The sequence below is a fragment of the Mastigoproctus giganteus genome, chromosome 6 (genome assembly GCF_048544385.1).
Source record: "Mastigoproctus giganteus isolate SK-2022 chromosome 6, ASM4854438v1, whole genome shotgun sequence".
Taxonomy (NCBI): domain Eukaryota; kingdom Metazoa; phylum Arthropoda; class Arachnida; order Uropygi; family Thelyphonidae; genus Mastigoproctus; species Mastigoproctus giganteus.
Window position 1 is genome coordinate 5,388,688 of NC_143580.1, and position 72,089 is coordinate 5,460,776.

The 72,089-nt window shown below is 37.4% G+C and overlaps 1 protein-coding gene and 2 non-coding genes across 3 annotated transcripts; 2 read left to right on the forward strand and 1 right to left on the reverse strand.

The window, feature by feature from the left end:
• Nucleotides 1–8,889: 8,889 nt before the first annotated feature.
• Nucleotides 8,890–9,008, forward strand: LOC150083843 (5S ribosomal RNA). Its single transcript, XR_016547129.1, has one exon. It is a non-coding gene; the product is annotated as a 5S ribosomal RNA (ribosomal RNA).
• Nucleotides 9,009–28,558: 19,550 nt separating this feature from the next.
• Nucleotides 28,559–34,243, forward strand: LOC150083844 (NFX1-type zinc finger-containing protein 1-like). The gene is made up of 2 exons (XM_090375421.1): nt 28,559–31,840; nt 31,925–34,243. The coding sequence occupies exons 1-2, from the start codon at nt 28,559–28,561 to the stop codon at nt 34,241–34,243; spliced, it is 5,601 nt and encodes a 1,866-aa protein (XP_090231547.1).
• Nucleotides 34,244–49,307: 15,064 nt separating this feature from the next.
• On the reverse strand, nt 49,308–49,426 carry LOC150083845 (5S ribosomal RNA). Its single transcript, XR_016547133.1, has one exon. It is a non-coding gene; the product is annotated as a 5S ribosomal RNA (ribosomal RNA).
• Nucleotides 49,427–72,089: the final 22,663 nt, after the last annotated feature.

Here is a 72,089-nt window from a genome sequence, read left to right on the forward strand (position 1 = left end):
CCCCACTGGAGAATTACATGGATATCGGAATTTAAGGAATTGGTAGCGAATATTTGGGAAGCTGAAGCTGATTGAGCAGTGCGAGGGCAGGAGCAGTAGTGCGTAGCACACGCTTCTTGATTAGACCGAGGTTCGAGCCCGTGACCACCAAATATGGAGGATGCGGAAAGGTCAAGGAATGACCACCGCATATCCCCGGAGCAATATTGCCTTAGTTGCTAATGCTCCTAAAAAAAACAAATAACAAATAGCAGTGCGAGGTTTCTCAAACGGGAAAGTGGAATGCAATGCGCTATCATCAGCAAAACTATGGATAGAATTTGCGGTAAATGGAAGAAGGTCATTAATATTCAAGAGGAAAAGGGTGTGGGGAAAGAACTGAACCTTGGAGGACACCAGCGTCGTAGAGAAGTTAGAAGATAGAGAGCCATCTTCCATCACCCTCAAACCTTGGCGGTCAGAGAGACAACTGGATAACCAATTACAAAAAACAGCTGGAAAATATCATAAGATGGAAGCTTGTTTAGAAGACTTTTATACCAAACACGATCGAAAGCCTTTCAGATGTCAAGAACAACTGCTTGTATTTCACCCAACCTTTCCATTGGATTTGTTCATAAATGGAAACATAACCCAGATTATCACCAGTGGATCCACACTGATGGAATCCATACTGGTGATCGCTGATCAGATGGAAGATTTCTAGGTAGTTTAAGAGTTGGCGGTTAATTGATTTCTCCATTACTTTAGAAAGAGTAGAAGTAATTGCAATGGGACGATAATTGGATGGGAGGGATTTGTCACCCTTTTTAGGAACTGGCTGGATACGAGCAAATTTCCAAGCAGAAGGAAAAACACCTTTGGAATAAGAAAGTGAAAAAAAGGCATCAAAGAATAGGAGTAAGTTTAGGAGCACAGGTTTTGAAAACAAGTGGAAAAATACCATCAGGAGCTGGAGCTTTCTTAGCATCAAGATTGGTCAAAATCCTACTGACATTCTTTTGACGGAAGACCACAGGAGGCATCGAATGGAGCGTGCTGGGAATGGTGGGAGGTGATTTACCAAGATTCTTAACACGAGTTGGAAGAAAAATGAGATGCTAGCAGGACAGCTCTATCCTTGGCTGAAGTGACAATAGAACCAACTGGTTTTGATACAGGTGGGAGCAGAGATGGGCAAAAGTTGCGGCCAACAGCTTTGGCAGGAGACCAGAATGCTCGGCTACCATTAGGGCAAGAAGCAAATTTTCCACTCTTAGCCTGTTCAAAATCTAGTTTGGACTGATTAATAACTGCATTACAATTGTTGTGAACTCTGGTGTAGGCAGAAAATGATATTGAAGAATTAGAAACAAGCCAGTTACGATATGCAACATTCTTTTCTTTAACAGCCTTAGCACATTTATTGGAAAACCAAGATTTAGATAAAGGATGAGATTTTTAGGTGGAGTGTGGAATAAAGGATTCCATTCCAGCAAGAATAATTTTTATGACACGATCTGAGCAATTTCACATCGGGAGTTTTGAAATAGTAATCCGACCAAGGAAAAGAAATCTCGCAGGTCATCCCATTCTGCATTCTTGTATTGCCAAACAACTCGAGGTTGGGAATAGCCATGAGATAAAAGTTCCAATCGAAAAGAGACAATCACCAGGTTATGATCTGAGGTGCATAATGGAGCACTCACTTCGATTGCGTACTTAGAAGGGTTGTTTGTGAGGAAAAGATCAAGGGTGTTGACTGTATGGTTAGGACTGTCCGGTATTCTGGTAGTTAAATGAACAATCTGTACAAGGTCATTAGTGATTACAAAAGCCTCAGCATTTCGACCAGCTGGGTCTGTGTGACTAGTAAACGGAAGCCAGCTTGAATTGTGAACATTAAAATCATCAAGAAAAATTACCTCAGTTAGGAAAGTTGGACTGGAGCAAGTCAAGTTGCAAAGAGAGGAAGTCAAAGAGTTCCAAGTGATTAGTGGAGTTGGGAGAACGGTAGAGACAACAGAGGAATTTGACAGAATGAGGTAGAGAGATTTTAAGCCAGAGAAGATTCCATTCGTATTCCAAATTTATATACAACTCCTATAAACGTCCGGGGTACCTGTTCGATGTTTCTCGCTGTCTTCTCATTTAATTGTTATTCTATGGTACAGCACCATACCAAATTTTGTGCCTCTTCTTCGCAAACTGCACGAGTTACACCATGTTTTCTACTTGCTCTGTTAATTTTGTGGAACAGTGTATATTCTCCATTTAACGTACAGTCTGTTGAAAGTAGTTCCTTTGGGCTGCTAGGTCAAGGTCGAGACTGGGGCACGTGCCAGTATTTACATTTTTATTTTTTTATTTATTTATTATTATTATTTCGAAATAGCATAAGAATTATTATTCAACCTGCACTTTTGAATGGATTGCTGTGAATTATCTGTAACGGTAGGTGGCGGGGTTAACACAGTTGACTGGGACCGCGTAAATACAATAAAAATAAAATCATGAATAGTGTTAACTTAAATCTTATTATGTTGTTAAAAGCTTAATAAATAATAGGATTTACAGTATTGGAATATTAGCGGTAAAAATTCTCTCTGATATGGTTTTTGTAACAATGATTCATTCAGAAGTTACGAGTTGAACTGTGACGAGAAAATCACTGCTATGCGCACTCTTCCTGATTCAAGGGGGTGTTGCTTTTGCACATGCGTGTGAAATCCTTGATTTTGGTTTTGGTTTCGCTCTTTCGGATTCCCACTGGTCGAAGTTGCTTTATTCGTTGTTACTTATCTGAATATATCTGAATACTGTACTCGTTTTTATAAAATATATTATGACAAATAGTCGTCACTATATCGATTCACTTGAGTTTTGATTTCACTGCATTTCAGGTAAGCATATATTTTTGTGTGTCACGATTAATATTCACGTCAAGTAATTTATATCAGTGTCTTACCTTTACGATAATGAATCCATTGACTATTAGGTTTTTATTAAATGATAATAAATAAATGAAATAAATATATGTGCCCATGTTACCCCAGGGGCTCACATCTGGTGAGTATGGGATCGGCACACCCAGGGTCCTGAGCTGGATATCAATCATTCTCTTTCTTGGTGATTCCCTTCTCTCTCTCTGTCTCTCAGGGGTTACTCAGAATTTTTTTTTTTTTTTTTTTTTTTTTTTTGGCTGGTGCAGCAAAAGCCCCAGGCTTCCTTGTACCATATGGCTAATTATAATTATAATAATAATAATATTTGTAAAATTTATGTTGTCGTTTCCACTCAATAAATGGGCAAAAATAAACGTATATTCGAGTAAAATGATATCTGCAATTATAGACGGTGGAGTTGCCAAAGGTTGGCTAGGACCGCCCAAATGCTTTAAATAATTAAAAGAAAGAAAAGAAAAAAGAAAACACTAAAGTAAAATATTTCACACAGATAATGGAAAAGAAACCACAAATTCTATTATCAAACTGGATTTTATCAATAGACTAGCAGTAAAAATCTGCTCTGGTGTGATATGTATAGACCACTCACAGTTTGAACTGGGAAATGTCTTATAAACATAGCTGAATTATCTATTTTGTATAACATTGGACCTAACAAGGTTTTAATTTAATTTTGGAAACATTGCTTCATATTCGTTCTTATCAGCTTTTACACCTATTAACATTTCCTTTAAAATCTTCCCGTCGATTTTGTTTAATAGTTTCCTGATACCTATTTTCAAGAAGGGAGACAAATTGCTTCCGAAGAATAACAGTTCTATTTGTCTTATCAAACTCTAGCCAGAATCATGGGAAATATAGTTTTGAATCACTTATCCACTTCTGTTCTCATAAACATTGCATAAGGTTCATCGCGGTTTCATATTCATTGAGACAGCCTGGAAGGGGGACCCTTTTCTAAAGATCAGCCCGATGTTACTCACTATACGGCTTCATAAAAAATATTTACAGATACTGGAAACATGCACACATAATAACGATTTATGTTCAATTCAGCTAAATGTACTATTATTTTCTATTATTATTCTCGCAGGCATAGCATTCTTATTTTTGATTATTAATGCGGCCTTGGAGTGAAATCCTATTATATTTTGATTGTTTCAAAAATCGAATTCAATTTGCAGAAAGATAGAAAATAATTCGATGTAATAAAAAAAAATTTCAAATGTCATAATTCTGACTTTAGTAAAATTTATAAAACGACTGTATTTTCAAATATCGAATTTAATTCAAAAATTTAGAACCCCTATGAAGTGAACAGCATTTAATTTCTTTTATTGAATGAATCTATCATGATTTTTCACGATATATTTGCTATCAGCTTATCAGTTAGATGCCTGATAATCGATCAAAAATGTATATTATAGTAAACGAAGATTGAATTTGCTTTTGCACATGGGCGTGAAAATAATTTCCGTTTGGTTTTGGTTTGATTTCGCCTCCTATGCTCGTGGAAGTGGTTACTGTTCACTTGCTACGATTCAGTTAAAACTCCTCTTTTATTTTATGGCAAATAGTTGGTTTCTATACTGTGACAGGTAAGCATTTATTTCCTGTATATCAAAATTTTAACACTATTCAAGTGTGGTATTTTATAGCAGCACGCGTTTATTTTTTAATAAGGTCAGGAGCGAGAGTGCATAGCACGCGTTCCTTGAGTGGACCGGGGTTCAAGCCCGTGACTACTAAATACGATAAATATTTGTATCGACGATTTATTGTAAACTCTACTGACTTGGTTGTCGTGCTGGAGTATAAACAGAAAATTTAAGAAGGAAAAGCCCCTAAATGAGCATTTTTAATTTATTAGATATAGATTTTTTTTAAAAGAAATAGCATAGAAAAACGTGCATTTTTGTTTCTGTTTCGTAAAATTACCTTTTCGTTTTCTTCCTTTCAGCCTTTCTCATTGTTAAAATAGCATAGAAAAACGTGCCTTTATTTATTTATTATTATTTTTTTTTTTTCAAATATTGAGTTGCCGTTCATTTTCGTCCGTTCTATTTACCCTTAACTAGAGCATAACTCTTCCGCCTCCCCTGTCCTGCTCGTCCTTCCTGTATATTGCGCTTTCCATATTGACTTGTCTGAGTGAAACCACATCTCTCTATTCCTATAGTGTCTGCATTTGATGACTTAATCACTACTTCAAATTCATAAAATTTATTTACAGTGCTCTTAGCATTAGTGTACATGTAAGTATACATACACGTGTTCTTACTCTTAGTTACCCTAAAACAGCCCATGTATTCATTTGTTCTTCAATGACCCACAGCAGGGCCTGAAGTCTCAGACACCTTGTTTTTTGGGCTGCTACATGTATCAATAGTAGCAGTGCAAGAATCACTTTCGCCTCTTCCTGCGGCTCTAGTTAAGCTAGTAGTTTTCCAACCGACCTATCACTGCCTCGATAGCATCAGCAAATATTCTTGCACCCCTTCTATTTAACTGTATCATATATATAGTTTTTATCAGACCAGCGAGTGATAAACAAAGATTGAATTTGCTTTTGCACATGCGTGTGAAAATACTTTCCCTTTGGTTTTGGTTTTAATTTCGGCTCTTGGTTTTAAACGCTCGTGGAAGTGGTTACTGTTCACTTGCTACGATTCAGTTAAAACTCCTTTTATTTTATGGCAAATAGTTGGTTTCTATACTGTGACAGGTAAGTATTTATTTCCCATATATCAAAATTTTAACACTATTCAAGTGTGATATTTTATAGCAGCGCGCGTTTACTTTTTTTGTAAGAAGGAAAGCCTCTAATGAGCATTTTTAATTTATTAGATATAGATTTTTTTTTCTCACCTTCTAAAACCCAGAATATAAAATCAGTTCATAATAATCAAATCTGCGACTGCATCTGTGTACACCAGAATTGAATTGGGTAAAAAAAAAAGGATAAACCGAAAAGGGCGTAGCTACTGCACATGCGCATTCCCAGTTGAGACAGTTTTGATTTCCCTTGCTTTTTACGTTTAGTGCTTTTGAACCTTTTTTAAAACCAATGTCAAAATTACCGAGTAGGCGGTAATTTTGAACATTTCCACTTCTTTGGTCTTTTAGAAACGCAATTAGTTCAAATTTCTGTCAATAGATGTCGCGATTGTAATTTATGTAGTACGTTGTAGTACTGTATTATCAAATCTTGTTTTTTCATTATGCAGATTAATCTGAAGAATGAACTACCCTACTTTATTTTTCAAAAAAGGGGAGGGGAGGATAATAAATGTACATATTAATGGTAGAAAATCATACAAGAAAGCAAGCTTAGACAGAAAGGCCTCCTCAAATTGCAGCATTTGGAGAATAGGCACCTACGAGAGATCCGATTGAGATTAGCATTAGTAGAGGCATATGATGCAAGAAAGCAAGCTTATGCAGCATCAGCCAAAAAAAAAAAAAAAAACCTTCCACATCACCCCTCCGTTCGTTCAAAATTTCTGTCCAGCTGAGCCTTAAATTTATTTAGGCTATCAACTTCCACAACAAGGGATGGAAGTCAGTTCCACCAACCAACCACCTGCTGGCTAAAGGCAAATTTCCGCACATCTATCTTACATCTGTCCTTCTTCAGTTTGAAATTATGCCCTCTCAGGTGATTATTCTGAGCAAGAGGCAGTATCCCATCAGCATTGAGCATGCTCAAACCATTCAAGGCTTTGTACACCTCCATCAGATCACCTCGCTGGTGCCTAGACTCCAGACATTGTAATTTGCAAAACTTAAGCCTTACTTCGTAAGAGCAACCCTTTGTTCCTTTCACTAACCTTGTTGCCCTTCTCTGTACTCGTTCCAGCAGCTCTACATCCTTCTTGAAATGAGGCCTCCAGACCTGTATACAGTACTCAAGGTGCGGCCTGACCATTGCCTTATACAAGGGAATAATCACCTCCCTATCCCTGCTAGAAAAATTCCTGTATATCATTGATAAGACACCATGAGCTACTCTTGCAGCCCGTCTGCACTTCTCAGAGAACTTCATATCTGCCTGCACAATTACCCCCAGGTCCTTTTCATTCTCTACCACTGTCAGTGTAGTACCACAGAGTTGATACGTTGCTCTGGGCTTGCTGTTTCCCATATGTAGTACTTTACATTTGTCAATGTTAAACTTCATTTGCCACCTCTCAGCCCATCTGCTCAACCTTTCCAGATCCTGTTGCAGCAGCATATCGTCAGTAGCGTCCTTAACAACCCTGCCAACCTTTGTATCATTTGCAAACTTGGACATTAAGCTTGATACACCATCATCAATATTATTTATAAATACAAAAAACAACAATGGACCCAACACTGAACCCTGAGGGACTCCACTAATAACATTAGTCCACGATGAGCAGTGTCCATTAATTACCACTCTCTGTCTTCTGCCACTCAACCACCCCTTTATCCATAGCAACAATTTGCCACCAATGCCACACTGCTCCAATTTGTGCAGCAGTCTTCCATGTGCAACAGTATCAAAAGCCTTTCTAAGATCCAAGTATATAATATCAAAGTTATTCCCTGCATCCAATTCTTTTGTGACTACATCATAGCATCCAATGAAATTGGTCAGGCAAGACTTCCTCTTAACAAAACCATGCTGTGTCCGAGCTATAACTGAAGTCTTGTCTAGATGATCCTGCAGTGCTTCTTTAACCACTGCCTCCGTTAATTTTCCGGTGACAGAAGTTAAACTCACAGGTCTATAATTACTTGTGTCAGCCTTTGATCCTCCTTTGTGAATTGGGGTCACATTTCACATCTCCAGTCTGTGGGTACCTCCCCTGAGTGCAAGGAAGCTCTCATAATTATGGCTAAGGGTTTGTTTACTTTTTTGCTGCCTCCTTTAATATAACTGAATAGATCCCATCCATCCCAGGTGCCTTTCTTGTATTTATTTTCAACAATTTCTCCTCCACTTTACTCTCAATTATTACAAGATCATTTAGCTCACTGCCAGTGTTTCCTTCATCTATGGCATTCCGCTTCCTGAATAACTCCTCATGTGTGAATGTAGATGCAAAATATTTATTTAGTTTTTTAGCTACCTGAGCAGGATCATGAACAGTTGAACCATCGATATCAAGTGGACCAATCTGATTCATCCCCTTCCTTCTAGAGTTTACATAAGTAAAGAACTCCTTGCTGTTTTTCTTTGCATCCCTTGCCAAAGATTTCTCGTAATCTGCCTTCGCCTGCCTAACCTCCTTTGTAATTTGGTTACAGATCAACTTCTATCTATCATAGGCTTCTGTGTCACATGTTAATTTATATGTATCCAATGCATTTTTCTTCTCTGCCATATGTCTCATTAGTTCATCTGACATCCATTTAGGCCTGAACCTTGATCAATATTTCTTAGTTGGTATGTAAAGCCTAGTAGCTTCCAAGATAAGTTCTTTGAATGCTTCCCATTTTGAGTTTGCTGTTGGTAACATCATCAGTTGGTCCAACTGTATAGAATTTAAATACTGTCTCAGTCCATCGTAGTCACCTTTACGAAAGCAGTAACCCTTCCCTTTATCCCAAATGGTAGTTACCTCTTTGAGTAAATCCGCTTCAGCACACTGTGATCACTGCCACCTAGTGGTTCATTTATCTGCAGATTCTTAATGCATGAAGAATCACTACTGATAATCAAATCAAGAGTATTACTCCCTCTAGTTGCCTCCCGAACATTCTGATGTTGAAAACAATCATCCAATAAATCCACAAACGCCTTGGTAGTGTGTGAGTGACCAGCCTACATCCGGTCAATATCTGGGAAATTGAAATCCCGCTTTATAAGACTCTCTGATTTACTGGCCCACTCTATTTCCCTGTACAGTTTCTTATTATACTCATCAGAGTCATTAGGCCTATAGCACACTCCTACTCTCAATTTTGATCTCCCAATGCCAGCGGCCATACTATGTTGAATACACCGGTTCTCGTCTGATCACCGAAGTTAAGCAGCATTGGGCCTGGTTAGTACTTGGGAGGGTGACCACCTGGGAACACCGGGTGCTGCTGGCCTCTTCTTTTCCCTCCACAATTTGTTTTGGACATGATACTGCCATGGGGGATGTCTTTGTGTGTGCGCAATGCAAGGAGTGTATTGATATCAGGCAACAACTCAGCGTTCTTGTGGGCCTATATGAGAGCTTGAAGGACAGGGTGGATGCCCTCGAAGAAACTAAATTGAGCGGCCCATCAAGCTCTCAGCTGCCCACATCAACGCCAGAGCTTGCATTTGGGCATCACGTGACACAGAGACAACTCCCAAGGCAGAATGCGCTGGTCCCGAAGGAACTAGTAGTTGTTGGTGACTCTATTGTCAGGAAAATGGCGAACATGCTTTGTAAAAAGGATAGGTGGAACAGGACCAGGGTATGTCTGCCAGGGGCAAAGGTTGATGACGTTGTAGAGCGAATATCATCTTTTAAGGGCACAAAAGGTGATATAGTTGTACACGTTGGCACTAATAATATTAAGAGTAGGAGACCGGCAGAATTACTTAACAAGTACAGGCCACTGTTGAACAAAAGTCGAGAATTAGGGTTGAATTTGAAAGTGTCTGCAATTCTGCCCAGACACGATAGGAGGGAGTATATGATGAGAGCCCTGTCGATCAATTCGGCCCTGGAAAGATTGTGCAAGGCTCAAGGGGTAGAATTTTTTTCAGCCTGGACTGTACTTGTTAACAGGAGAGATTGCTTCTACAGGGATGGGATACACTTAAATAGAAAGGGTGCAAGAATATTTGCTGATGCTATCGAGGCAGTGTTAGGTGGGTCGGAAAACTGCTAGCTTGGGGGGAGACAAAGACCAATAGATTGACAGTAGCCACTGGCAGAGGTGAAAGAGATTCTTGCACTGCTTCTATTAGAATGAGCAGAAGCCTGAAAAACAAGATGCATGGTATTTCAGAGACTGCTGGGAGCCATTGCGGTACAAGTAAACACATGGGTTGTGTTAGGGTAGCTAAGAATAGAAACAGGTGCAGGTATACTTGTGTGTACACCAATGCTAGGAGTTTAGTAAATAAATTTGATGAATTTGAGGTATTGCTCAAAACATCAAAGGCAGATATTGTTGGGATATCAGAGACGTGGTGTCACACAGATATAAGGGATGCAGAACTGCAATTTGGGGAGTACAACGTCTACAGAAAGGATAGACAGGATAGGAAGGGGGGAGGGGTTATGCTATTAATTAAGAAACACATAAAAACCAAGGAAGTGAAGCCAGTCGACATCGCTGGACAGTGCAGTGTTGAGTCAGTTTGGTGTGACATCAGCATTGGGAGATCAAAATTGAGAGTAGGAGTGTGCTATAGGCCTAATGACTCTGATGAGTATAATAAGAAACTGTACAGGGAAACAGAGTGGGCCAGTAAATCAGATAATGGGGGATTTTAATTTCCCAGATATTGACTGGAATTTGTGGGTTGGTCACTCACACACTAGCAAGGCTTTTGTGGATTTATTGGATGATTGTTTTCTACATCAGCATGTTTGGAAGGCAACTAGAGGGAGTAATACTCTTGATTTGATTATCAGCAGTGATTCTTCATGCATTAAGAATCTGCAGATAAATGAACCACTAGGTGGCAGTGATCACAGTGTGCTGAAGTGGGATTTACTCAAAGAGGTAACTACCATTAGGGGTAAAGGGAAGGGTTATTGCTTCCGTAAAGGCGACTACGATGGACTGAGACAGTATTTAAATTCTATACAGTGGGACCAACTGATGATGTTACCAACAGCAAATTCAAAATGGGAAGCATTCAAAGAACTTATCTTGGAAACTACTAGGCTTTACATACCAACTAAGAAATATTGTTCAAGGTTTAGGCCAAAATGGATGTCAGATGAACTAATGAGGCATATGGCAGAGAAGAAAAATGCATGGAATACTTACAAATTAACACATGACACAGAAGCCTATGATAGATACAAGTTGATATGCAACCAAGTTACAAAGGAGGTTAGGCAGGCGAAGGCAGATTACGAGAAATCCCTGGCAAGGGATGCAAAGAAAAACAGCAAAGAGTTCTTTACTTATGTAAACTCTAGAAGGAAGGGGATGAATCAGATTGGTCCACTTGATATTGATGGGTCAACTGTTGATGATCCTGATCAGGTAGCTAACAAACTAAATGAATATTTTGCATCGACATTCACACATGAGGAGCTATTCAGCGAGGGGAATGCCAGAGGTGTATTCAGCTCTAGCAGTAAGCTACAGAATCTTGAAATAACTGAGAGTAAGGTGGAGGAGTGGTTGTTGAAGATAAACACAAGAAAGGCACCCGGGGTGGATGGGATCTATCCAGTTATATTAAAGGAGGCAGCAAAGGAAGTAAGCAAACCCTTAGCCATAATTATGAGAGCTTCTTGGACTCAGGGGAGGTACCCATAGACTGGAAATGTGCAAATGTGACCCCAATTCACAAAGGAGGATCAAAGGCTGACACAAGTAATTATAGACCTGTGAGCTTAACTTCTCTTCCAGGAAAATTAATGGAGGCACTGGTTAAAGAAGCACTGCAGGATCATTTAGACAAGACTTCAGTTATAGCTCGGACACAGCATGGTTTTGTTAAGGGGAAGTCTTGCCTGACCAATTTGATTGGATACTATGATGCAGTCACAAAAGAACTGGATGCAGAGAATAGCTTTGATATTATATACTTGGATCTTAGAAAGGCTTTTGATACTGTTGCACATGGAAGACTGCTACACAAATTGGAGCAGTGTGACATTGGAGGCAAATTGCTGCTATGGATAAAGGGGTGGTTGAGGGGGAGAAGACAGAGAGTGGTAATCAATGGACACTGCTCATCGTGGACTAATGTTATTAGTGGAGTCCCTCAGGGCTCAGTGTTGGGTCCATTATTGTTTTCTGTATTTATAAATGATATTGATGATGGTATATCAAGCTTAATGTCCATGTTTGCAGACGATACAAAGGTTGGCAGGGTTGTCAAGGACACTACTGACACTATGCTACTGCAACAGGATCTGGAAAGGTTGAGCAGATGGGCTGAGAGGTGGCAAATGAAGTTTAACATTGACAAATGTAAAGTACTACACATGGGAAACAGCAACCCCAGAGCAACGTATCAACTCTGTGGTACTACACTGACAGTGGTAGAGAATGAAAGGGACTTGGGGGGGTGATTGTGCAGGCAGATATGAAGTTCTCTGAGCAGTGCAGACGGGCCGCAAGAGTAGCTCATTGAGTATTGTCAATGATATACAGGAATTTTTCCAGCAGGGATAAGGAGGTGATTATTCCATTGTATAAGGCAATGGTCAGGCCACACCTAGAGTACTGTATACAGGTCTGGAGGCCTCATTTCAAGAAGGATGTAGAGCTGCTGGAACGAGTACAGAGAAGGGCAACAAGATTAGTGAATGGAACAAAGGGGTGCTCTTACGAAGAAAGGCTTAAGTTTTGCAAATTACAGTGTCTGGAGACTAGGCACCAGCGAGGTGATCTGATAGAGGTGTATAAAGCCTTGAATGGTTTGAGCATGCTCAATGCTGATGGGATTCTTCCTCTCGCTCAGAATAATCACCTGAGAGGGCATAAATTCAAATTGAGGAAAGACAGATGTAGGATAGACGTGCGGAAATTTGCCTTTAGCCAGCGGGTGGTTGGTTGGTGGAACAGACTTCCATCCCTTGTAGTGGAGGTTGATAGCCTAAATAAGTTTAAGGCTCAGCTGGACAGGTATTTTGAACGAACAGAGGGGTGAAGTGGATTTTTTTTTTTTTTTTTTTGGCTGATGCTGCATAAGCTTGCTTTCTTGCATCAAATGCCTCTACTAATGCTAATGCTAATGTCACACCAAACTGACTCGACACCACACTGTCCAGCGATGTCGACTGGCTTCACTTCCTTGGATTTTATGTATTTCTTAACTAATAACATAACCCCTCCTCCATTCTTATCCTGTCTATCCTTTCTGTAGACATTGTACTCCCCAAATTCCAGTTCTGCATTCCTTATATCTGTGTGACACCACGTCTCTGAAATCCCAACAATAGCACCTGTTCTTTTTCTCAGCTACCCTAACACAACCCATGTGTTTACTTGTACCCCAATGATTCCCAGCAGTCTCTGAAGTATCCTGCATCTTATTTTCCAGGCTGCTGCTCATTCCAATAGAAGCAGTGCAAGAATCACTTTCACCTCTGCCAGTTGCTACTGTTAATCTATTAGTCCTTGTATCCCCCCAATCTAGCAGTTTTCCGACCCACCTAACACTGCCTTGATAGCATCAGCAAACATTCTTGCACCCTTTCTATTTAAATGTTTCCCATCCCTGTAGAAGCAGTCTCTCCTGTTAACAAGTACAGACCAGGCTGAAAAAAATTCTACCCCTTGAGCCTTGCACAATCTTTCCAGGGCCGAAATGATCGACAGGGCTCTCATCATATACTCCTTCCTATCGTGTCTGTACAGAATTGCAGACACTTTCAAATTCAACCCTAATTCACAGCTTTTTTTCAACAGTGATCTGTACTTTTTAAGTAATTCCGCCAGTCTCCTACTCTTAATATCTTTAGTGCCAATGTGTACAACTATATCACCTTTTGTGCCCTTAAAAGGTGATATCCGCTCTACAATGTCATCAACCTTTGCCCCTGGCAGACAAACCCGGTCCTGTTCCACCTATCCTTTTTACAAAGCATGTTTCCCATTTCCCTGACAATACGAGTCACCAACAACTACTAGTTCCTTTGGGACCAGCGCATTCTGCCTTGGGGGCTGCCGCTGTGTTGCTTGATGACCAAGTGCAAGCTCTGGCATTGGTGTGGGCAGCTGAGAGCTTGATGGGCCCCTCACTTTTAATCCTTCGAGGGCATCCACCCTGTCCTTCAAGCTCTCATATAGGCCCATAACAACGCTGAGTTGTCGCCTGATTTCCTTACACTCCTTGCATCGCGCACAAACAAAGACATCCCCCATGGCAGTATCATGTCCCGTACCCGATTGCTCCACAAACATCAAGCAAGTAGTGCATTTTAAAAGGCTGTGATTCAGAGGGCAACTGCTCCCCTCAGTTCTCCTCTGAGCCACAGCACTCCCATTAGCTTGAGCCTTTTGCTTTGCTTCTCTGGTCTGAGTCATGACTTCGATTTAATTTCAATAAAATTTCAATTTCAGTACAAAATTAAAACCCTAAACTTGTATCCCAACACAGTTATAACGCTATATTTATGTTTCAGTATCGGGTGTTATCTACGAAATCCCTTTATATAACTTCCGTATCAAGTTAAGTATTAATTATTTATTTTTGCTAATTATTTATGTTACGTAATCTAAGTTGTATTATGTATATAGTTAAAAGTACAATTTAATTGACAATGAAGTTCAACAAGATTAATAGATTTACTGATTAATTGACAATATTATATTATGTACTAGACTATACTAAGCTTATGCTATCTAGTTCGAGATATTTTGTATCGTGTAACAATGGCGGCAAATTACAAACGGTAAACACGTGGATTTGATACCCTTACTGATACTAAGTAATACCTACAAAATCTCTATCTAAGTTACTTTAAACTAAGTATCGTAAATAGGAATATAAAGCTACTCTAGAAAATAAGTTAATATGCCAATTTAAACTAATAAACAGAAAATAAATCAGAAAAAACTTCTCTGTTCCAGGAGCGGCAAAAAGCTCTGTCCGCACAGGCTACACTCATTCTGAAACTCGATGTTAAGGCTTTGAATGGGTTGAGTAAAGAAATGCAGTGAGATTTTCCTCTAACTACTGTTATTAGCCACATGGTGCAAGGAAGCCAGAAGCTTATGCTGCACCATCCAAAAAAAAAAATTCCGAGTTACCCTGAGAGAGAGAGAGAGAGAGAGAGAGAGAGAGAGAGAGAGAGAGAGAGAGAGAGAGAGAGAGAGAGAGAGAGAGAGAGAGAGAGAGAGAAGTAGAAGGGAATCACCAAGAAAGAGAAGAATGATGATATCCAGCTGAGGACCCTGTGTGTGCCAAGCCCATGCTCAACAGATGTGAGCCCTTGGGATTGTTTGCTCGGACTACACACATGAGTGGGTATAAATTAAAATTGAGGAAGGATGATTGCAGTATAGATGTGTAGCAATTTGCCTTTAAGCCAGTGGGTAGTTTGAATAAATTCAAAGAACTAGACAAACTATTAAGTGGGATGGGCAAGTGATAGGAGAAGAATGGTTCCTTTTTTTTATTTTTTACAACAGATTTAAATTTGTTCCAACTGCCTGCTATTGAAAGCAAATTTCCACAATCCTTGCTACCATCCTTCTTCAATTTGAATTTATACCTCCTCATGTGTAAGTCTGAGTAAGAGTAAAGATGACATTGGCATTGCGCTTGCTTAGTCCACTGAAAATCTTAGAAACTAATGTCAGTTCTCTTCACAGGTGCCTAGTCTCCAGACTGAAACTTGCAGAATTGAAGTCTTTCTTCATAAGAGTGCCCTTTGTTTTTCACAACAGTTTTGTTAAAAACAGATCCGCATCCTTCCTAAAATGTGGCTTTCAGATTTGTATGCAGTAGTCAAAATGTGGCCAATCTTTGCCTTATATAATGGGATAACACCTGCTTATATGATTGCCAAAGTGATACTTTACATAATCTACATGTAAATGCAGAGAAATGCAATGTGTTACAATTTACAATATAATAATTTATTGTTATTTGGTTTTTTTTTTTTTAGAAGCATTAGCAACTAAGACCATATTGCTCTGGGGATATGCGGTGGTCATTCCCTGACTTTTCGCATCCTCCGTATTTGGTGGTCATGGGCTCGAACCCCGGTCTAATCAAGAAGCGTGTGGTACACACTGCTGCTCCTGCCCACCTGGCTATGGAGGCGCCTATAATGATAATAAAATGTTGCTATAAATCATATGTTTCACTAATGCAAAATACATGGTTGAATAAAAAAAATCGTTTTCATTAGAACATGGCTTTCCCACAATATTAAAATCAATAGAGATAATTTAAATCTTTTACCACCCAATTTATCAACACAGCAGTACCACATTCAGGATAGTGAGTGGAGAATGAAAATGACTTAGGCAATAACTGGCATGCAGTTCTTTGAGAAGTATAAACAGGCTGCTAGGAGAGTTCGTGGTGTTCTGTCAATTATATACAAAAGCTTTGCCGGCAGGAGGTGATTATCTTGTCATATAACACATTAGTTATCAATATTAACCATATGATGCAAGTAGGGCCAGCCCAGTTATGTTGGTGCCCCAGGTGGAGAGGCATTCCTGCTCCCCCTTCCAGATAGAAAAAATTTAAGGTGTTTTTATTGAGTTAATATTTTTATTTTTGCAAGAGAAAAGTTAAAAAGACAAATGTAAACACACAAAAAAAACAACCAGAATATTTATGTTTTAATTGTCATATTAAAATATGAACAAAAATTTTTAGCATTCATGGCACATGATGTAAGAAAGCAAGCTTATATAGAGGCGCCTCCGTAGCCAGGTGGGAAGGAGCAGCAGTGCGTAGCACACGCTTCTTGATTAGACCGGGGTTCGAGCCCGTCACCACCAAATACGGAGGATGCGGAAAGGTCAGGGAATGACCACCGCATATCCCGGAGCAATATGGCCTAAGTTGCTAATGCTCCTAAAAACCAAATAACAACAACAACAGCTTATATAGCTTCTTCCTTGAATTTATTTAAACTATCAATTTCCACAATGAGAAAGGAAGTTTGTTCCCGTAATCAACCACACGCTGGCTAAAGGCAAACTTCTGCACATCTACCCTACAACTGTCTTTCCTCGATTTAAATTTATGCCCTCTCAGGTGATTATTCTGAGCAAGAGGAAGAATTCTATCAGCATTGAGCATGCTCAAACCATTCAAGGCTTTATATACCTCAGTCAGATCACTTCGCAGATGCCTAGTCTCCAGACACTGTAATTTGCAAAACTTAGGCCTTTCTTCGTAAGAGTAACCCTTTGTTCCATTCACTAATCTTGTTGCCCTTCTCTGTACTCATTCCAACAGCTCTACATCCTTCTTAAAATGAGGCCTCCAGACCTGTATACAGTACTCAAGGTGTGGCCTGATCATTGCCTTATACAAGGGGATAATCACCACCTTATTCCTGCTAGAAAAATTCCTGTTAACAAGACACCATGAGCTACTCTTTCAGACTGTCTGCACTGCTCAGAAAACTTGATATCTGCCTGCACAATTACCCCCAGGTCCTTTTCACTCTTTACCACTGTCAGTGTAGTAGCACACAGTTGATATGTTACTATGGGGTTACTACTTCCCATATGCAGTACTTTACATTTGTCAATGGGTAATGGCACCTTAGAGCAGACTTTAATTGATAAAGGCTTTGATGGAAAAAATGAATTAGGGTGAAATTTTTACTGTTATTAATGATTCTAGGTCTAGAGGCCATAAATTTGAATTGCAGGGGATTTATACTGGACTGCAGGAAGTTTACTTTTCACCAGTGAGTTACTAATTACTGGAAGTAATTGGCTTCATGGGTGGTTGAGGCTGACAGCTTGGAGAAATTTAAAGGTCAGCTGGATTGATGCATATGTGAAGAAGTCAAATAGGTAGTTTATTTTATTTTCCTTTTTATTTATTATTATTTTTTAATTGATTTTTTTATGGCTAATACTAATACCAAATACTGTCTGACATTTAGTATTAATAATGTCCTGATTATGGTAGGCCTAAAAAGTTGAATATTTTTATTGCACACTTGTGGTAACAGGCTATATGCTATCTGATTAACTTGGTGCTGAAAAGGGGGGGCTGCATACCTTCCTGTTAAAATGGATGAATATTTAGTAGTATTAAGAGAAAACAGGGCACACTGGTTCAGGCGGCTAGACATCAATTGCCACTAGCACCAATAAGTGATTCATATAGGGACTCACATCTGGTGAGTTTGGGCTTGGCACACCCAGGGTCCTGAGCTGGATATCATCATTCTTCTCTTTCTTGGTGACTCCCTTCGACACTCTCTCTCTCTCTCTCTCTCTCTCTCAAGGTAACTCGGAATTTTTTTTTTTTTTGGCTTGTGCAGCATAAGCCTCGGGCTTCCTTGTACCATGTAGCTATTAATAATAATAATAATAATTGAGAAAAATTGCTGGGAGTTGAAACAGCCAAAACCTACCAGTCTGGCCATCTTGAAAGAAGTGCTAAAAGGAAAGATAGATTGAAACAGTTTCCATTAACATGCTACCCAAGGAAAAAATGATTTTGAAGGCATTTATATATACATTGGCTTTCTTTGAGTAAATGTTTATGTAGACTGGCAGAAGAGTTAGTAGTAGCAAAAAAAGAAAACGAAAAGAAAAAACCTACACAGTTCACCCATCCATACCCTCAGGAATCTAACTATTTGTTCCTTGAATTTATTCAACCCATCCACTTCCACAACAATCAACCACCTGATGGCTGAAGGCAAACTTGCACACGTCTATCCGGGAACCATCCTTCCTCAACTTGATTTTATGTCCCCCTCGTGTACGTAGTCTCAGCAAGTGAAAGAATGCCATTAACATTCAGCTTACTCATTCAAGGCTTTAAACATCTGCATCAGATCTCATTGCAAATGCGTGGTCACGAGACTGAAATTTACAAAACTGAAGCCTTTTCAGGTAAGGGCACCCTCTTGTTTCCTTCACCAATCTGGTTGCCCTTCTCTGCAGCCGTTCCAGCAGATCTATATGCTTTCTAAATTGAGGCTTCCACACCTGTGTATAGTACTCAAGATGGAGGCCTAACCATGGCTGCATACAAAGGGATAATCACCTCCTTAACCCAGCTAGCAAAATTTCTGTATATCATTGACAAAACCCCATGAGTTGTTCTGGCAACACGCCTACACTGCTCAGAGAATTTGTCTGACTGCACAATTAACCCCCCATGTCCTTTTCTTTCTGAACTACTATGATGAGTGTAGTAACACACAGTTGATTAATAAGTTACTCTGTTACTGCCATACATATGCATTACCCTGCATTTGTCAGTGTTAAACTTCAACTGCCATTTCTCAGCCCAATAACTCTATTTTTCTAGATCTTATTGCAGTAGCTCACCCTGGTCACTGTCATTAACCACCCTGCCAACCTTTGTATCGTCTGCAAACTTAGACATTAATCCTTATATACCTTCGACAAGACTACCCCTTGAAAAATCCATGCTGCGATTGCCGTATAATTGAATGTCTTTCCAAATGGTTCTGCATTACTTGTTTAACCAGTGAATCCATTATTTTCCCTGGAACAAAGTTTAAGCCAACAGGTCTGTAATCACTCACATCCTCTTTATGGGTTGGGAATATATTTGCACTTCTCAAGTCCATAGGGAACTCTCCTGAATCCAAGGATGCTCTCATAATTATGGCTAAGGATTTGCTTATCTCCTTTGCTGCCCTCCCTTAATATAATTGGATAGATTCCATCTGCTCCACATGCCTTTTTTTTTTTTTTTCCATCTTCAACAATTTCTCCTCCACTTTCCTTTCAGTTATTAAAGTCATTTAGCTCCTTGTTAGAGTCTGATAAACTTATGGCTTCCCCTTCCCTAAAGAATTCATGTGTGAATGTAGATGCTAAATATCTATTAAAATTGTCTGCAACCTGAGCAGTGTCATCAACAGTTAACCCATAGACATCAAGCGGCCCAATGTGATTCTACCCTTTCCTTCTACTGTTAATATAAGCATAGATAATGGAATAGATAAGCACAGATAGTTAATATATAGATAAGCACAGACAGTTAATATAACCTTGAGTACTGCATATAGATCTGGAGGTCACATTCTAGGAAGGATGTAGAGTTGCTGGGACGAGTACAGGGAAGTGCAACAAGATTGGTGAGCAGAACAAAGGGTTGCTCTTACCAAGAAAGGCTTCAGTTCTGCAAAAATTGCAGAGTCTGGAGACTAAACCCCTTGTGAGGTTTGCAGGGTAGAGTTTGAGGTGTATAAGGCATTGAATGGTTTGAGCAAGCTCAGTGCCGATGGGATTCTTCTTCACTCCCAAATTACCCACAGGGGCATAAATTCAAATTGAGGAAAGACAATGGTAGAATAGATGTTCAGAAATTTGCCTTTAGTCAGTGGGTGGTTGATTGCTGGAACAAACTTCCCTCTAACATTGTGGAAGTTCATAGATTATATTAATTTATATAAAGTTTATATAAATTCAAGGAAGCACTGAACAAACTTTTGGAGTGAGCGGATGGGTGAATTGGAAGGTGTTTTTTTTTTTTTTTTTTTTTTGCTGTATAAGCTTGCTTTCTTGCATGATATGTCTCTGCTAATGCTAGCAGAATTCTTTGCTGTTTTTCTTTACCAGAGACTTCTCATAATCTGCCTTAGCTTGCCTGACCTTTTTGATTTGATTATAGACTAATTTAACGTGGGAGCTCACATCTAATGAGTATCGGCTTGGCACACCCAGGGTCTTGAGCTGGATATCATCAGTTCTCTCTCTCTTTCGCAGCAAAAGCCTCAGGCTTCCTTGCACCATATGGCTAATGATGATAATAATAATTTATATGCATCCCATTCACTTTTCTTCTCTACCCCGAGTCTTAGTAGTTCATCTGACATCCATTATGAAAAAAAAAAGCCCAGTAACTTCTTTCTTATTTCCTGAATATTTTCCAATTAGCATTTTTGAGTTGGAAGCGTCATCAGTTGATCCCACTCACTGCAGAAAATTTAAAAACTGTCTGAGACCACTGTAAAAAAAAAAAAAAAAAAAATGTTCTTGTTTATACTCCGGCACAATTTCCAAGTCAGTGGAGTTTACAATAAATCATCAATACATATATTAATTGTATTTAGCAGTCACAAGCTTGAACTCCAGTCTACTCAAAGGGGGCATGCTACTGCACTCACGTCCCTGACCACTCAACTGTGTCAGGCCTAGTCACCTTTACAAAAGCAAAAGCCTTTCCCTTCATCCTTTACAGTAGTTATGTGTTTAATTAAATTCCACATTAGTACACTGTGATTGCAGCCACCCAGTGGGTCTTTTATCCACACATTTTTAATGCATGAAGAATTATTACTGATAACCAGATCAAGATTATTGCCTCTTGTTGCCTCTCTAACATGCTGTAGAAAACAGTCATCTAAGAAATCTACAAAAGTCTTGTTGGTGTGCGCATGATCAACCCACAAATCCCAGTCAACATCTGGAAAGTTAAAATCCCCCATTATGAGACATTCTCATTTGCTGCACACTATTTCTTTGTAAAACTGTTTGGTGTACTCTTCACAGTCAATAGGTCTATAATACACTCCTCCCAATTTTGTTTTCCCTTGCTTATATGACACTAAAATGACTCAACATAGCATTCGTTGCCTAAGATAACTGGATCCTCTTCTTTAGACGTAATGGCGAAGGTAAAGAAAGCCTGCACGAGAACGACGAGAAACGTCGGATAACTTATGCGGAAAATTAGTTTCCCGATGCGGAAAATTAGCTGCTCACACGGTAAACAGACGGTAGGTGTTATCAGTCTGGAGCAAAGTCGAGAACGATATATTGATTGACAGGTAGGTGTGGAAAATGATCTGCTGATTGGTGCACAACACACGATAACATCGGTTTAGTATCACTTTAGCAGCACTAATGGTAACTTGTCCTAATCGCACATGCCCTGACCTTTTTTTCACCATTATGAAATACTGTAATGGTGAAAAAAGGTCAGGTTACCTCGACTTGAATCCCATGGGAGCTTGAACCCCTACCGAAGTGGAGTGGGTAACCTAATCTTTTTTCTTTAGAATCAGTCATATTTAGAAATATATACATAAAAAATACATTTTTTATATGACTGTATTTTTATTTTCTTGATCAATAATATGCCCTAATGGTGAAAAAAGGTCAGGTTACCCCCATTTGAATCTCATGGGAGCTTGAACCCCACTCCCGAAATGGAGGAGGTAACCTAACCTTTTTTCTTTAGAATCATGGGTGGACTAGCACATAAATTGTTTATTAACAAAATATTAATTTTTTATTACTGTACTTTTATTTTTAAAGACACTCGTGCGGATACACACGTATCATAACGTCAATCAGCACCTTAAAAGATTCATCGCTACTATTACCTGTTCACCGTTCATTACAAAACTATTATGCACCGTTCTTTACTATTAAATACACATCATAATGCCAACCAATGACTACACAGTAGCTTGTCGTCTGTTGTCGTCTCTCGGGCTTAATGTCCAAGTTTGCAGACGATACAAAGGTTGGCAGGGTTGTCAAGGACACTACTGACACTATGCTGCTGCAACAGGATCTGGAAAGGTTGAGCAGATGGGCTGAGAGGTGGCAAATGAAGTTTAACATTGACAAATGTAAAGTACTACACATGGGAAACAGCAACCCCAGAGCAACGTATCAACTCTGTAGTACTACACTGAGAGTGGTAGAGAATGAAAGGGACTTGGGGTGGTTGTGCAGGCAGATATGAAGTTCTCTGAGCAGTGCAGACGGGCTGCAAGAGTAGCTCATGGAGTATTGTCAATGATATACAGGAATTTTTCCAGCAGGGATAAGGAGGTGATTATTCCATTGTATAAGGCAATGGTCAGGCCACACCTAGAGTACTGTATACAGGTCTGGAGGCCTCATTTCAAAAAAGATGTAGAGCTGCTGGAACGAGTACAGAGAAGGGCAACAAGATTAGTGAATGGAACAAAGGGCTGCTCTTACGAAGAAAGGCTTAAGTTTTGCAAATTACAGTGTCTGGAGACTAGGCACCAGCGAGGTGATCTGATAGAGGTGTATAAAGCCTTGAATGGTTTAAGCATGCTCAATGCTGATGGGATTCTTCCTCTAGCTCAGAAAAATCAGCTGAGAGGGCATAAATTCAAATTGAGGAAAGACAGATGTAGGATAGACGTGTGGAAATTTGCCTTTAGCCAGCGGGTGGTTGGTTGGTGGAACAGACTTCCATCCCTTGTGGTGGAGGTTGATAGCCTAAATAAGTTTAAGGCTCAGCTGGACAGGTATTTTGAACGAACAGAGGGGTGAAGTGGAAGTGGGTTTTTTTTTTTTTTTTTTTTTGGCTGATGCTGCATAAGCTTGCTTTCTTGCATCAAATGCCTCTACTAATGCTAATGCTAATGTTGCGCCCACCAACAATCATTTCATCGTTTGCCACGCCTACCTTCAATCAATATATCTTTCTCGATTTCTGCTCCAGACCGATAAAACCTACTGTGTGTTTACCGAGCGAGCAGCACTAGAGTCCGGTGTCGGGAAACTAATATTCCGCGTAAGTTATCCGACGTTTCTCATCGTTCTTGTGCAGGCTTTCTTTACCTTAGCCGGCTTAATATTCTTCTTAACTAGAGTATAACTCTTCCACCTTCCCGTCCTTCCTATATATTGTACTTCCCATATTAAAATTCAAATTCAGCATCACTTATGTCTGAGTGACACCACATCTCTGCTATTCCTATAGTATCTGCATTTGATGACTTAATCGCTACTTCAAATTCATAAAATTTATTTACAGTGCTCTTAGCATTAGTGTGCATGTAAGTATACATACACATGTTCTTACTCTTAGTTACTCTAAAACAGCCCATGTATTCATTTGTTTTTCAATGATCCACAGCAGAGCCTGAAGTCTACATCCCTTATATCTGTGTGACACCATGTCTCTGATATCCCAACAATATCTGCCTTGCTCAAAACATCAAAGGCAGATATTGTTGGGATATCAGAGACGTGGTGTCACACAGATATAAGGGATGCAGAACTGCAATTTGGGGAGTACAACGTCTACAGAAAGGATAGACAGGATAGGAAGGGGGGAGGGGTTATGCTATTAGTTAAGAAACACATAAAAACCAAGGAAGTGAAGCCAGTTGACATCGCTGGACAGTGCAGTGTTGAGTCAGTTTGGTGTGACATAAGCATTGGGAGATCAAAATTGAGAGTAGGAGTGTGCTATAGGCCTAATGACTCTGATGAGTATAATAAGGAACTGTACAGGGAAATAGAGTGGGCCAGTAAATCAGAGAGTCTTATAATGGGAGATTTTAATTTCCCAGATATTGACTGGAATTTGGGAGCTGGTTACTCACACACTAGCAGGGCTTTTGTGGATTTATTGGATGATTGTTTTCTACATCAGCATGTTCGGGAGGCAACTAGAGGGAGTAATACTCTTGATTTGATTATCAGCAGTGATTCTTCATGCATTAAGAATCTGCAGATAAATGAACCACTAGGTGGCAGTGATCACAGTGTGCTGAAGTGGGATTTACTCAAAGAGGTAACTACCATTAGGGGTAAAGGGAAGGGTTATTGCTTCAGTAAAGGCGACTACGATGGACTGAGAAATGGGAAGCATTCAAAGAATTATCTTGGAAGCTACTAGGCTTTACATACAAACTAAGAAATATTGTTCAAGGTTTAGGCCAAAATGGATGTCAGATGAACTAATGAGGCATATGGCAGAGAAGAAAAATGCATGGGATACATACAAATTAACACATGACACAGAAGCCTATGATAGATACAAGTTGATATGCAACCAAGTTACAAAGGAGGTTAGGCAGGCGAAGGCAGATTACGAGAAATCCTTGGCAAGGGATGCAAAGAAAAACAGCAAAGAGTTCTTTACTTAGGTAAACTCTAGAAGGAAGTTGATGAATCAGATTGGTCCACTTGATATTGATGGGTCAACTGTTGATGATCCTGCTCAGGTAGCTAACAAACTAAATGAATATTTTGCATCGACATTCACACACGAGGAGTTATTCAGCAAGGGGAATGCCAGATGTGTATTCAACTCTAGCAGTAAGCTACAGAATCTTGAAATAACTGGGAGTAAAGTGGAGGAGAAACTGTTGAAGATAAACACAAGAAAGGCACCCGGGGTGGATGGGATCTATCCAGTTATATTAAAGGCGGCAGCAAAGGAAGTAAGCAAACCCTTAGCCATAATTATGAGAGCTTCCTTGGACTCAGGGGAGGTACCCATAGTCTGGAAATGTGCAAATGTGACCCCAATTCACAAAGGAGGATCAAAGGCTGACACAAGTAATTATAAACCTGTGAGCTTAACTTCTGTTCCAGGAAAATTGATGGAGGCACTGGTTAAAGAAGCACTGCAGGATCATTTAGACAAGACTTCAGTTATAGCTCAGACACAGCATGGTTTTGTTAAGGGGAAGTCTTGCCTGACCAACTTGATTGGATACTATGATGCAGTCACAAAAGAACTGGATGCAGGGAATAACTTTGATATTATATACTTGGATCTTGGAAAGGCTTTTGATACTGTTGCACATGGAAGACTGCTACACAAATTGGAGCAGTTTACATTGGAGGCAAATTGCTGCTATGGATAAAGGGGTGGTTGAGGGGGAGAAGACAGAGAGTGGTAATCAATGGACACTGCTCATCGTGGACTAATGTTATTAGTGGAGTCCCTCAGGGCTCAGTGTTGGGTCCATTATTGTTTTCTGTATTTATAAATGATATTGATGATGGTATATCAAGCTTAATGTCCAAGTTTGCAGATGATACAAAGGTTGGCAGGGTTGTCAAGGACACTACTGATACTATGCTGCTGCAACAGGATCTGGAAAGGTTGAGCAGATGGGCTGAGAGGTGGCAAATGAAGTTTAACATTGACAAATGTAAAGTACTACACATGGGAAACAGCAACCCCAGAGCAACGTATCAACTCTGTGGTACTACACTGACAGTGGTAGAGAATGAAAGGGACTTGGGGGTGGTTGTGCAGGCAGATATGAAGTTCTCTGAGCAGTGCAGACGGGCTGCAAGAGTAGCTCATGGAGTATTGTCAATGATATACAGGAATTTTTCCAGCAGGGATAAGGAGGTGATTATTCCATTGTATAAGGCAATGGTCAGGCCACACCTAGAGTACTGTATACAGGTCTGGAGGCCTCATTTCAAGAAGGATGTAGAGCTGCTGGAACGAGTACAGAGAAGGGCAACAAGATTAGTGAATGGAACAAAGGGCTGCTCTTACGAAGAAAGGCTTAAGTTTTGCAAATTACAGTGTCTGGAGACTAGGCACCAGCGAGGTGATCTGATAGAGGTGTATAAAGCCTTGAATGGTTTGAGCATGCTCAATGCTGATGGGATTCTTCCTCTAGCTCAGAAAAATCACCTGAGAGGGCATAAATTCAAATTGAGGAAAGACAGATGTAGGATAGACGTGCGGAAATTTGCCTTTAGTCAGCGGATGGTTGGTTGGTGGAACAGACTTCCATCCCTTGTGGTGGAGGTTGATAGCCTAAATAAGTTTAAGGCTCAACTGGATAGGCATTTTTAACGAATAGAGGGGTGAAGTGGAAGTGGGTTTTTTTTTTTTTTTTTTTTTTTGGCTGATGCTGCATAAGCTTGCTTTCTTGCATCAAATGCCTCTACTAATGCTAATGCTAATGCTAAAAAGTCCCGTACACCTTGCTTTTTGGGCTTCTGCGTGTATCAATAGTAGCAGTGCAAGGATCACTTTCACCTCTTCCTGCGGTTATAGTTAAGCTTGTAGTTTTCCAACCCACCTATCACTGCCTCGATAGCATCAGCAAATATTCTTGTACTCCTATTTAACTGTATCCTATCCCTGTAAAAACAGTCTCTCCGTTTAACAAATGACTGAGTTGTGACTTCCAACAAGGACGTATCCTATTAGCTGGTGTTTGGTGGCTGTTATCTACCAAAAACTGAAAAACATAAATATCAATTAGGATACCAGTGGGAATTTTAGTATTCCTTCAGCATGATATTCAAGTTGGATTTCCATCATTAAGCACCTTTTTAATTCGGAAAGTTTAACCATAAAAATTCAGTATGGCACCGTGTATGTCAGGAAACACCTGTTGCTATTATCACTTTCTATAGAATTTTTTTTTTTTTTAGTTTTTTTTTACCTGCTTTTTCTCTACCCTGAGATTTGTTTTTGTTATTAGTGACTAAGGCCATATTGCTCCTTGTATATTGTCTATAAATTGTGTGTGTGTTCTAATGTCAATTTTCTGTTTGCTGGAAGAAAAACCTGAGAAAAACCATACTACCCTTGCCCGAAACTAATTCAGCCACATTAAAAACCCATAAAAATTCCTCACATCATTGATGGAACTTGAACTCAGGTCTTTTCCACCTGGAGTGGGGATGATGGCAATTCTGCCAACTGTGCTACCCATGAGGGTCCCTGAGATTTGGCTGTACAGTAGTTGGAAATGATAACGAGAGGTAAAAACTGACTGGTGAAGTAAAAGCACTACATGTCTGCTGCTGTTATGGTGTTTTCCATGTCCACTACATAGTTAAAGAAGAGATCAGAAGTCGTGAGTTTGAAAACTTAAAGTTGAAAAGTGCCTTTTTAATAAGTGGCACTGACTTGTCTGAATTTAATTCATTACCCAAAAGAAGTTTAAAAAAAATTAATAAATTCCTCAAGGAAAAGTACTTGGCATTTTAACAATTTCTCTAGTTGACCAGCAAAAAGCAACCAACAAAAACCCAAAAACAAACAAGCAAGCAAAAAAAACAATAGTTATCATCAGATCTTGAATAGGCAGGAAAACAGACAACATCCTGGGATTTATAGAAGAATGGAACACACTGTAGGTATAACTTTAAATTCTAAATAATTTAAAATCATCCCTTGCAATTGCTTAAGAGTGCTAAACTAAAGAGTATGGTATATGATTCGTAGAACATTGCCTAGGTAATTAACTCAACAGGAATCACCTTAGGTAATGAACTTGACAGGTGTAAAACAAACAACACCACACATTATGTTGAGTTGGTTTAAAAGTATTTCATTGTTCTCTCTGTGGCCAGTTACAATATATAAAATTTCAATGCATTGTTCGATGTTTGCCCTCAAATTCAAGTGTTTGTTGCTTACATGATGACCTATATGTATGTTATTAGATGCAACATTGTCCAACTGATGAAACAATTAGAAGCGACTGGGATCAAAGAAATCAGAGTTAATGCTCAAATTCGATTTCTTGTCCCAAGATAATAAGATTGATGTCTGTGAAGTCACTGGTGACTTTAGACATTCTTCTCGTTAGCAAAGTAGCATAACAGCTGCAACTTTATGGTATTATTCTATAATTTTACTTATTTAAATGCAGTTAACTTAATGTTAATTTATTTCTGGATATTGTATCTGTGCAAGATGAAGAAAACATGTCCTTTTAAAAGCAAGTCTTAAGATATGCTTTACAGATTTTTTTACAAATTCAATTCTTCATTAGGTGCATGCTAATTTCTACATACTTTTCTATAAAATAATTTAAAAATGAATCTAAAACATGTTATATTTTACAGGATCCACAACTGTTTTGTATACTGACCTACATCGTGATGTCAAACAGCATGAACATCGAAGAACCTCATAAACATGATGTTACCAAACTGATGTGAACTGAAATGAGTTCACAGAAATGCAACGGTAATTTAAAATTATTCAAGAAAGAAAATTATATGATAGCACAGTGAACAGAAATTAAGAAAATTTAATAAGGATAAAGTAAAGGAATATGCATAAGAAAAATATTACTTTAATAAGTAAGGAAAGGAGAACAAACTTTCAACAAAGAGAAACAAATTGGGATGAACTGAAAAACAGAGGTAGTACAATAAAAAGCAAGATTGATGAAATGACGGCTATTTCAAAGAGAACTAGTGTTAATATTTTGAATTACTTAAATAACAAAGAAACAAATTTGCAAGCATACTTAAAGAAACATGATTTAACACTTGAAGAGGTAAAACTACTTCTATACTTGCTGGCTAAAGCATGTGATGCAACAAACTCCAGAAATATTGTGAACCTTATTCGGAAACTTCAGTCATCATGCTTATTTCTCCTCAGCACAGTTCCAAGCACTTTCACAAAATCAGTTTTTACATCAAATGATATTCATGGAATGGCAAAAAGTTTAGTAAGATTGTTAGAAGAATTTTTTCTTAGGATGCCTTCAATGACAAGTAACGAACTGGATATTCTTCTTCCATTCTTGAAAGAATATCTCAGGAAACACAAAGCTGATATTCAAGATGCAGAAGATATTCTCGAATCAGTTATTGAACTAGAGAAACAAAAAGTGCATTTCTTTACAACTGCGATAACAGATATATCTACATCTGAAGCATCTGTGTCTGTAATGCCTCCAAATGACTTTCGTTTATTATCAATCATTCCATCTGCAGCTGATATACTCTCAACAGAACCTTTATTTCTTCGAAAAAATGTGATTAGTGGCTGTTATGAAAGTGTTGAGGATTATCTAGATGTGCAATTTCGCCTGTTAAGGGAAGACATGTTGCATTCCTTTCGAGAAGGAATCATGGAGTATAAATTTCTTCATTCTAGGAATCGCCCAACAACTAATTTGACTTCCGGTCGCATCTATCATAATGTCACTCTATTGGAGACCAGTTATACTTTATCAGGCATTATGTATAAAGCTGAGGTAGAGTTATTAAGAGAAGTCAATTGGAAATATACCAATAAATTAAAACCAAAAAGTCTCATTTGTCTTTCTTCAGATAATTTTGAAACTATGTATTTTGTTTGTATTGAAAACCGTACAGCGAAATATGGAATAAGTAAAAGTTGCATCCTGGAACTGGCAGCAGAGACTGACCTTGGAAACAATTTTAAGTTAGCACTGTCCACTTATGCTGCTTTTGAATCAGATTCATACTTTGAAGCTTATCGGCATACCCTAAAAACAATGAAAGATATGTCAGAAAAGAACTTTGCACTTGCTGATGTAATAATTTATCTTAGAAATGCTGTTTCCTTACCTGATTACCTCAACCCTGGATTTATTTTTGAGCTACCACTATGCATCAAACCAGAGTTGTTAAAGAGAAAAGTACCATTATGTACATCATATTCCCACGTTCCTTTTGATAGTGATTTGGAATTGGAGGATGAAATAGAATTTGCCACTGAAATGCAATCACGAATGTTAAAAAGTTTAATGGAGACAGTTTGGCAACGTACTGTTAAGTGTTGCATCAGTGATGAGAGTTGGCCTTCTGCTGACACCCTTGGGTTGGACGAATATCAGATGAAAGCTTTTCACTTAGCATTAACAAATAAGATTTGCATAATACAGGGTCCACCTGGGACTGGAAAAACATACTTAGGACAAAAAATTATAAACAGTATTTTACTGAACATGTACAAATCAATACAATCACCAATTCTGATTGTTTGCTATACAAATCATGCTTTGGATCAGTTCCTACAAGGACTCCTTCCTTTTACCAGAAAGATTGTTCGAGTTGGTGGCAGGATAAAATGTAAAGAAATAATGCCACATGAATTAAAAAATATTACATTTGCTATGAGAAAACGTAATGCCATAAGAAACAAACATTGCATCAAAACATTTGATGAAGAAACAGAACTTTCCTTAATGATAGCTGAAAATCTATTTGAAGGTAGATATTTTCCTTATGAAACATTTCATTTCCATTCTCAGATCACTCACTATAAAAACAAGCTTAAACTTTTGAATTCTGAATTAAACTTCCTAACGTTACATCCTCTGTACTGTGGAATACAAATTCTTAGTAGGAATGTGCAAGAAAATTATGATCAGTTCTTTGACGAAAGCATACAAAACAAAGACGACAAAGAAAACTGGAAAACAGTTGGTAAGGAACAGGAAAGAGAGCTACAAATACAATCAGTAAAGGAGTGGCTGTGTTTAACTCCACAGTTCATTCATATTTATGAAGATCAAGAAATCAAAGAGTTCTTAAAAAATACAATGTACATTGAATCTGGAAATGAAAATGGGCAGCCCCTCAAAATACACAAAATATCTAAAGCATCTCACGAGATCAACATAAATGTTCAACAAAGTGATGTATCCGATGAAGATGAATGGGATACAGATGACAATTATGAGGAAAGTATCGCTTATAGCTCACAAGACATTACTGAAATTACACACATGCTGATAACCATTTTTAACAAAGAAGGTAATGAAATTAACCAAAACAGTGACCTAACAGAACTTATACATATAGAAGATCAGAAGGAATGTAATTATAATGAGCAGTGCATATCAGAAACTATTGATGTATGGGAATTGTTTATTACAGACCGCTGGAAACTTTTTTGGAAATGGAGAAAAAGCCTAGAAAAAAAACTGAAGTTAGAAATTTCAATGTATGAGAGAATTCATAAAAATGCCACTGAACAGTTACTTAAGGAGCAAACTGAATTTCACAGTATCATTTTAAAACGAGCTGATATTGTTGCCTTCACTGCTACTTCAGCTGCCAAGAACAGAAAATTAATTGAGCTAATTAAACCAAATATTGTCATGTTTGAAGAGGCAGCAGAAGTTCTGGAAGGCCATGTTATTACTTCCATACCTTCCTCTGCTCAGCACTTAATCTTAATAGGTGATCACCAACAACTAAGGCCTAAAAATTCTGTTCATGAGTTGGCAAAAAAGTATCATTTAGACATATCAATGTTTGAAAGGCTCTTTGAAAATGGGATGCCATCACAGACCTTGCAGATACAGCACAGAATGCGACCTGCCATAGCCGACCTTCTGGTACCAGATATTTATCCAGCATTAAAAAATCATCCCACAGTTTGTGAATACCCAGACATTAGAGGTATGAAAGAAAATATGTTTTTTATGTGTCACCAGTACCGTGAAGATGAACACAACGAAGCCAGAAGTTATTCTAACGCTAGAGAAGCAAAAGTTCTTATTGGCCTTTGTAAATACCTTCTAGAACAAGAATATGATGGTTCAGAAATCACTGTCCTTGTACTGTATGTTGGTCAGTTACTCTTAATTAAAAAATTAATGGAAGAACAGGACATTTTTAATGTAAAAGTAGCAACCGTTGATAATTTTCAGGGAGAAGAAAATAAGATCATTCTTATTTCATTTGTTCGAAGCAATGAATTTGAAATCATTGGTTTTCTAAATGCAAGCAATCGTGTTTGTGTTGCTTTATCTCGTGCTCAGCATGGTTTATACTGCTTTGGTAATTTTATGCTCTATGCTGCAAAAAATAAGCTGTGGTCCTCTATAGTTGAAAAATTGACTGCAAAGGGAGCAATTGGTCCTAATCTGGTTATTCAATGTCCTTTCCATCCAGAAACAAAAAGAATGGTTTCAAATGAAGCAGACTTCCAGATACAGTGTTCAAAGCCGTGCACTTATCAGTTTAGGTGTGGTCACGAATGCCAAAAATCTTGTCATGTTAATCAAGAACATAGAAAATTGCACTGTGAAAAATGTTCGAAAAAGTTAGTCAGCACATCACCTTCTGAAGAGATTGAAAAATGTTTGCAGGATGAGGCTGATAATGAGACTGAAGACAGAAATTATGTTTTCTCTGAAAGTGATAGTTATCAAGAATATTCCTCTGAAACTGTTAATGTCGCTGATGGAAGTACAAGTAACTTAGTAGTCAACACTTTATCTTCTGAAGAGAATGAAGAATGTTTGAAGGATGGGGCTGATAATGTGACAAATAGAAATTGTTACATTTCCTCTGAAAATGAAAGTTATCAAGAGCATTCCTCTGAAACTTCTAGCAATGTAAATATCTTGGAAAAGGCCCAAGATAAAAGTAAACTATTACCATGTGGCCACGAAGTATATGTTAAACAATCTGCTGATGGTACTTCCCAGAATTCTTCTGTAGAGTGTAAGAAAATTATATCTGTTACCTCTCCATGTGGCCATCAGATACAAGTTGTGTGTAGCAAGTATGCCACACTGGAGAAAGACATTATGAGAAAAATGTGTAAGGAAGTAATTGTTGTTAATTCGTCATGTGGTCATCAAGTAAAAATTGCATGTGGCGAATATTTAACTTTAGAGGAGGATGGTATAAGAGAAGGATGTAAGGAAATGATTATTATTGATTCCTTATGTGGACATAAGGTCACGGTTCCTTGCAAGGAGCAGAATTATAAAGCTTACATAGTGGTTAAAAATTGTTTGGAGGCGTGCTCAGCCATTCTAGACTGTGGACATAAATGCACTGGTGTTTGCTCCAAGTGCTCCTTCTTGCAGATACACAAACAGTGCCAAAAGCTCTGTGGAAAGTTGTTGCCTTGTGGTCACACGTGTAATAAAAAATGTGGTGTCCCGTGTTTTTGTACTCTACAATGTATTGTTCGATGTCCTCATTACCGCTGCACAAATCCATGTAACCGTCCATGCACAGTATGTCCCAAGCCTTGCACGTGGAAGTGTGAGCATTTTGCTTGCACTCGTCGGTGTGGTGAACAATGTGACAGACCTCCCTGCGATCAACCGTGCACCTTCATTTATTCGTGTGGGCATCAGTGTGTTGGATTTTGTGGTGAGCCATGTCCCTCGGTGTGTTATTGCTGTACAAGTTTAATGTTAGTGCAGAAGACTGAGAAGAGTCTCCTCCAAAAGGGTTATGTATTTTTAGTTGACTGTGGACATGCAGTCGAGGATAAATATTTATCAGCATATCTGAACGATTCCTTGGAAAAGAATACTGGAGCAAGATGTCCAGCATGTTTAAAGCCCATTACTCATAATTATAGATATGGAAATAGTATGAAGTGCAATTTTAAGAAGTCGAGAATGGTGGTGGATGATATTCATCATAAAAAAAAGCAATTGCTATCTGAATTAAGAGATACTTTATTACCTGACTATGCATTTTTCCCCATTGCAATGGAAATATATGTTGTACTTACTAAATGGAGTACTTTTAGTACAGAATATTTTGCACCCTTAAAAATGATTGTTTCATGTTTTAGGGAGCTGTTGTTTAATTGCAATGTGCATTTAATAAATTCAGACCATGATTGCATGGAACTTATAACCGAATTATCCTTGTGGATTAAAAAGTATCTAAGGAAGGCTAGTTGTCAACAGCTTACTGACCTGACCTGGGCAGTGAAAAGATCACTAATGCTTTGTTTACTAATCCAACAGGAATCTAAGTGTGCAAATCAGAAAAATTCTGAAATTAATTCATTGTTTGTAGATATCATGGAACTACTTCAGTCTCCCAAACCATATCGCAATGCAGAAGAGAAGCTTATAAGAACCAAAGTTGAAGAAATCAATGGTATAAATGGAAGACCACTACGTTCTTGTCTGCGCAGTGGTTTTGTTTTGCAATCTTTCCCCTATATTCGGTTACCTAAATGGGAAGAACATCTTGATAGGTCTATATAGAGATGAACTCTTGTCACTGCAGGAATTAAGAATCTGTAAAATTAACAGAAGTCCCAGGAATTCACCACTTGCCCCCAGAATGTCCCAGATTTTTAAAATGTATCCGTGGAAAGGTGATTCACAAGAACTGCAAATGATCAAGTACTTGAAACTAGATCAATATTCTGCAAACTATATCATGAGGACTCCCTTGGCCAGGTGCCTGATGCAATTAAAGCCTCAGAATTTGTAATTTGTGAATTTGGTAATTGTAATTTATTTTAAAAATATGATTATCATAGAAGTCTGTAGCTTTTAGATAAAAGCTAGAAGCTTTTGGATTTAATTATTTTATAATTAAATAAATTCATATTTAACTAATTTACAATTATTTTTATTTAATTCTGTCCATGGAAATACAGATTAGTATGCTTTCATTTTTAATTTTTTTTTTTCTTTTATGTCAAAGCTATTTTGTCCACAGGTTTGAAGGGGAGAAAAATGGCAACCCCTAACCTTCCTCGTCTAGCAAGGCATCCAATAGACGCAACTTTCTTTAAATCTAAAAATACAATAAAATTCACCTATCCATATTCTCTAACTGGCTACACAGTATTTTCTGTTTTTATTTTTATATACTATGAATTATGAGATTTTAGATTTTTGTTTCGCAATTAACAGATGCATGTTCAGTAAAAGTGTCTTGTAGCCAATTCCTATTCCCATGTGGTGTCTGTGAGATGCTAGCAGTAGGTGTGTAATTGTGCCATAATGCTTTGATTTCACAGGCTAAACAACTGACAAAAAATAGACATTGCCTGCACGGTCATTCCCTGCAGGGATATTTGAAATTCCAAAAAAATATATTAGATAGTATGAATCAGAGCTGTAATACTCAATATGTTCTACGTTGATAATAATATTAGTAAATTAATAAGAGGAGTTTACCTCAATATAGTACGTGGAACACTTCCGTATGATACCCTCCAGAAATTAAAACGGAAAAAACGAAAAAATCGACAACTTACCGGTACATTAAAGTAAAATATAAATAATTAAAGTAAAATATAAATAATTAAATAATCAATTTAACACAATTCAAAATCAATTCAAAACAATTAAAATTCAAATTAACGCAATTAAAAGAATCTAACGAAAATATTCAAAACGATTTTCCTTCCTGAAGCTGACAATGCTTTTCGACCGACTGTCGTGATCACAGGAATGAAAATTACCGAATCAGGCTAAACCTGCAACTTAAATAGTGATTATGTGTCTTCGCGCATGCGCGTAAAGGTCCACGCATCGGAGATCAAATATGGCCGCCGAACATTAACAGAATTCTCGTGTAATTTAATTTCAACGGTTTCTGCAATTAATAGTCGCGTATAATTACGTTGAACGTTAAGTATTTTGGCCTCGTTAAATAAAAAAGTATGTTTTTCGTTAATGGCATGAAAGGCTAATTCTGACGCTGCTGAACGAGAAGCACGAACAGAGGCTTCGTGTTGATTTACACGGATATTAAGAGAAAACCGCGTGGAACCCTGATAAGACGAGTCGCAATCACCGCAAGAAATGTTGTAAACCAGGGATCATTAATTTGTGTTGCGAACGCCGAAAGAACCGAGCGATTGTTCAGTATAGTGTGTAACTTCCGTATAGGCCTAGCTATAATTTTAAATTCGGTATCTTTAAAGAATCTGTTAAGCTGTTTGTGCCACTGTTCAACATATGGGACAGAAATAAAGTATTTTTTGATATTACTATTGTTGATTGGTGCAGTATTTTGTATCCTATCCTTAGCTTGTACCCTAATTCGATTTATTGTGTTAATGGGATAACCCCTGTTCAAGAATCTGCTAGTTAATATTTGTATTTCTGAGTCTAAAGCAGAATCCGTCGTTGAATATTTATAGGCATTTAGAAATTGATTAAAGATAATCGATCTTTTGTAGGTGAACGGGTGGTAGCTATTATAATGTAGAAGCATACCGGTGTTTGTGGCTTTTCGATAGATGCTAAATTGTATTTTGTTCGAGTCCCGGGTAAGCGTGAAATTTAGAAAGTTTAATGACTTAGTATCCGTATCTTCCCTTTCCAATGTAAATTTGAGTCTAGAATGAATATTGTTAAACGAATGTAAAATATCTTGGATAGTACTACTATCGGTAATAACTAGAACATCGTCTAAATACCTCCCATAGTATGTGATACGGGGACGAAAAGGTGTCAAATGTATCTGCTCAATCGTTGAGAGATAGATCTCTGACATTAAGCCACTCAGGCTCAAACCCATTGGTAATCCAAAAATTTGTTTGTACACCTTGTCTCGAAAGGTGATGTAGTTAGCCTCAACTAATAGTTTAATTAAGTGAAAAATCTCCTTTATAGGCAGCTTCGTATAATTAATCGGTGTCGAGTTTTTATTTAACATATCCCAAATAATATCTAATGTGTATTCAACGTTTACATTCGTATATAATGATGTAACATCTAATGAGAATAAATTGTCATTGTCGCCGAGTCTACAGTCTTTAAGATTATTAAATAATGTATCGTAATTCTTAATCCCAAATTGTATAACCTGTCTAAAAGGTTTTATAATGTTATATACATGTGTGGCTAAGGCTGAAAATGCCGAGTTCCTGTAGGAAACAATAGGTCGAATCGGAAATCCAGGCTTGTGTAATTTTACCTGACCAAAAAGTGCAGGAATATTGTATGTTCTGGACTTCAATTCCTTCAACTGAACCATAGTAATGTAGTCGTTTTTACGATATGTGGTTAACGTTTTATTGTATTGATTTACCAAATTGGTAAACAGTGTCGGGTCCACTTCACAATAAGTGGAGCTATCAGATACAACTGAATCTAACTTATTAATATAATCATGTTTATCTAGTATTACCACTGTATCTCCTTTATCTGCCCTCTGTATAATAATGTCCTTATTTTCTCGAAGTTCTCGTAAAGCTGAACTGTCATGTGTATTCAATTTAGGAAGTCGTGTTTCTTTTATGTTATTCACTACTTGGTTAACTTGTTGAATAAATACATCTTTTTGTGGAACACTACGAAGTCCAAATTCAAAATCAATTACGCATTGTTTTTTTGGCAGCTTTCGAGGTGGTAAATTATAATTTAATCCTTTGGATAAAAGTGAAATCTGGTCCTGCGATAGTGTACACGAGATTCTTTTAATTGCGTTAATTTGAATTTTAATTGTTTTGAATTGATTTTGAATTGTGTTAAATTGATTATTTAATTATTTATATTTTACTTTAATTATTTATATTTTACTTTAATGTACCGGTAAGTTGTCGATTTTTTCGTTTTTTTCGTTTTAATTTCTGGAGGGTATCATACGGAAGTGTTCCACGTACTATATTGAGGTAAACTCCTCTTATTAATTTACTAATATTATTATCAACGTAGAACATATTGAGTATTATAGCTCTGATTCATACTATCTAATTAATTTTCAAACTCTTATTGACTATTTCATTCACTTCCTGTCTCTCCAGTAGTATACTATCGATACACACAATTATGGGAGATTTTTTGAATGGCTTGGTACAAAATTACATTAAATCTACACTAAGGTACTCGGCCCAAAGTTACCATATTTCTTTCCTAAAATATTGCCTTCAAAACAACATCGTTCCGAAGTTTGCCAGGGTGAATTTAAATCAAAAAATTTCAGGCATAAAACAACTATCACTGGCGGCATCACGTAATATTGTTAAGCTTGCCTTAAAATCTCGATATTCGGATAAACAAAAATACCTTTCCCAGGTTAGGAAGCTTCGCGATAAATTAAAAAATTATCTACATCCGAACGATTGGTCTGTATTGAAGACCTCCATAGATTTGCGACGGGAAGCACAAGCCTCAGAAATAAAAAACAGACACGTTAATAAGTTGCAAACATTATCGAATAGTTCAAGACACGTTCATGCGAATTCTAACACATTGTCGCGAGCTTGCGACCAAGTTCACACGAGTTGGGTGACATCCCCCCCACAGACACATAACGCACTACCACAGAATATGTCGGCTAGTTCACGAACACCCCCTCACCCAGTATCCAACGAACCGACATATCAACAGGTTACAAATCTTTCCTTTACCACCTCGAAAGCTGCCAAAAAAACAATGCGTAATTGATTTTGAATTTGGACTTCGTAGTGTTCCACAAAAAGATGTATTTATTCAACAAGTTAACCAAGTAGTGAATAACATAAAAGAAACACGACTTCCTAAATTGAATACACATGACAGTTCAGCTTTACGAGAACTTCGAGAAAATAAGGACATTATTATACAGAGGGCAGATAAAGGAGATACAGTGGTAATACTAGATAAACATGATTATATTAATAAGTTAGATTCAGTTGTATCTGATAGCTCCACTTATTGTGAAGTGGACCCGACACTGTTTACCAATTTGGTAAATCAATACAATAAAACGTTAACCACATATCGTAAAAACGACTACATTACTATGGTTCAGTTGAAGGAATTGAAGTCCAGAACATACAATATTCCTGCACTTTTTGGTCAGGTAAAATTACACAAGCCTGGATTTCCGATTCGACCTATTGTTTCCTACAGGAACTCGGCATTTTCAGCCTTAGCCACACATGTATATAACATTATAAAACCTTTTAGACAGGTTATACAATTTGGGATTAAGAATTACGATACATTATTTAATAATCTTAAAGACTGTAGACTCGGCGACAATGACAATTTATTCTCATTAGATGTTACATCATTATATACGAATGTAAACGTTGAATACACATTAGATATTATTTGGGATATGTTAAATAAAAACTCGACACCGATTAATTATACGAAGCTGCCTATAAAGGAGATTTTTCACTTAATTAAACTATTAGTTGAGGCTAACTACATCACCTTTCGAGACAAGGTGTACAAACAAATTTTTGGATTACCAATGGGTTTGAGCCTGAGTGGCTTAATGTCAGAGATCTATCTCTCAACGATTGAGCAGATACATTTGACACCTTTTCGTCCCCGTATCACATACTATGGGAGGTATTTAGACGATGTTCTAGTTATTACCGATAGTAGTACTATCCAAGATATTTTACATTCGTTTAACAATATTCATTCTAGACTCAAATTTACATTGGAAAGGGAAGATACGGATACTAAGTCATTAAACTTTCTAAATTTCACGCTTACCCGGGACTCGAACAAAATACAATTTAGCATCTATCGAAAAGCCACAAACACCGGTATGCTTCTACATTATAATAGCTACCACCCGTTCACCTACAAAAGATCGATTATCTTTAATCAATTTCTAAATGCCTATAAATATTCAACGACGGATTCTGCTTTAGACTCAGAAATACAAATATTAACTAGCAGATTCTTGAACAGGGGTTATCCCATTAACACAATAAATCGAATTAGGGTACAAGCTAAGGATAGGATACAAAATACTGCACCAATCAACAATAGTAATATCAAAAAATACTTTATTTCTGTCCCATATGTTGAACAGTGGCACAAACAGCTTAACAGATTCTTTAAAGATACCGAATTTAAAATTATAGCTAGGCCTATACGGAAGTTACACACTATACTGAACAATCGCTCGGTTCTTTCGGCGTTCGCAACACAAATTAATGATCCCTGGTTTACAACATTTCTTGCGGTGATTGCGACTCGTCTTATCAGGGTTCCACGCGGTTTTCTCTTAATATCCGTGTAAATCAACACGAAGCCTCTGTTCGTGCTTCTCGTTCAGCAGCGTCAGAATTAGCCTTTCATGCCATTAACGAAAAACATACTTTTTTATTTAACGAGGCCAAAATACTTAACGTTCAACGTAATTATACGCGACTATTAATTGCAGAAACCGTTGAAATTAAATTACACGAGAATTCTGTTAATGTTCGGCGGCCATATTTGATCTCCGATGCGTGGACCTTTACGCGCATGCGCGAAGACACATAATCACTATTTAAGTTGCAGGTTTAGCCTGATTCGGTAATTTTCATTCCTGTGATCACGACAGTCGGTCGAAAAGCATTGTCAGCTTCAGGAAGGAAAATCGTTTTGAATATTTTCGTTAGATTCTTTTAATTGCGTTAATTTGAATTTTAATTGTTTTGAATTGATTTTGAATTGTGTTAAATTGATTATTTAATTATTTATATTTTACTTTAATTATTTATATTTTACTTTAATGTACCGGTAAGTTGTCGATTTTTTCGTTTTTTCCGTTTTAATTTCTGGAGGGTATCATACGGAAGTGTTCCACGTACTATATTGAGGTAAACTCCTCTTATTAATTTACTAAAAAAATATATAAAAAAAACATTATTATTCTTTTTTTTTTTTTAATTTGGTTTAGCAAATCATAATTAACAGATCACCATTTTGAATTCCATAAAACTAAAAAGTAATTTTTTATAATAAAAACTAAGCAGCAGGTTTAAACAGACACTGTGAGTGTCTATGTGAGAGAACAATAAACCTTATGTCCACATATCCTTCAATGGATGTAATTGAAAAATTTGATTATATTTCAAGATTATGGATACAGATATATCATAAAATGCATACCATCTTAAAGAAAAATTATAAAATTTTTGAATTTCCATTAAAAAAAAACAAAATCGCTCATTTATTGTTCATTTTGTGAGTGTGGGTGGGGGACAGATAGCTGGATTTCTGGTATCTTCAAGATACCAAGGCATATGACTGAAATAACATGGAATTGGTATATTGCTAATCTGCTAATTGGTATCTGCTAATCGCTGTTCGGTGACCTGAATATCCGGGTATCGTTCCAGCCTCTTGGTATGTAGTCGCGATCTGTGCATTGTCATATCGGTCTCTAGCTTGGTTATTTCATAATATGCTCGCATGATGTACGTATCCATTACAATGCTCCACTTAATGCGTTGGCGTTTTCTACCTTCCTGAGTGGTGACTAGCGCAGTTGCCCAGGAAACACTTCCAGTTGGTGGGGCTGGATGGTCTTGCCCTTATCTTGTGGTAGCCTTACGGCATCATTATCTATGGAGGTGGACTTGTTTAGCTTTGGCTTATGATCAGTGGTTTATATATTTATTTTTAGATCTCACGAGTGACACCAGATGGCGCCACTAGCTGCCTCAGCTGTAACTCCGACCTTAGGGAAGGTAAGTCCAATGGGATAATTTTCGCGATGATTTTTTTTTTATCATTTTAATATTATTATTATATCGGTCTCCCAGTGTAATAGAGCCGCGTTCGCTTCCACGAATGCGGGATTCCATGTTAGCTTCTGATGTACTATCCTGGCTACCTGGTCGTGTCTATGAGTGTACTCGGTCTGGATGATCATCTTACATCCCGCAGTGATGTGTTGGATCGTTTCTGAGGCCAAATGGCATCGTCGACATGTGTCATCGAACACTCCGGGCTTTTTGGCTATGTGTTTTCTATAGTTCCTGGCGTTGATTACCTGGTCTTGGATGGTGAACATGAATCCTTCAGTCTCGGGGAAGAGCGTCTTGCTCATGAGCCATGTAATGGAAGCAATTTTATCTATGTGATCTTGATGGAGATCATTGTAGTGTCAGCCATGGAGTGTCTTCTCTGCCCATCTTTCTAGCTTCGTTTGTGCCTCCTGGTCGGGGCGAACCCTTGCTTAGGTTGAGTGGGGTATACCGCTTGTCTATCTTCCTTATGACCTGCTGGAGTGCTCCTGTGTGTTTTTCTGGAAGTAATCCTTCTGGTTAACTATCGCTGCTTCTGTTGCTCAATGAGGTCTATCAGGCCCCTTCCTCCTTCTTTCCGGGCAATTGTCAGTCTCTCCATGGCAGATTTCAGGTGGTTGCCAGCTCTTGGTCATCATTGTCCTTATTTTTTCATGATATCCTCCAGCTCAATGTTAGTCCAATCTATGACCCTGAAGAAGTATGTTAGCACTGGGATTGCATAGGTGTTTATGGCTTGAACTGTGTTCTCTCCATTCAGCTTTGCTTTCAGCAGGCTTCTGAGTCTGATGATATTTTTCGGTCAGGCAGGCCTTAATTTCCTTGTGCTGTAACTGCTGCGCCTGCATCATCCCCAAGTATTTGTTGGCCTCTCCCTCTACCATGACTTGGATCTCTTTACCAGTCTGCAGCTGGTATTTTCGGTTGACTAATTTTCCATGGTGCAATCCATGGGTCTTGCATTTGTCTAGACCAAATCCTATCCTAATGTCATTGTGAATTCTTTGGTGATCTGGAGTAGTTGCTGGAGATGCTTCTCAGTTCCCGCGTAGAGTTTGATGTCATCCATGTACATCAGGTGGGTGAGTGTGTAGAGGTTCTTCGTTCCTTCTTTGAGGTTATATCCATACTTTCTACCGTTCAGCCTGGTGAATAGCAGGTTAAGTGCTAGACAGAACCACAATGGGCTCAGGGCATCTCTCTGAAAGATTCCTCTCCTGACGGAGATAGGCCTGATTGTGATATTTTCGACTTTAATGGTGGTACTCCATTTTTGCCATCATTTCTCCTAGGAAGTTTGTCACTATCTGATTGACTTTGTAGATGTTCAGCGCCTCTGTTAGCCAGCTATGAGGCATGGAGTCGAAGGCCTTGTGGTAATCGATGTAGGCTGTGTACATGTTGCAGTGCTTCTTGTAGGCTTGCTCCATAACTGCGGTATCTATGGTTAATTTCTCCTTGCATCCTTTGCACTGCCGCTTGCATCCTTTCTGCTGTTCGGCCATTATGTTCTGTCTCTCCAAGTTGTCTGATATATTCCTAGTTATGCAACTGGTCAGGAAATTGTACATCATTGGGAGGCAGGTGATTGGCCTATATTTTGCCGGGTTTCTTGTATCTTTGTCTTTAGGCTTCAGATATATGATTCCTTGAGTGAGAAAGTGCTTGTGCTTGTGTGTGTGCAAGTGAGCTTCTTGTACCAGTAGTTGTGGACGTTATCTATTCCTGGATTTCGCCAGTTGTCAGAATTCTTGATTGTTTGTTTTACTTCCCGAATCTCCAACCCTCTCATTTCTTGTACATCGTTGGTTTTCTTGCATTCTAGTTCTATCCAGGAGCTTGGCTGTTATGCCTTACTCCCCTGCTTCATATGTTTCCCAGAACTCCTCAGTCGTCTTCTGCTCGGGTGGTCCGTTCACTTCTTTCCCGTCTTCTCCGAGATTTCTGTAGAAGTTCCTTTGGTCCTCATTGAAGATTCGGTCGTTTATTTTCCTCTGGGAGCTCTCTTTGCATTGTGTAGTCTTGATGAGTGCAAAGAGGTTCTGCTTCAATGTGTCCAAGTACCCCCCCTATTCTCTGATTTTTTTGTCTCATGTTTCCTGTGGATGCCATCTCTCTTGAGGATGCTCTTCACTTTTCCAATTAATTTCTTACTCCTATTGCCCGTTGGTACTGGATCAATTGGTCTATCTTGACTCTTAATTCTTCTATCTTCTGCTGAAGTCTTCTTTTCCAAGCTGGCGGTTTCTTCTGCTGCTAGTCTCTCGTTTCTCTTCCATTAATCCTCGTGGCTGTTCCTTTAGCAGAATACACGGCTGTGTGGATCCCCTCCAGTGTTTCACTATTGCTATCGAAGTAATGTGGTGTTATGTGTCGATTGAGGTTGTCTGTGACTCTCCACAAGGTTCTATTCAGCTTCTGTTTCGGTATCATGTGAGTCCTTGTGGGGTCCATTCCTTCGAATTCTGTTAGGGCCTTCTTCCACTCATCCTCTATTCTGGATATCATGACCTCGTCTCTTTCCCCTTCAGCTGCTGTGGGTTGTATTTCTTCTTGTCCTTCCTCCTCTGGTTCTGTATACTTTATAGTTGATTGCTCACGTCCTGCTTGATTTTTTCCAAGATTGCAGGAGCCATCAGGTTCTTCGTGATGATGATCCTTCTCACTAGCCGCTCATTTGCTGTTCGGTGACCTGAATATCCAGGAATCGTTCCAGCCACTTGGTATGTAATCGCGCCCTGTAAGTTGTCATATTGGTCTCCAGCTTCGTTATTGCATAGTATGCTTGCATGATGTATGTATTCATTTCGATGCTCCCCTTCATGCGTTGGCATTTTCTCCCTTTCTGGGTGGTCACTAGCACAGTTGCGCAGGAATCATTTCCAGTTGGTGGGGCTGGATGGTCTTGCCCTTCTCTTGTGGTAGCCATATGGGGGACAGTGCCACTTGCTCCACTGTCTTCCTTAGTAGACTGTCTCTGATTTTTCTAACCGACCCCTCTGCCTAAGGCCTGAACACGAGTGACTTATTATTATTAGCTACACCATATAGCTATATATTATTAGCTATATTAGCTGGTGTAGCTATATTAGCTACACCAGCAAAAAATTCCCGATTTACCGAGAGAGAGAGAGAGAGAGAGAGAGAGAGTGTGTGTGTGTCTGTCTCAAAAGTAGAAGGGAATCACCAGGAAGAGAAGAATGATGATATCCAGCTCAGGACCACCCTGGGTGTGCCAAACCAATACTTACCAGGTGTTAGCCCCTGGGAGCAAAGGAATTAAACAAACTAATGTTTGCTTAATTCTTTGCTGCCTCCCTTGATATGACTTTTTTACATTTAGCTTCAGCAATTTCTCTTCCAATTTCTTTTCAGTTATCACAAATTTTTTTTTTTTTGTTAGAAGTTGGTGAATTTCTGGGATTATCCTCCAAAAAAATTCCTTGTGTGTGAATGCAAATACCTATTCAGTTTTTCAGCAACCTGTGCAGGATCAATCAACAGTTAAACTATTCGTGTCTAGTGGACTAATGTGATTCGTCCCCTTCCTTCTAGTGTATATATACACCCAAATAAAGAAGTCTCTGCTTTTATTTGGATTCTTTGCCAGAGTGCCATTTACCAGTTTGTCTCTGCCATTTAAGAAATGTTAAACTTCAGTTACCACTTCTCAGCTCATGTGCTTAATGTTTTAGATCTAGCTGCAGTAGCACATTCTGATTAATGTCATTAACAACATTGTACGCCCTCATATCATCTATTAACTTAGACACTAGACTTAGGTGTTTACAGTAACCATGTTAAGTTACTACCAGTATATAGTTATGCATATTATTGTTTAAAATCTTGAAATACTTGAGTACATAGGAACCATAACGACATTTTAAATTCAGTTTATTAATCTGGCCTAATAAAGTGAAAAGAAAAAAAAAAGGATAATAAGCATTACAGAAAAAAGAATTTGCAAAACAGAAGTCATCTATTCTATTTTTATTTTCTATAATTAAATTTTATGCAATAATAATAACAAAAAAAAAAAAATATATATATATATATATATTGGGATTATGTCTAATGACAATTAGATTAAATATTAAATTTTTAAATAGCGTAAATGAGGGTATTAGCTCCTACGTTAATGCTATTGTACAGGTGACAATTAGACATTATACGTGCATGGGTTATATATGTATTTAACTTATTTATACCTTATTACTTTTTAAAATTATAATACTACTATTTTTTTTTTTTTTTTTTTTTATGAAATCCCAAACACAAAAGGTATCAAAACCTATAGTACTTAGTACCGTGCATGGGTTGAAGGAGAAGTATGGGGGGAGGGGATGCCAGAAACTTTGCTCTAGAGACTAAACATAGGTTTCGCCACTTCAAGCCTCCAATAAGCAAAGTGGTGGTATTGCACCAGGTGATGAGAGTCATCTACCACCTTGGGAGAATCAGGTTTGCAGTGACCCCAACCAACCTGCTAGTTATATATAAATCTAGCCCTGGTATGGATAGCCTTATATTTAAATATATAACATAGATACATATAAAAACAACAAATGTAAATTTAATGAAGATTTGAGACTTTTAGAGAAATTCTCTTTCTCCAGTATTCTCTTATTCTCAAACTTTCTGTAATAGTCTCTAATCTTTTTTAAATTTACATTAATTTTGTTGTTTTTATATGTATCTATGTTATATATTTAAACATAAGGCTATCCATACCAGGGCTAGATTTATATATAACTAGCAGGTTGGTTGGGGTCACTACAAACCTGATGTTCCTAAGTAGTACCATAATTTTAAAAAGTAATAATGTATAAATAAGTTAAATATATATATATATATATGCAGTATATACTAATTGCCTGTACTGTACTTAGAAACCATGCAGTTCCACATAAATCTTCTATAATGTTTTTTCGCCATAAATTAGGTGTTTTGAGAAGATTCAACATTTTTTCTCGATTAGAGGACACAGTTTCTTATCATGCAATGGGGATTTTGAAACAATAAAAAAAATATTAAAAAGAAACACGACCGATTATGCAGCCTATATGAAATTAGTTTATGAAAATAACGAATTTCGTATAATCTATTAATTAGTTATTATACTAGTTTTGAAAAGTAATAAGCTTTGGAAAATTTGTTGGGGAGGTTGAAGACAAGATATTTCGGATTTTAAAAATTCCGAATCTTCTGTCTTCAAACATTGTGTGGAAGAAACATAAAAAGACAGTAGTCTCAGAAGAAACAAAACATAAGAAAGATGAAAAATTAAGATTTGGAATAAATTCATCGTTTCATTTTATATACCACACTGATAAAAGGAGTACATTGAGCTTCGAGTTTCATCAGTGAACTTACAACTCTAGATACATTCTTCATGAAAAGAGAAGTTGCAGCTTTACCAAACAACTCTTTATATCCATTAGGAAAAGTGTGCATAAAAGAAGCAAAAATTAAAGACTTGGTTAAAACTATTGGTTATATACCTGAAGAGCACAAAAACTTATCAAGCATTGTTCATTGGCCATTTCCTCCAGAGAGATGATGAATAAGCAATTTTTTTCTTTTTTATTATTTCACATTTTGTATTTGATGATTTATTTTCAGATAAATTTTTATATGTTAAATGTATTCAGCTTGCTTTTCGTCTTATCTATTAGAAAGTAATTAAAAATAGTGTATTTTATGCACATTATAAATAAAAAACCCAGTGCTATTAACAGGGCATCAGTCCTGTAATGCTTTTATTTTATTATTATTCTTTTATGGAAAAAGATAAATATGAAAAGAGAAACACATTATCAACACTTTTCAATAAGTATTTGTATTACTTAAAACCAGTTTTTTTTTAATTTCTCAAAAAACGTCAATCCCTCGACTGACGACTCTTAAAATACTTTTTTAATGAATAGTGATTGGAATAGCATTCATTCCCCATCCCCTCCTTTTAGCCCCAGGGAGAAAATAGTGTTCGGATGGAACTTAATTTTCCTGCTCATCCAGCCTCATGAAAAGGATTAAATAAGGATTATCAGACAAAACTGCATATGATCAAATATATACACATAAGATTTAATGGTACTGGGTCCCAGGCACCTCCAATAGAATAAAGACGGCCCTGTCACAAAGAATGTACACTGTGTTTAAATTTTTAGGGTGATTGAATAAGACATACAGACTGCAGATAAATATGTTCCACTAAAATTTTTGTGAAAGAAAATCTTTGAGAGTAGGAATATCTTAAAATAAAAAAATTCTTCCTGTTACTTTGAACGTGGAGTGCACCAGTGGGTTGAGAATCACTATTCTATTAATTTTTTCTTCTTTATTAACAAAATGGCAGTGGCAAAACAATCTTTCAAGAATAAACTGTTGTGATTACACAGAAGAAAATTTCACAGGAAATTTGGAAGAGGATGTCACAGGGGATTAGGGATTAGGAAGAAGATAATAATGACATTTATTATTATTATTAGCCATATGGTACAAGGAGGCTTTTGCTACACCAGCCAAAAAAAAAAAATTCTGAATTACTCTGAGAGAGAGAGAGAGAGAGAAGCAGAAGGGAATCACCAAGGAAGAGAATAATGATGATATCCAGCTCAGGACCCTGGACTCACCAGATGTGAGCCCTTGGATTAAATATATCTGGTCAGTGGCTGCAGCAGAGACATGGGTTCTTACAAAGAGAGAAAAAGAGAACTGGGTTGAGGCCTTTGAGATATGGTTTTGGTGCAGGATGGGAAAAATTTAAATGGACTGAAAATTTTTCAAATGTAGATTTATTAAGACATATCCAAGAATAAAAGAAAATTCTAGGTAGAATAAGATCAACTAGACTCAAATGGGTGGGTCATGAGATTGAACATGGTGGTTTGCTTCTGGATGCCCCAAAGGAGACTGGAGAGAAAACGCCCTAGGCAGGAAGACAAAAAATACCTTCATTGGGACGTTGCTGAATGAAGCAGGATTTCAATTTTGAGGGACTAAAATAAACGGCACAGGAGAGACAGCTCACAAGACTCAATTACTGATGATGAACAAAAATTAGCTTTATTTAAATCATGATATTCAGTCATGGAAATTAAGGCCACCATAGCTGATGGTGCATAAGTGCACGCTCTTTAAGTGATCATGGTTCAAGCTCGCGTGAATGCTAAATGTAGCACTCTTATCTTTTGAACTCCTCTGACCCAGAATGTAAACAGAAAATTTAATGATCCCAACAGCGAACTGAAGGCATAATATCCACAAGGTAGTTGCCACTAATGGCAATGAATATTTTTTATGCAAAATTGCCATCCAATTAAAGTAAGAGCTTTACATTAAATAGAGTTACCAGATCTAGAATTCAAAAGCTGGATAAAATAGGAAAAAACTAGGCCATTTTTATAACGTGGACATTTTAAAAATTATATCTATTACTAAAAAATTACAATACATATTTATCGCTTCTACCAATCATTTTCAAATTATAAGTAACCAACAAAATACTATTCACAGTATTTGTTTCTATTTTAATTCGAATGTTGCCCATTGATTGCTAAATGAAAATACACGCTCTACGTTCCCATTGTGGGTAAACTAGAAAACTGAAAAATTTTAAAAGCTCGGAACGCTTGCATCGATTAAAATATTCAGCCAACTTTCTATGGGCTAATACGTTTAATTTAATTCATTTTATGATGAATGGGATGATTGTGGTCACAAGTGTAAAATACGCGAGGAAGTCTGGCAACTCATTAAGTGAGAATGATGTGGAATAACAAGCCCAATGTAACATTGGTCGTTTCATGGGGAAACGAAAAATGAAGTAAAGAAGCCAGCAGCATCCGGTGTTCCCAGGTGGTCACCCTCCCAAATACTAACCAGGCCCAACGCTGCTTAACTTCGGTGATCAGACGAGAACCGGTGTATTCAGCGTAGTCTGGCCGCTGGCCAATAGGTTATTTTGTGAATGTTTCCTATGTACTTTATTTATCATCATCTTAGCATATCTAAAATGAATATTTATTCATGTAATAAACAAAAATTTCAAAACAACCAATTTACATAAGATAACTGAAAAACTATCGTCCTCTTTAGCTGTTGAAATGCTATTCAGTTATGTGACGTCATTTCCGCAAGTGGAACAGACGCTTCGCCATAATGGCGAATACGTGTGGTCCACTCTAGTTCGGTTTGCGAAGCGCTTTAATTATTATTATTAGCCATATAGTGCAAGGAAGCCTGAGGCTTATACTGCACCAGCTAAAAAAAATTTCCGAGGTACCCTGAGAGAGTCAGGAGTAGAAGGGAATGACCAAGAAAGAGAAGAATGATGATATCCAGCTCAATTATGAAAGAAGCCACGTTCGTGACAATTTCTCTCCTTAATATTGCTAACGTATCGTTTCTTCTTTCGAGAAAAAAAAATCGATGTGATTGATAGTTGCTGTATAATAGTGGACGAAACTGAAACTGTTGTTCGCAGTTCCGTGACTGAATTGATTTTTGGAGAAAATTGGCAATGCCTTTTAGAATTCTATAAGTTTGCCATTTGTCTGTTATAACTGTCACATCAGTGTGCTTATAATGGGAAGCAAATGCTGTGACCCACCTTTTAATTAAGGGAATCAAGCCACAGAGTATATTACTTCTCTGTGAATGAAGCAAGGCATACTTTGTAATCGCCAAATTGTACTTTCCTTTTCCTACAATTGGTATTGCTCGTGCGGTACGATGTACAGTGGCGGACAAAAAAACTGCATCACCTTTAAAAAAGTAACATTTGTAGTGAAACGTATAAAGATATTGTTTGATTACAGTCATTTGTCGCAAAGCAAAGGTATTGCGTCAGATTGCATCAGAGTAATTGCAAGGTATTGCGTCAGATTACGCTTCTATTGTATCAGTAATTGCAAGGTATTGCATCAGCCGTTTCTATAAATACGGCGTTGTAAAGGCATACACGCTAGTTAGTATGCTGTTTTTTTTTTTGTTTTTTTTTTTTACGGAGGTGTAAGCATGGCTTCATATGTTCAGTTGACACCAAGAATAAAAAAGTGTAGCTGTTGCTCTGTCCCAGGAAGGTTTTCTTCGCGTGCTATCGCTGATAAAATAGGCTGTCATCAGTATCCCGGGTGCTGAAACCGGTGTTGTGAAAAGACCTGGATCAGGCCGTAAGAGAGTGACTACGCCTTACCAAGATCGATATTTGAAACGGTTATGCCTTCGTAATTGCCATGCTAGTGCTCCTGATCTAAAACTGAACTTCGAGATGGCCTCTGGTGTTGAAACAAGTGCACGAACTATCCAAAGACGGCTTTCGAAATGTGGTCGGCCCTTTGTTGACACAAGAAATGAGGAAGAAGCGATTTGCTTGGACTAAAACATGTTTCATAGACAAAAGGGACACCGTCATCTTTTATCGTTGTTGTATGGTACACCACCATACCAAATTTTCCCACGCTTCATTGCAAGCTGCACGGGTTACACCTCGTTTTCTATGTGTTCTGTTAATTTTGTTGAACACTGCAGTTGAAGGAAACTTGATTTTTGAAATATTTATGAAGTCATTACAAATTTCCCTAAAAGTGGACGCTAGGGATATTTTGATTATTATTAGTCATATGGTGCACGGAAGCCTGAGGCTTATGCTCCACCAGTCAAAAAAAAAAAAATTCTAAGTAGTTACCCCGAGAGAGAGAGACAAGTAGAAGGGAATCACCAAGGAAAGAGAAGAACGCTGATATCCAGCTCATGACCCTGGGTGTGTCAAGCCCATTGGCAGTGTCGTCACTGCCAAAACGTCAGTGATGTCAATCAATTTTATTTTAAATTGGTGACCGGGGAAGTGTGGGAAATTTGAATATTCTGCATGTTGCTAACTCTACTACGAGTGGATATCGCCTTGGTGTTTTTATTCAAAACTAACAACGAAAATTTAAAAAATCCTCCTGTCAGTAACAACCGTTGATGGCTGAAGATCACCTTGGAGAAAATATAACTTGGAACCAGAAAGAAATAACTTCAGCGCTTCAGGTTCCCACACTAAGAAAATATGTATGTGGAGCGCGCGACAAAAAATGTTCTCTTGGCATGAAACCTCGAGAAAGGATAAAATTTTTTTTTTTTAACCTTTTTTTTTTACCTCTAGCAAGAGACGTTTTGCGCATGCGCGCTGAACTGCCCCTCTGTCTTGTGCAACTATTGCTCTTGTGAAAGGGGTAGAAATTAAACAAATTAATACGCGAGTGTTTCGGTCACTTCTGCTTTTTAAAGCGCCAACATGTGTTTTCTCTGTCCGTCCACATGCAACAACTCGACTCCTAGTAGTAGTAATAATAATAAACGTCAGCTTACTATTATTAGTATGGTTTTAATTATAATAGTGGCATTAGTATTTTTATGGATTTATTTTTATTTATAGTAATAGTTTTCAATAGTAAAATATCCTATATTTTATTATTAATGCAATATGAATTTATTGTTTCGCCCCAACAAACGAGTGTCTAGAATGCTCAAGGATTATTAATTTAGGGATTAGTGTATTGGAAAGCGTGTGGAGCAAAGATAAACCCTAATGGGTTTAGGATCCTTTTCTCTGAACGGTTTTTTATCAGCACAGATTCGTTTTTATTTTTCCAATATTAATGACATTGGATAGGTTAGTTTTTTTTAACCACATTTAACCAAATTTCCTTTATTGGAAATACGCTTAAAGAAACTTATTCTTTAATAAGTGAACACGATTTGTTCTGAAATTACATCCCCCAAGTTTTTCACAATTCGCAGATAGATCCGGTTTCGAGAATTGCCAACTTGTTGCTGCAATGTTAAGGCACCCTTGTTGAAAACGGTGTGGGAAGCTACAGCCCCCCCCCCAATTATTGCTCAACATAACCAATTGAGATCTTAAATGCGAACCAGGTTTAATTCTGGGGTACATTAGCAGCATCCTAAAAAGCACAACTAAATTGCAATCCAGTCCTCACTAATCTAGTAATTGGCTTGATAATTATGGGGAAAGTATGACTGTCCAGTTCAGTGTCCCAATAAGGACCGTCACATGACAGATCGAGAGAGTCAGAAGTAAAAGGGAATCGCCAAGAAAGAGAAGAATGATGATATCCAGCTGAGGACCCAGACCCTGGGTCCTCAGCTGGATATCATCTGGTCTGGGTGGTCCTATTTAAAAAAACAGTACTTTTGTTGACATTTTGTGCATTAACAAAGAACAGTTCTCATTGTTAATGCACTCGAAATGGTCTGATGTACGGGCAAGAAGTATCAGTGGTTGTCTGGTGTTTATTTTTGCTACTCTAAAAAAATGCGTTTATATTCACTAATTTTTTTGTTCTCTCTTGCCGTTTCTTTTTCTTCATTTCAGCTCCGACATATTGTAATGTTACGTGACATGTACCTGTAATGTGCAGGCGAGGGAAGAAAGCAGTTAGAGGGAGGTGCCTTCACCTGCCAATCAGTACCTTCTTCCCCTCTCTCGCCTAAGTACCGATGCACCCCCATAAACTGGATTCTGACGTGTTGGACAGGCAACTTGTGTAATATAGACCAGCTAATATTCGTAAATTTTTTAGTTTATGCAATTCCTTGAAGAAAAATTAGACCGGACAAAAAAAATATTACTTCTTAATTGGTAGCCCACCACTTAGACACAGGACATTACCCATTCTTTTGAAACGCCATATTAGACAAATAAGATACGAAACTTAAGTTAGAAACCAGTGAGAGACTCTCGCAGTCAATAAATATACATAGACTAACTTCTGAGGAGTGGGATCTAAAACAAATATCCTATAAGTTCAAATTTAATAACAAAAACACCCCTCTCCTCCTCCATCCAGGAGCTCTACTAACAGAGATGGGTAATCGCGCACCGGTTAAACTGTTCTAATTCTAAATATTTTCAAATTCCCAAACTTAGTCAACACGAGGGAGCCGGAATTTTCCTGCTCTTTTTTTTCGCCTACTTAAAAACCTCCCTCCCCTCTTCGCGCTTTTGAAATACTGCAATGGCACGTGCCCGAGCGATATAAATACAGCCTCCGACACGTGTTCGCTTCCCCTTTGAAGATGGTATAAGTGAAGAGCCCTAGTTATTTCCCTTTATACTTTCTGTTATTAGCCATGGATTTAAGGTCAAAGCATTCTTCTGTCCTGTTACAAGGTTCATTTATAGAAGGGTGGGTAACATTTAAGCAGGTCTTACAATACTAATTCCATCCATTCTAATTATACTGTACCTGGATGCAGTCATTATGGGTACCCTTTCCTGACGAACTGAAAAATTAGCTCAGGTAAGAGATTTCTGACTCAATTTCTAAAATATCTATATTTATAATATTTTCTAAAAAACAATTCTGCGTGAGACCTTAGGACCAGGACACATCCTACGCAACAAAATATCAAAATGAGTTTGCATTTGTTCGATTCTGCGAATATTAGCGGGTCTCGATTACACAAGTTGTCTGTCCAATCTGTGGTATGAGGTTTCGAGACAACAGGATTGTATTTTTTTTTTAATGATGTCAATAAATTGGTTATGGTAGTGGTTCCCAATCTTTTGTCACTCAAAGCACACTAAGTAAAAAGACGAATAAGTGACGCAGTAATAGTACTCAAGTTACCAATCTCATATATCAAATGTTATTGTTATTTGAAATTGGTTTACTGCATATTTAAGTTTAGCAGAGTAGTCTTTCGAATCTCTCTTTTTCAATTAGTGTCGAATCCCTCTTTTTCAATTAGTGTTATGCAAATTGTTCTCCAGATTTGTCTGTGTATTTTAAGACGGTATGCGCCATTTTGAATATAAAATACCCAATAAGCACATTCGGTTGTTTTCTGGTACTGGTTAAGCGTTTGTTGATAATAAGCTTCACCCCCTGTAATACATAAAGAGCTTGGTAATCCTTTACATTAACTTACAAGTCACCGCCTGTGGTGAATATTATTGAGGAGCAGTTCCAACGTGTCACCGAACCTGTAATTTTGATGGACCATGCGCGGCGCTTGCTTTATTTGATCCCACAGAATTTAAAAATAAAATAAGATCTTTCAATAATGTTGTTTACTTTTAATCTCTTTTCAGAAAAAATTTAAAATAATTTTCTACATTCTCACAAATAATAATGAAATCTAAACTTTCAGTAACTGCCATCACTTGAAAATATGAGAAGGAAAAAATTTAAACTTTAAGAAAACAATTAACTATTTTTATTTTATCTTTACTGTTAATTAAATTCTATTTGACACAATCTAATTAACAACAAGGTGCCGTGGTCAAGCGCTCGGATGCATAAGACACGTGCCTTGAGGGACCCTGGTTCGAGCCCGTGACTGCTGAATACTGTGCTGTTCCTTATATTCTCGTCCCGGAGTATAAGCAGAATTTTTGGTACAACTACAGAACACGGTGCCCCTTTGAAAATCACCTCGAGAAGAAGAGGGGGAAAGCAGTGACGTACGGTGTGTAACTCCGCCCACTCACTGCGTTCCCCCCTCTTCCCGACAACTGCACGTGGCGAATTCACGCGACATAACAGTATGGCGTAGCTGAAAAACAACGAAATTAAGGGCAATAAAGCAATTTTTTTTTTCGGAGCAGCAACCAAAATAATTATACGTAAAAAATAACACTAATTTCTTTTTCGAAACGAAAAAAAAAAATGAGACGCAGTAAACGACCAATTTTCGGCAGATAACTGCCGAAGTCCCGTAAAAAGGTAACCTAAAAACCTAACCATTTTTCATTAAACACAAACGAAAGACAATTAAAAACGTAACTCCCATTATATATATTTTTTTTTTTTTTCGTCCAACGGCTTTTTGCTTGAATCCTTCCCGAAGTCGCGTAAAAACCTAACATTTTTTTTTGCTAAACAGAAACAAAAGTCAATTAACACGTGCAACGAACAATAAAATTGCTCTTTGCATAAATACAAAACGGAAACTTTTTTTTTTTTTTTTTGGAAAAGAACGCAACGGACACAATATTAGGTTAATGATACGTGAAAATAACACAGAAATACAAATCAAACTAAACTCACCTGATCAGTCCTGGCCTGTAGGCTTATATACCTCCCGAACCCCCTGCAGGAAATCCATCGTCCGATTTTCGCTGCCAGAGTGCATACGCCGCCACATATATTCTCCGAGGTTACTAGTCGAACTGACCATCCACTGTTCTAGATGGCAGTTGCCGTTTAATGGCACTCCACGTTCCCCTGATACTGTTGGTGTTTGCTCCAGTTTCAGGGTCTATAAAATGAAGCGAGTGGTTTACTGCAATATGCTTAAAACCTTCATCCTCCAGACAATCATAAGATTTTCAGCAGTCCGAAACAATAGTTGTTCCGGGCAAAATGGAAGTCTTAATGATGTCAAGGAGGACTTTACTCCTATTTTCAACAACCCTGAAAAAACATCAATCCCACCAAACACCCAGTGCCCATTTACTCTTTTTCCTCTATTATACTTCCTCTTGCTAAACTTGTTCTCATCAATTTCAATCACAACACCCTCGCTGCCTATCATACTCCTTCCGCTCAAGCACAACTTCACACACCTCTCGACAAAAACTGCGCCAGTCACTCGCTGTGGTTTGACTTACACCCATCTCACTCAAAACATATTCACATGGTACCTTCTCCGCCCAATAATGGGTGAGAAGGACCTCAATCATTCTTAATTTACTTTCAGCAAACCACGATCCCTTTCGTACAGACCTTTTTAACGTGATGAGAATTGGCCCCTTTTCTTTCTGCACACCCACTCAAATCCATCCCTAATGTCCTTTCGCTCGGCCAATCTCATCAGACATCCACAGCCTTACATTCGTCCCTTTCCAAACCATGCAACATTCTCGCACTCAGTCGTTCCATTGGGAATAAACAGAAAAAAAAAAAAAAAACAAGAGAATGCAACGGCAGCACACAGCAGCAAAAAACAAAGAAACAAGTTTACCCGCAGGATGGAACGGGATAAGGACAAACTCAGAACCACGAGGCAATAACCAGAAAACCAACAATTAGCAGCTGAGCACCGTACGCAACAGAAACCAGCATTCAAAAGAAAGAACACGCAACGAATTTCGCATTTAGCGCTCCAGTGACGTCCGCGTGAAACGAAGAGGGATGCAGTCAGTAGGCGGGGTCAAAACCTGACAATCACTGCTTTCCCCCGTTCTGACAGCCAATTACAAGGGGGCACCGTATATTGGAGTAAGGCCGGATTTTTTTTGTCAACAGGTACAATCATTAAAAAGCATCAATTGCGTAATACTTACTTATCATAATCATTTCGGCGTCGGGGGGGGGGAGTACAACCTGCTGACCCTACCCTGGTTCCAAACACTGCTACAAGGAACTAAGGCTCTGACCCTGAACGCCTGTAGGTAGTCAGACTTCCTTGACCAATAATAATCGCCAGACAACAACCAACAATGTACCTGGTACAAGTATTTGTCGCTGGGTGGGAAAAAAAAGAATAACTTATGTAAATACCACAATGACGTACTGGATACTATGATCGTTGCCATTGGAGAAATGAATGGACAATATGGCAGATGCACAAAACACTTTCTCTGTTAAAGCAGTGAGCATACGAAAAAGCTTTATTTTTTTTTTTGTTATCAGTTTACTAAATATATAACTCATGAATTGTTACCATTTGTTTATTGTATTAATGACAGCAGAAATGTGAAATACGTTTTTATATTTCCACTGGATTTTTTTTTTATTAAAACCTTGAGGGAAATAAGTAAATTAATTCAGAAAAAATGATAACTTTTTATCAGATAATAAATATCAGATAAAAATCTGATATTTATTAAGTCACAGAAGATCCATGAATGCATCAGTTTGACGTACCACATTTCAATAGTTGATTGAAATTATTTTGGGAGTGAGGCTTGGTTTGGCATAATAACCACCCAATGCAACTGGTATAGGTACTTGTACCGGTTGTTCTTATAACAACAGGTACTTTTATTTGATTTCTTGGTTTTTTTTTTTTTTTTTAACTATTGCTTGTAATTTGTAAAATTGTTACACATTAGTGACATCGATCCTTAGTATTCCAATCATAGATTTTATTTTTTTTCACTAAAATATTATATAGGTACTTCACTTTATTATGAATGAAAATTAAATGTATCCTCTTTTCTCCTGAATACCAGTCATCTTTAGTCTCTTAGGATTGAGCTCTTTGTAACAATTTTAGCGTAATTAGGTAAAAAGCACGTGGCAAAAGAGTTAATTAATTACAAACATTAATATGTATCTAAAACTTTCACTTTTCCTTTAATTTTAAGTCTACTCTGCCTGAGATGGAATACCAGGGAAAGGTTGAATATCTTTATTATTTGGCGATAAAACAGTTTTATTTTATGTTTGGATTGGTAAGGTTAGTCTTCACTGAGCAGATATTTTCTAATCCCTGGTCACTTTGTGCTTCGCCAGTCAGTTTGACGTAAATACAGTTAATTTTCCATCGATGTGAATTAATCGTTTTGATGTCGATTAATTCCATTCAGTGAGTTTCGTTAAGCAATGTTGTAATTTCAAATAAATTCTCACAAATATATTGGTAATATGGCTGGCTATCGTTCGACTCAAATATTCTTGAATTTTGATTTGGAAATAAAGTATTTTCTTCTATTCTTAGGAGTTTGTCTAAATCTTCTTTGAAGGGAAGAGAAAACTGGAATTCGCGCAGGAACAATAGCGAGAACAGGTGAGGCAAGCCCATGCCTCATCATACAAAAGAAGGGGGCGGTGGGGAAGGGGTAAGCCTGTTTCCTCCCCGCCACGGATATGGAATAAAAGCGATTACGGCTAGGAGTGCCCTATTCAGATTGCCAAATGGCGTTTAGCAGCAGAACTGCGGTTTGGTGGTCTCGGTCAGTAGGAGTGGGGTCACTTTGAACCAAACTGATCAGGGGGAGGCGGTATGTCAAGCCTCCCTCTCCCCACCCAGCCGTTGGGCGGCGCTGCCATAGAAACATTTTGAACCGATTTTGTCAGCGGGTGGTCTTCCACCCTCCCTCTCCACACCTTTGCCGCCAGGTAGCGCTGCCACCGAAACACTTTGAACAAAATTGACCAGGGAAGTATTCCACCCTCTCCCTTCACACCCCCGCCACTAGGCAGCGGCACCTTGTTAAAACATGTATAGTGTAACATGTCTTATGACGTCATAACCCTTTGTACTAATTCAAAGAGAATTTTGTTCCCCCATGCATTTGAAGGTGATTTTTAAATTTTGCTGCTGGATGGCAACAGATGTATATTTTTAACCAATGGTATTTTTAAGTATGTACTCACCAATATTTGTAACCAATTGTACTTTTTAAAGTATTCATGAACAAATCAACAGTATTATCTGAACATAGAAAGTATTATTCATAACCAATATTTTAAACATGTTATTTTTAGGCAATAAATTAATTAGTGCTATTTATTAGAAACGGAAATTGTAATGACACCAACCCCACGGCTAAAGGCAACTGAAATGCTATAATTATCATTTGGGAGTTTAACCAATCATAAACCAGCTTTGCACGATTACAAACAAAAATTTAAGTGATATCCACAATATTTTTTCAAAAATGTTTCCAACATTTGTGCGAAACGTAATCTGTATACTAATATGTCCATAAGCCTGAAAACGCAAGATAGGTCTTTGAGTTATGTTTTCTGTTTGTTCTGTTTTTCTCAGAACTCTGAGAAAAAACCCCAAAACAGCAGTGCCATAAACCTCCGTTTACATCATAATCCTTTGGTTTAATTCCAGGAACACAATTCCCAATTAAACAACATATTTTTTACATAATTGTAACATGTCTCTGTAGTCAATAAAAAATTTCATGTCTATATGAACGCAATAATAATTATTGTGATCCTGCGATTGTGTTTTTCCCAAAACACTAAGACGTTAGTATGAACTTATTTTCTCTCTCAATAATAGTACTAAGGCACACATAAAATTCGCAAAAGAATAAAAAAACTTATTTCTCTATCAATAATAATGTTAAGGAACCACAAAGACACAGATAAGTTACAAAAGAATATTCTATTTTATTCTTAAAAAACTAAAGAAAGATACAAAATACAACTAAAGATTCCCTAACCTAAATAAATTAAGCTACTGTAACCACCATCTGTTGTTAAAGCATCGTTACTCCGATCGTGCCAGTTGATGGGCACGGTGGAAGCACCGGACTTGGAAAAACCGCTCTCGTCAATGGCATAGGGATTCCGAGGACCACCAACATTTACATTGTCTTCTTCATACTCCCTGACAATAATTATGTCCGGTGAATGAACCTCACGATCAACGTATGCCGATCCTATTGACACTTCCGATGCCGACCGTGAGGAGTTGGATGCGGATATATCACCATCCTATGAAAGATGCAAACTTGCAGAGGTTGAAAATTTCATAGACACTTCCCATGAACAGAGGCTATCATCCAGCGATAGAGATGAATTGGTGTAATCGATACAGGACAGCCCCGTACTAATGGGAGTTGAGCTCCGTGTTTTTGGAAAATATGTCGAGGCATTCCAGTCAAAGACCTCATAATGGTTAACAACATCCGAAAGGTCTGTCGTCGCAGGAATCCAAGGGAGTTGAACTCTGTATTTTCGGAAAATATGTCGAGGCGTTCCAGTCAAAGGTCTCACAACAGTCAGCAACTTCCCAAAGGTCTACGTCGTTGCAGGAAACCCACGGGTCACAACACTCTGAACTTTTATCATAACAGACACCTGACCCTGAACACATGCACAAACTGTACCTACACAACATTGTAAGGACGGAAAAAACGTGAGAGTAGTATGAACAATTAAACACTAAACTAGCCCTTTTAAACTCAAACAGGTTCAAATGTTAACCCAATACAACCAATCAGATTGGTAGGGAAAGCTGAAAAATTTAACCAATGAGATGCGTTCATGAACGTGAGTACACGCCCGCGTGTACGTACGTACCGGAATCATCGTATATATTACTGTTGCTAAAAACAACTTATTAGTTAACGTGCTCCTTTTTACATAATTTGTTAACACACATTTTGTTGGATCTGTGAACTGCAAAGATTTACAACATATTTTTCCGATATAATTTAAAACTTCATAAATGAACGTTCTGTTATGGTAATAGAAATGAGAAAATACAGAGATATATATACCTAAAAAAATTTACAGATTTTCTAATTTTCACAACCTATTTGTAGGTGTCAAATGTATATTTTAGCTGTTAGGGGATAGCACAGCTTGGAACTTCACAAAGTTTACGAAAGATAGCCTTTGTTTGTCCATAATATCTTCACTGAAAATGGGGAAGTTTGAGAAAAATCACGTCACCTTTAGATATTTTGCGTGTCCAACCGGAAAAAATTTGTCCCGTTATATTATTTTCAATTGTTAGAATTTGTACGAAATCTAACTTTTTGTGGCAGTTTCTCTTTCGAGATAGAGAAATTGTCCTTAAACGATTTCGCCCACCTTTCAATCCAACCCTCAGGTTTTTTATTCATTTCAACTCAAAAAAATTACGAAAAACGACTGTAAAACGGTTCGCAACCGACTCGTCTGAATTATTGAAATTATGAAAAATAAATATCATAAAGCTACATTGACTGGTAGTTTAAAATCAACACTTGTTGACAAGCTGATGGAAGGGAAAAAATAACATTGAATCTCAGCAACTGCGAATGGATCCAAAACAGTTAAGAGCTGAGATTTTTAATAAATTTTCAGTTATCCATCAACACTTTGTAACCTTTTCAAAACAAAACAAACTTAAAATTCTTAATTTTAAGCATTTTCCGTGTACTATAAGATAAATTTGAACCTGAACAGCTCATTCAAATCATAAAAAACATCCCCAAATAGCGTAAAACTCCAACAAGTACAGCCAAACCTTGGAAAATTTAAGAAAAATTATGTAAAAAATCTTAACTGTTTTTCAACATTTTTATTTAAGATTGAGACCCCCCACCCACACAAGAGGATTACGGTGTCACAGCAGATTAAAGCCTCATGATTCAAAAATACATAAGAGTGTCATCACCAACTCAAGGGGATTAATAATGATTATAACGTTCTTGGGTTGTTTTCTCAGAATTCCAATAAGCTTACACATTAACATGAAAAAACAACGGAAACTGTGTACAAGTAATTAATGGACCCTTTAAAATTAAGAGAAAATGATCAGAAAGAGAGAAAATAATCGGCTTTTTCCAATGTACCCAAGGGGTGTGTTTGTGAGATTTTTAATTAAAATTTGCTTACACATCACAACATTTTTGTTCTGTCAAAACGTGAAATTCATTCATTCATCACAGTAAAATCAGGGTGGAAACACACAAAACACTGTCAAGAGACAGAAATATAAGAAAATTTAAGTAAAAACATCTTAAATAATACAGGTTCAACATTTATTCAACCCTCGGACCCCAGCCACAACTTCACAGGTTCTTAATAACCCCCCTCAAAACGATTATGGTGTTAAGACGCACCTAAGGTTAAAAAAATATTAACCATTATCATTGAAATAATCACATTTTAGATCTTTTGTGTTTCCAGGAATTCCATCATCCCTCAATTTCAAAAATTACACATTTGGAATCAAGGGAACATATTAGAATTTTCATATGCACACACTCATACAAAAGATGAGCAAAAGTAATTTGAGACAAAAATCTTGATTTAACAAAGCTAGACAAAAACAACATACTAGATGAGGGAAAAACACCATACATGTGTTCATACAATTCTAAACTACCATAATTAAAGTGCATGTTATAATAAGAAAAACCAGCAGGTCTTACAATAGGAAAACTCACCACAATTTTCCAGAAACAAGTAATTTTGAATCTCAAAGCAAACAAGAGTTCTGAAACCATTGTAATAGCAGTAATAATCACCGCTGTTACAATCATCCTTATTCGTGTATCAGCACATACCGTGTTTATTATATAATTCGTCATTTACCAATGTAACGCCTTACTTTATATTTAAAAAAGGAAAAATTCGAAGCAAACACATAAAAATTTAAGATAATTTTAACTGGAAGCGTATACATTTGAATCGTCACACTTTAATTTCATTATTTCGACTGAAAATAGCAGATTTCTGCCGAAGGCAATTAGGCTAACACACTGTGCATGCTTTTCACATTCACATTGAACCAAAATAAACCTGAAAAATAAAAAAACAGCTGCAGATCACCGGCAATCTTACACACGCTAAGACCGAACAACACCAACCTAAGTCAAAGATTTCACTAAATCAAAACGTTTGATTTAGTGAAAAGCGACAAGCTTAAGATTTTTCATTTAACCCTGATCACTGTGGGACCACTAAAAAAGCTATTTTATTAAATAAAATAAAATAGCTCGTTTGTGCTGGTTGGTATATTTTTAAAAGAATTTTAAATGAGAAGACTATTTTATTTTAAACATGTTATTTTTAGGCCAATAAATTAATTAGTGCTATTCATGAACAAATCAATGGTATTATTTGAACATAATTAAAGTATTCGTGACCAATATTTTTAACCAATGGTATTTTGTCAGTTGAAAGTGATTTTAAATATAACTTTTAAGGAAAACACAGAATTATAATGAACCAAGTCTTTTTATTGAACACTGTTAACAAAATTATTTACAAAGGAATCATAATTCTGATAAAATCTTGACACAGCTCTTTTAAGGACATTCCACAATTCTCCCATTATGAAAAGTATTATAAAGGTAAGTACTGTATCTTCTGTTCCAGGGTTAGTGTTGTTTTACCTGCAATAAAGAGAACATGTTAGAAGATTATTATAATCCTACTGTGGTGGGGAAATCCATCGTCCGATTTTCGCTGCCAGAGTGCATACGCCCCAACATATATTCTCCGAGGTACGAGTCGAACTGACCATCCACTGTTCTAGATGGCAGTTGCCGTTTAATGGCACTCCACGTTCCCTCCATACTGTTGGTGTTTGCTCCAGTTCAGGGTCGGTAAAATGAAGCGAGTGGTTTACTGCAATATGCTTAAAACCTTCATCCTCCAGACAATCATAAGACTTCCAGCAGTCCGAAACAATAGTTGTTCCGGGCAAAATGGAAGTCTTAATGATGTCAAGGAGGACTTTACTCCTATTTTCAACAACCCTGAAAAAACACCGTGATGTGCCTCGTTCAATCCCACCAAACACCCAGTGCCCATTTACTCTTTTTCCTCTATTATACTTCCTCTTGCCAAACTTGCTCTCATCAATTTCAACCACAACGCCCTCACCGCCTATAATACTCCTTTCGCTCAAGCACAGCTGCACACACACCTCTCGACAAAAACTGCGCCAGTCACTCACCGTGGTTTGACTTACACCCATCTCACTCAAAACATATTCACATGGTACCTTCTCTGCCCAATAATGGGTGACAAGAAGGACCTCAATCATTCTTAATTTACTTTCAGCAAACCACGATCCCTTTCGTACAGACCTTTTAACGTGATGAGAATTGGCCCCTTTTCTTTCTGCACACCCACTCAAATCCATCCCTAATGTCCTTTCGCTCGGCCAATCTCATCACACATCCACAGCCTTACATCCGTCCCTTTCCAAACCATGCAACATTCTCGCACTCACTTGCTCCATTGGAACTAAACAGGAAAAAAAAAAAAAAGAAACAAAGAAATAAAAAAAAAAAAACAAGAAAATGTGACGGCAGCACACAGCAGCAAAAAACAAAGAAACAAGTTTACCCGCAGGATGGAACGGGATAAGGACAAACTCAGAACCACGAGGCAATAACCAGAAAACCAACAATTAGCAGCTCAGCACCGTACGCAACAGAAACCAGCATTCAAAAGAAAGAACACGCAACGAACTTCGCATTTAGCGCTCCAGTGACGTCCGCGTGAAACGAAGAGGTGGATTCAGTCAGTAGGCGGGGTCGAAACCTGTCAATCACTGCTTTCCCCCATTCTGACAGCCAATTACAAGGGGGCACCGTATATTGGAGTAAGGGCGGATTTTTTTGTCAGCAGGTACAATCATTAAAAAGCATCAATTGCGTAATGCTGACTTATCATAATCATTTCGGCGTCGGGGGGGGGAGTACAACCTGCTGACCCTACCCTGGTTCCAAACATTGCTACAAGGAACTAGGCCCTGACCCTGAACACCTATAGGTAGTCAGACTTCCTTGACCAATAATAATCGTCAGACAACAACCACCAATGTACCTGGTACAAGTATTTGTCGCTGGGTGGGCAAAAAAAAAAGAATAATAACTTACGTAAATACCACAATGACGTACTGGATACTATGATCGTTGCCATTGGAGAAATGAATGGACAATATGGCAGATACACAAAACACTTTCTCAGTTAAAGCAGTGAGCATCCGAAAAAGCTTTTTATTATTTTTTTTTTTTGTTATCAGTTTACTAAATATATAACTCATGAATTGTTACTATTTGTTTATTGTATTAATGACAGTAGAAATGTGAAATACATTTTTATATTTCCACTGGATTTTTTTTTTTTTTTTATTAAAACCTTGAGGGAAATAAGTAAATTTAGAAAAAATGATAACTTTTTATCAGATAAAAATCTGATATTTATTAAGTCACAGAAGATCCATGAATGCATCAGTTTGACGTACCACATTTCAATGGTTGATTGAAATTATTTTGGGAGTGAGGCTTGGTTTGGCATAATAACCACCCAATGCAACTGGTATAGGTACTTGTACCAGTTAAAAGTATCGGTTGTTCTTGTAACAACAGGTACTTTTATTTTATTTCTTGGTTTTTTTTTTTTTTTTTTTTAACTATTGCTTGTAACTTGTAAAATTGTTACACATTAGTGACATCGATCCTTAGTATTCCAATCATAGATTTTACTTTTTTTTTTTTTCACTGAAATATTATATAGGTACTTCACTTTATTATGAATGCAAATTAAATGTATCCTTTTTTCTCCTGAATACCAGTCATCTTTAGTCTCTTAGGATTCAGTTCTTTGTAACAATTTTAGCGTAATTAGGTAAAAAGCACGTGGCAAAAGAATTAATTAATTACAAACATTAATATATATCTAAAACTTTCACTTTTCCTTTAATTTTAAGTCTACTCTGCCTGAGATGGAATACCACGGAAAGGTTGAATATCTTTATTTGGTGATAAAACAGTTTTATTTTATTTAAGTTTGGATTGGTAAGGTTGGTCTTCACTTTCACCGAGCAGACATTTTCTAATCCCTGGCCACTTTGTGCTTCGCCAGTCAGTTTGACGTAAATACAGTTGATTTGCCATCGATGTGAATTAATCGTTTTGATGTCGATTAATTCCATTCAGTGAGTTTCGTTAACCAATGTTGTAATTTCAAATAAATTCTCACAAATATATTGGTAATATGGCTGGCTGTGGTTCGACTCAAATATTCTTGAATTTTGATTTGGAAATAAAGTATTTTCTTCTATTCTTAGGAGTTTGTCTAAATCTTCTTTCAAGGGAAGAGAAAACTGGAATTCGCGCAGGAACAATAGCGAGAACAGGTGAGGCAAGCCCATGCGTCACCATACGAAAGAAGGGGGCGGTGGGGAAGGGGTAAGACTGTTTCCTCCCCCGCCAGGGATATGGAATAAAAGCGATTACGGCTAGGGATGCCCTATTCAGATTGCCAAATGGCGTTTAGCAGCAGAGCTGCGGTTTGGTGGTCTCGGTCAGTAGGAGTGGGGTCACTTTGAACCAAACTGACCAGGGGGGCGGTTTGTCAATTTTGTAAATAGTTTTCCCACTCACCTAGTTTTATTAGTTCACATTTTGTCTTTCCAGTGAGCGAAATTTTTACACCATACACAGCTGAACGAGAATGGTTCTCATTTGAAATTGTATGTTACCCAGAGCCACAATCCTTGACACGTTGTCTTCCTTTTGCTGAGAATATTTTATCAATTCTGGACATTTCTTCTCCACTTTGATAACTACAACACAAGAATCTGAATGGAGGGTTGAAAAATTCACAAAACCAACACGAGCAATCCATTTGAAGATACAGAAATTGTAATGACACCAACCCCACGGCTAAAAGCAACTGAAATGCTATTATTATCACGTGGGAGTTTAACCAATCATAAACCAGCTTTGCACGATAACAAGCAAAAATTTAAGTGATATCCACAATATTTTTTTCAAAAATGTTTCCATCATTTGTGTGAAACGTAATCTGTATACTAATATGTCCATAAGCCTGAAAACGCAAGATAGGTCTTTGAGTTATGTTTTCTGTTTGTTCTGTTTTTCTCAGAACTCTGAGAAAAAACCTGAAAACAGCAGTGACATAAACCTCCGTTTACGTCATAATCCATTGGTTTAATTCCCAATTAAACAACATATTTTTTACATAATTGTAACATGTCTCTGTAGCCAATAAAAAATAATTGCATGTCTATATGAACGCAACAATAATTATTGTGATCCTGCGATTGTGTTTTTCCCAAAACACTAAGACGTTAGTATCTATTATCAATAGTTTAACAATTAAAACTTATTTTCTCTCTCAATAATAGTACTAAGACACAGATAAAATTCGCAAAAGAATAAAAACTTATTTCTCTATCAATAATAATGTTAAGGAACCACAAAGATACAGATAAAAGTTACAAAAGAATATTCAATTTTATTCTTAAAAAAAACTAAAGAAAGATACAAAATACTTACAACTAAAGATTCCCTAATCTAAATAAATCAAGCTACTGCAACCACCATCTGTTGTTAAAGCATCGTTACTCCGATCGTGCCAGTTGATGGGCACGGTGGAAGCACCGGACGTGGAAAAACCGCTCTCGTCAATGGCATAGGGATTCCGAGGACCACCAACATTTACATTGTCTTCTTCATACTCCCTGACAATAATTATGTCCGGTGAATGAACCTCACGATCAACGTATGCCGATCCTATTGACACTTCCGATGCCAACTGTGAGGAGTTGGATGCGGATATATCACCATCCTATGAAAGATGCAAATTTGCAGAGGTTGAAAATTTCATAGACACTTCCCATGAACAGAGGCTATCATCCAGCGATAGAGATGAATTGGTGTAATCGATACAGGACTGCCCCGTACTAATGGGAGTTGAGCTCCATGTTTTTGGAAAATATGTCGAGGCATTCCAGTCAAAGACCTCATAACGGTTAGCAACGTCCGAAAGGTCTATGTCGTTGCAGGAATCCAAGGGAGTTGAACTCTGTATTTTCGGAAAATATGTCGAGGCGTTCCAGTCAAAGGTCTCACAACAGTCAGCAACTTCCCAAAGGTCTACGTCGTTGCAGGAAACCCACGGGTCACAACACTCTGAACTTTTATCATAACAGACACCTGACCCTGAACACATGCACAAACTGTACCTACACAACATTGTAAGAACGGAAAAAACGTGATAGTAGCATGAAGAAATAAACACAAAACTAGCCCTTTTAAACTCAAACAGGTTCAAATGTTAACCCAATACAACCAATCAGATTGGTAGGGAAAGCTGAAAAATTTAACCAATGAGATGCGTTCATGAGTACACGGCCGCGTGTACGTACGTACCGGAACCATCGTATATAATACTGTTGCTAAAAACAACTTATTAGTTAACGTGCTCCTTTTTACATAATTTGTTAACACAACATTTTGTTGGATCTGTGAACTGCAAAGATTTACAACATATTTTTCTGATATAATTTAAAATTTCATAAATGAACGTTCTGTTATGGTAATAGAAATGAGAAAATACAGATATATATATATATATATATATATATATATATATAGTGGATATGACAAATAGTTAAGTTATAAACGTAAGATAATTAATTATAATGGTGATACAATCAGTGAAAACCTTAACAAGGGAGAGAAGAGCTGATTAATGCCATCAATGTCTAGATAAAACATTACATCAGTCTTAATATCTATAAAGTCCTTTGCAATGTGTCTCCCCTATCCTTACTACAATTGGCTTGACATAGTTATTTAGTAATTATCCTTATATATATATGTTTCATTTTTGCTTATAACAATTATGTTTCCCTACCAGGTTATTACCATGGACCAGAGACAGCTATGACAGCTATCACAGCCATTAGTTACCACCTGCTCATTCACACTATGTTCATATATATATATATATATATATATATATATATATATACACCTAAAAATTAACAGATTTTCTCATTTTCACAACCTATTTGTAGGTGTCAAATGTATATTTTAGCCGTTAGGGGATAGCACAGCTTGGAACTTCACAAAGTTTACGAAAGATAGCCTTTGTTTGTCCATAAGATCTTCACTGAAAATGGGGAAGTTTGAGAAAAATCACATGTCACCTTTAGATATTTTGCGTGTCCAACCGGAAAAAACTTGTCCCGTTATATTATTTTCAATTGCTAGAATTTGTACGAAATCGAACTTTTTGTGGCAGTTTCTCTTTCGAGATAGAGAAATTGTCCTTAAACGATTTCGCACACCTTTCAATCCAACCCTCAGGTTTTTTATACATTCCAACTCAAAAAAATTACGCAAAACGACTGTAAAACGGTTCGCAACCGACTCGTCTGAATTATTGAAATTATGAAAAATAAATATCATAAAGCTACATTGACTGGTAGTTTAAAATCAACACTTGTTGACAAGCTGATGGAGGGGAAAAAATAACATTCAATCTGAGCAACTGCGAATGGATCCAACACAGTTAAGAGCTGAGATTTTTAATAAATTTTCAGTTATCCATCAACACTTTATAACCTTTTCAAAAGAAACGTAAAAAAAATCAACTTAAAATTCTTAATTTTAAGCATTTTCCGTGTACTATAAGATAAATCTGAACAGCTCATTCAAATCATAAAAAACATCCCCAAATAGCGTAAAACTCCAACAAATACAGCCAAATCTCGGAAAATCTAAGAACAATTATGTAAAAAATCTTAATAACATGTTTTTCAACATTGATTTAAGATTGAGACCCCCCCCACCCACACAAGAGGATTACGGTGTCACAGCAGATTAAAGCCTCATGATTCAAAAATACATGAGTGTCATCACCAACTCAAGGGGATTAATAATGATTATAACGTTCTTGGGTTGTTTTCTCAGAATTCCAATAAGCTTACACATTAACATGAAAAAACAATGGAAACTGTGTACAAGTAATTAATGGACCCTTTAAAATTAGAGAAAATGATCAGAAAGAGAAAATAATCGGCTTTTTCCCATGTACCCAAGGGATGTGTTTCTGAGATTTTTAATTAAAATTTGCTTACACATCACAACATTTTTGTGCTGTCAAAACGTGAAATTCATTCATCACAGTAAAATCAGGGTGGAAACACACAAAACACTGTCAAGAGACAGAAATATAAGAAAATTAAGTAAAAACATCTTAAATAATACAGGTTCAACATTTATTCAACCCTCAGACCCCAGCCACAACTTCACAGGTTCTTAATAACCCCCCTCAAAACGATTATGGTGTTAAGACGCACCTAAGGTTAAAAAAATATTAACCATTATCATTGAAATAATCACATTTTAGATCTTGTGTTTCCAGGAATTCCATCATCCCTCAAAATTTCAAAAATTACACATTTGGAATCAAGGGAACATATTAGAATTAGTGAAAAATAATAGGGTTTTTTCAAATAAAAAAGCGTTTTATTTTTCTTATTTACAATCAATAGTTGAAAATTTGCATGTGTGAGACATGTAGGCAAATAACTTTGCTGGTTTTTACCTAGGAAAACTCACAACAATTTCCAGAAACATAAGTAATTTTGAATCTCAAAGCAAACAAGAGTTCCAAAACCATGGTAATAGCAGAAATAATCACCACCATTACAATCATCCTTATTGATGTATCAGCAGATACCGTGTTTATTATATAATTCGTCATTTACCAATGTAACGCCTTACTTTATATTTGAAAAATGTAAAATTCGAAGCAAACACATGAAAATTTAAGATAATTTTAACTGGAAGCGTATACATTTGAATCGTCACACTTTTTAATTTCATTATTTCGACTGAAAATAGCCGATTTCTGCCGAAGGCAATTAGGCTAACACACACACTGCATGCTTTTCACATTCACATTGAACCAAAATAAACCTGAAAAAAAAAAACAGCTGCAGATCACCGGCTATTTTACACACGCTAAGACCAAACAACACCAACCTAAGTCAAAGATTTCACTAAATCAAAACGTTTGATTTAGTGAAAAGATGGGGTGCATAAGGAACAAACTTAAAACGGGAAAATTACACCCACTAACAATGCTCCTTTGCGACAAGCTTAAGAATTTTCATTTAACCCTAATCACTGTGGGACCAAAAAAAAGCTTATTTTATTAAATAAAATAAAATAGCTCGTTTGTGCTGATTGGTATATTTTTAAAAGAATTTTAAATGAGGACTATTTTAAACATGTTATTTTTAGGCAATAAATTAATTAGTGCTATTCATGAACAAATTAATGGTATTATTTTGAACATAATTAAAGTATTCGTGACCAATATTTATAACCAATGGTATTTTGTCAGTTGAAAGTGATTTTAAATATAACTTTTAAGGAAGACACAGAATTATAATGAACGAATTCTTTTATTGAACACTGTTAACAAAATTATTTACAAAGGAATCATAATTCTGATAAAATCTTGACACAGCTCTCTTTTCAAGGACAGTCCACAATTCTCCCATTATGAAAAGTACTATAAAGGTAAGTATCTTCTGTTGCAGGGTTAGTGTTGTTTTACCTGCAATAAAGAGAACATGTTAGAAGATTATTATAATCCTACTGTGGTGGGGAAATCCATCGTCCGATTTTCGCTGCCAGAGTGCATACGCCCCCACATATATTCTCCGAGGTACGAGTCGAACTGACCATCCACTGTTCTAGATGGCAGTTGCCGTTTAATGGCACTCCACGTTCCCTCCATACTGTTGGTGTTTGCTCCAGTTCAGGGTCGGTAAAATGAAGCGAGTGGTTTACTGCAATATGCTTAAAACCTTCATCCTCCAGACAATCATAAGACTTCCAGCAGTCCGAAACAATAGTTGTTCCGGACAAAATGGAAGTCTTAATGATGTCAAGGAGAACTTTACTCCTATTTTCGACAACCCTGAAAAAACACCGTGATGTGCCTCGTTCAATCCGACCAAACACCCAGTGCCCGTTTACTCTTTTTCCTCTATTATACTTCCTCTTGCCAAACTTGCTCGCATCAATTTCAACCACAACACCCTCGCCGCCTATCATACTCCTTTCGCTCAAGCACAGCTGCACACACACACACACACCTCTCGACAAAAACTGCGCCAGTCACTCACTGTGGTTTGACTTACACCCATCTCACTCATAACATTCACATGGTACCTTCTCCGCCCAATAATGGATGAGAAGGACCTCAATCATTCTTAATTTACTTTCAGCAAACCACGATCCCTTTCGTACAGACCTTTTAATGTGATGAGAATTGGCCCCTTTCTTTCTGCACACCCACTCAAATCCATCCCTAATGTCCTTTCGCTCGGCCAATCTCATCACA

What these genes read in the sequence shown, in the direction of transcription:
- LOC150083844 (XM_090375421.1), top strand. Translation starts at nt 28,559, where the DNA reads ATGCATAAGAAAAATATTACTTTAATAAGTAAGGAAAGGAGAACAAAC. An exon ending in TCACTGTCCTTGTACTGTAT is followed by an intron (nt 31,841 to 31,924) that starts GTTGGTCAGTTA and finishes GATAATTTTCAG; the next exon opens with GGAGAAGAAAATAAGATCAT.